Below are 72,089 nucleotides of genomic sequence, written 5' to 3' on the forward strand. Positions count from 1 at the left end.
TTAACATTATGTGGTCATGGCCAAGCACGAATAGAATAAACTTTCCTGCTCACACACTATGGCCGCATTGTAAACATTCACTTTTCAGTATTAATGGAAGCACGAGCCGCCCGTATTCTTGAACCCCACTTATTAGTTTGACGGCTACTGTTACAATCGTTACGGGGTTAACGTAGCTTGAAAGTCTGATTAACTTTATGTGGTCATGGCCAAGCATGAATAGATTAAATTCTTAGGCTGTTACAAGCTGATTTAGTTCATCCACCTTTTGAACTACATTGGTCAGGGGTGCCCACTGCTTGACGCCCAGGAACACTGCATAAACATGGAAGAGTTGCCAGGCAATTTAGATCTGCTGCTTGAAACTACAAGGAGAAGAAGGACTGCCATGTTGGAAACCTGATCTGCACCCGAAGAGTACTGCACTGATAAGGACTGCCCCAGCTGCACAATCCGGAACTACATTCCATAGGACTTTGCCTGGCTACACAAGTATTAAGGAGTGGACTCCCTGACAGCAAATTGTTAACAGGGCTCACCCGCATCATCTCCACCAAGAAGTCCACAGCCTGGAGTGTGTCCAGTGGACATTTAAGGATATGGTCAGGTGCATTGTGGGTATTGTAATCCGAACTTCCCAAGCACCATCTCAGAGATTATAGACCCCTGGATTTGTGATGTGGACACTCTCAGAGTTTAGAGAAATTTGGAGCAACTTTTGTAAAATGTTCTGAACGTTTACCAGGAGCATTGTGGGAGTTGTAGTCCCCGACCCCAAGAGGTTAACCAGGGCATCTGAACCCTTGGCTAGTGCTGTGGACCACATTCCTGCATCAAGAAACACTTCTGTAAGTGAGGGTAAAAGTGTTTAATAGTTGGTGGCCTGAACTCTCGACTTTGTGCCAGTCCTGCGCAACCTTTTTTAACCTTTTGAGTGCAACTTGCTTCTAAACGCTAGTTTTACTTTTAATCTTTAAAAATTCATATGTCACATTGGATGTTTGTCATTTTGGTGTTAATTTATTCATAAAAATATAATCTATTTTTATAAATTGTTGTTGAATTGTTATTGTGTGTTATGTCTCGCTTATTTAATGCATTGGTGTTTTTAAAGGCTTTACACACCTATCTAATAAACCTGTATGCTTGTTGCCAACTAACAAGGGTTAATCAAGGGAATGCTTTATTGAGCCCTTGACAGGACATTTTATTGTGTTTGTGGCCTTATTACTAGTGGTAAGTCACTACTTATCACTACTAATAAACCACTTTTCAAAATTCATCCTGCAACAAATGTACTACATACACGCGACTAGCAATGACAATATTCAACTCCATATGCCCACACACATATTCATGCCACAACATTAAGGGTAAAGTTCTTCCACATTGAGTATCACGAAAAGAACTGGAAATTGCGAAGTATAGTAAAATGTTGCAGCTATGAGTATTAAAACACATGAAATAGACCCACAGACTCAGCAGTGAAAAACCACCAGGGACACTTTAATGGATGGAAGTTTTGAACCAACCATATAATACAAGCATGTCAGCATTATGTCAAGGATCATGGCAGCAGTGACCATAGTACAACATTTCATAAACGTTAATGATTGCAGAGTGAAACTGGGGGAGGGGAGTCGGCATGTGATGGGCTAGGTGAAATTAAGTAAAAAAAGAAATAAAACCAGTTACCTTGTGCTTGCCCCATTGCCAAGCCGGCGATGCACGAGCGCAAGGTAAGTGGAAGTATTTATGTATTTATATATTTAATTGTATCTATCCTGTCATCTGTCGACTCCCCCCCACACCACCCGTCCCGCCTCACCACTCCTACGTGTGCCGGCCGCACCTGATAAAAATATATTCTTGTAAATTTAGAGACGCACATGCTGTCAGCATCACAACAATGAGGCGTTTTCAGTTTTCTTCCACCTTCTGTTCTGCATGGCAAAAGTTGTCTGTGTTTGGAGATGATACCAGTGTATTAGAGGGGTAAGAGGCTTGAGAAATTAAACAAATCTGTTACTATTTGAAGTTGTGAACCCTTCTCCCTCTTTTCATTGCGCAGTAAAGGAGAATACTGTCAAAAAGCATACGCTTTTTCAGTTTGGACTTTTGGGTAACCTGTTTTTTTGTGTGCAAACCGTGATTAGAAATGCTAAGTAGATGGTTGAATTAACCACATTTTATATGGACCCTTTATCTGCCATAATTAATATTGTCATTTCAAATGTGCATCAGTATACTTCAGAACATGGCGAGGTTGGCCAAGTTGGCGGATGCGCTTAATGTTCATTACTCACCTCTACGCTAGAAAAAGGCACGTCTCTTAATGACCTGGGTACGACTTGGAGACTTTGTGGTGTGGATGACCCTTTGTATCTTTACAGGAAATGGCGCAACTCCTCCAAGAGGAGTGATTTTTAGAGGGCAAGAAGTTGATACTTTTCAGCATGGTTCTTACCTTGGATAAAATCTACTTTTTAGCTATTAACTGTCTTGCATCCAGTGATGCCCGAGGGAAACAATCTTGACACATTCAATGCGGTTAATAGTATTTAAATCAAGAGCCAAGTGTGCAAAAGCTGCATGCCTAAAACATAAGTGACAGAATGGAATTCATTATCAAAGACGACAGATTCTTAAATCAACATGACACATAGCTACAATACATGTGAACTGCAGACCTGCATTCCATGGGGAGCATAAACCCTTTTCATTACTGTACTCTTCAAACTAAGATGCTCAACTTTAGACATGTGTCACCATGCATTTGATATTACAAGCATGTATACAGGCTCGAAAAATAGGCCTTCAGCCAGCAGTCACATTTCTAACAATCTCTATTTTAGAAATACTTAGCTAACTGTGAAACATTTGAACATTTACATCAATGAGTTTAACAATTCCCTATTAAGTGGGGATCATGCAAAAATGTTAAACGCTGAATTTTAGAAATAAAAGTACATGTGGTGTTTATAAAGCCAGTTTAAGAAATTCAACGCCCTGAGAAAATCCCTCATTAGCGCCTATTCCGCCAAAGGAGACCCTAAAAGAGAAATATTGGGCCACCATTGCTTTTAATGCCTTTAGAAATGTGGATACGTCCTCTTGCACGGGCTGTTTTATGGACTTTAAACAATCCCCAAGCCTGGAACAATATTGGGACATAATAACAAAACCTCAGGAATGAAAATTGTATTTTCAGTTTAGGGTGGGCTCACTTCCCATTAGATCCTATACAGCAGGATGGACCGCAGATGGCGACAGAGTTTGTCCTACGTGTATGGCCCAGACAGAGTCAATGGCCCATCTGCTGTACGTAGGGCCGCGCCGAACATGGCTGGCACCAATCTGTAGGATGTTGGGGACCAGAGTGAGTGGAGAGGCACTAAGAATACTGCGCACAAACACGTCAGCTCCCATCGTTATTGCAGTGGCAACATTTCTCGGATGGTCGTGGGTCAGATTGAAGACACTTAAGGCACTTTAAAGGGTTTGTTAAGTCACTGGCATATGGTCTGAATAACATCCAATAGTACGAAACTAATTTTAACAACTGTAATTCTTTCATATATCTCAGGCCCTAATGTTTGATATGTACTCCTATTGATCGTACTCCATAGTACCTCATAGTAATTTTAAAATGTCTTTTACTCTTTTACGGAATTGTCGTCGTCAAGAAACACCAATCTTTGGTTTTGAAAAAATGTATATATATTTTATCCTGGAGTTTTATACTGTATGTATGTACTGTGCTTTTATGACTTGACGTCGAATAAAGCTTGTTGGAATGGAATGGATATTCAAGTGTGTTTATGTGCAATAGAATAAACTATTACAAATTATCCACTTACTCGCTAATTCTTAGGGCTTCGACATGACCGATTTGGGGAAAACGGAAATTAAAGACGTGTATGAATACCACATTCCTGTTGTTTCAATCCCCTGGGCATTTGCCCATTCCTAAGGTACAGAAATGTCCAAATGGAAAACGCCCTAAATTTCCAAGAGAGAGAAAAACAAATCACACCACGGTGGTCGGCTGCAGCTATTTTGAATACGTTTTTATCAGTAATTACGGGAGTGAGAAAACCGCTGTGTTATTACTGCCTTACTTGTAATGAAGCCCCAAGTGATCTTAGGAACCATGAAAACAGTGAATGTCCTCACCACAGTATGGAGTACAATATTGCCAAAGATAGCTCTACTGTAGTATTGTATCTTCTTATTAATGTTGCCAATGTTCAGAAAAACGCGTTTAGATGGCTTCCATACCCTGTCTTTCCCTTCCTTGCCTTCTACAATCAATCTATCAATCAAGGGTTGGTAAAGCGCAACTAGTGGGATTGCGTGGGAGATAGTGTGAGGGGGAGGGGTAGAGTGTTCCAGGTCTTGGCAGCGAGGAAGAAGGACTTTCCTCCGGTTGTTGTCTTGTGGATCTGTAGGACGGTGGTCAGGGCGAGCTGGGTGGAGCAGAGGTGTCTTTTGGGTGCGTGGAAGGAGAGGCTGCTGTTCAGGTATGCTAGTCCAGAGTTGTGGAGGGCCTTGTAAGCATGGGTGAGGAGTTTGAAGGTTAATCTTCTGTATGCTGGGAGCCAGTAGAGTTTGTGGAGGTGTTGAGTGATGTGGCTTTATGGGGGGAGGTTGAGGACCAGTTTGGCTGCGTCGTTCTGGACATTCTGGAGCTTGCAGAGGATTTTCTGGGTAATGCCGGCATGGAGTGCATTGTCATAGTCGAGTCTGCTGCTGATGAGTGTGTGAGTGGCAGTCTTTCTGGAATAAAAAGCAGAATATGACTAAAAATGCTGTTTTGGCGGATGGCCACGTCCCCCGCAGGGGTACACTAGAGGGACAGCCCCTTCGTGTTTTCCCACTGCCTCTGGAGGGGCTAGTATTTTTTATATGCCACCTGGCCAGAAGGGGAGAATCGCACGGGCGAGATCTCGCCTCCCCAGGAACAACGCACTTCTGGGAGGCGGAAAGCTATTTAGGCGGGCAGTTCACCCGGGCAATTCCTCTTTTCCGGACAGCAGCAGAAGACTTTTTCACACTGCCTCGCAGGGGAATTGGTCTTGTCGCCTCGGGACGTGTCAGGTTTGGAGTTGTGTCTGCATTGCTGCGTTGAGTCACCATAGCCTCCCTGCACCGCTGGGATCCCGTTGTCTCTGTATGGACCCTGGAAAAATCCCACCCACCCCCTATACTCCAGTGGCTGGAGTGCAGTTGCCCACGCCCAATGCGAAGCTGCCTCCACCCGTATTACGTTTGAAGATTCTTTGTGATATTTGTTTTGCATGAAACTTTATTCGAAATCCTTTGCCTTTAAATTTACATTTAAGTTCGCAAATACTTATGCATATAGTTCCTAAAAAATACTTTTTAAGTAGTTTTTTATAGGAAATGTATGGCAGGGGCTATTCAGAGAGGTCCGTAACAACTTTTGCATAAGAAACGGGACCTGCACTTGTCAGGCAATAGAAAGTATTGCGATGATGTTATTTGTCTGCACTATAATGGACATGTGTGGAAAGGGCAGAAGGCATTGTTGTATTGTTGCGGAAGCAATTTTGCGGGACCTCACATTCGTGGCCCGAAAGCTCTTGTCTTGATGAAGGTACTTAAATTGCACGAGGGCCGTCGATGGATCCCTTCCATCGAGTAGGAGTCCGCGATTTTTCCTCTAAGTCAATTTTGTGTGCATTTTAAACGTGCATGCATACCTCAATGAAAGGATCACTGGCCAGCTACTGGTTGCTTATTCACTGTGGGGAGCACAAGGCAATCGGGGAGAAGTGTGCAACAGTGGTTTGGGCTGGCCGGCCGGCCAGTTGTAAAAGATGCGAACTGCAGGCTTACTGCAATTTGCTTTGTTTGGGGATATGTGCTTCAGCCTATGTTGGTGGGGGCGGAGCTCTGGGTGGCCGTTGCGGGTCCCTGGGCCGTGTGGCTTGCGCAGAGGGGGCCACGTGTGTGCCTTTGCTGTGCTGTCCGGCAGTGCTGTGGAGCACCAGGGCTCACTGGCTGGCCAGAATGGGGCACAGTGCCTGCCCCTGTCCTTGGTGGTGGTGCGCAGGTGGCATATCGGCCGGTTTCTGCCGCTTCAGGTCGCTGAGCCCTCCTTGATTGCACTGGGTGGTCCGGTCCAGCCTCTGTTTCTGCAGCGATTTGGCCCCCTGGTGCGGTGAGCGGACTGTGGTCCCAGAGTCCTGATGTGTGTCCACAGTAAGGACGTCATATTGCCTGTGGTGCACTAGGCCCCAGGGATTGCTAGCATGAATCAAAGTGGCAGAGTGCCTACCCGTGTCCTTGGCAGTAGCGGCCAGGTGGGGGATCTGCACAGGGTGGAGGGAAGCCTGCTAACATGTTGCAATTTTTTCCTTGGGCCTCCCGGTTTGCACTGAGGGGGCCGTGAGTGCGCCTTTGCTCCCTGGCAGTGCGGTGGTACACCAGGGCCCAAGATGCTTGCTGGCGTGACCTGGTAGGGGCTGAGTACCTGCCAGTGCCCTTAGCGGACATGTCTCGAAGCTGAGGTCCGAGCGAGTAGAAGCGAACTGAATGGTGGGGGAGTAGAGGGGTGTTCCACACAGTTGCCTATTAATTAGTTTGCATGTGTCCTTTTAATTGATTAATGCACATCACTGCTTAGGCTACCAGATGGCACTGCTCCACTGTTTTGCACGCAAAATAGAATAATTCCGGTTTATTGGACATTGTAGTATCCAGGATGCAAAAAGGACTGGTTTGTTTAAACATATTTATGCATTTAAAGCATGGAACCTGAGGTTTCAGAACCCAAGGAGCCCATCACATGCCATCATTCTCTAGGGGGCATGACGTGTTTAGTCTGACAGACGGCACTGCTCCAGTGTTTTGTAAGTGAAAGAAGGTATTTGATCGTTGTTTTACTTTTAAGCTACATCGGCGGACACGTACAGAGCACAACCCCCACCTCCCACACCCTCCCGGGCTGTCGACGATGACATGGCCAAAAGCATGCAGTTCCTGCACCTGGACAAGAATGGTAAGCGAAGCAAGCAAGAGCTTAGGTCAGACAGTGCGACATAGCAGTGTCCACAAGAAGGCTGCAGATATTTATGTTTTGGCTACCAATACCCCCCTCACCCTGCCCAAACAGGAACCAAGCAGAGAAATCACTTAGACGCATTCGGTGGAAGCGGGTGAACAAGTAAGTCCCAGGTTACAGAACAGGGGATTATGAGGAGGGCAGTCAAGGGTAGGGGCCAACAGCGGGACATTGGGTACAGCAGCTGGAAAGGGACAGTGCCTGGACACACCACCAAAATGGTGCGGCAGAGCGAAAACATAAGCAGGCGAGAGATAGATTACTTTTATATTTTTTCCAGGCAAGGGCAGAAAATTAGAAGGCAGCATTGTACCACCATGCAGAACCAGACCAAAATGTAGGAGCAAAGCTCGCAGGCCCTAATCTCCAATGATGAGACCCCTGACCCTGGAGCTGAAACAAGTGAGGCGGTGAATGCAGCTTTCTGGGCAGAATTTACGGCATTGGCACCAGCTTGGGGAACCAACTGGGCCATACTCTCTTGGCACCCCACAACAAGGCTATGGGCAACTCTGGAAGACCACAAGACTCAGACTCAGGTGTGGCTTCCATAAGCCAGCACCCCCTCCACCACCCACAATAGGGGAAGGATGGCGAGACCCAGCAGTATGCCCAAACCGAGTAAACAAGGAAGGAACCGCTAACCTCAACCCCATCAGTGGTCAGTTTGCCGGAACCCAGCCAGCGAGCCAACAGGTTTCGACACAGCTCCCACAGATGCCCAGCACAAGTGACAAGACACAGCAACTCGGCAGCCAAACAAAAGCAACGAGAAAGGGGTAGCTGGGTAAGATGATGGACATGATGCAAGGGTTGATCACCACGGTAAAAACCCTAATGGAGTCCAGCGCGTTAGCAGGAAGAAAGAGGGACAACGGTGGCCAAGGCCCTACCTATGTTTGGGAACAGGGCGAAGGAGCACTACAAGCCAACCCTGAAAAGGGGGACACCCCCACAAGCTCTAGCGCAGGCAACACAGAGGGTAGTAGCACAGGAAGGACTGCGACAGGTCAGGGAAGGGTAATAGGCGTAGAGACCGCACAGGTAGTCTTCACACTGACAGCACCCATCCTATCCGGCAGGACATCACTAGCATGGAGAATACCACTAGCTACAAAGGAGAGGATTTGGAAAAGGGAATTTATAGATATCTTCTCATTACTGATGCACAGAAAAGAGGGCACTGACACAACCCTGTTGACAAGCAAGGAGGAGTACAGGAAACCTAGACGCAGACTCAGGCCCGAGCAGACGCTAGACAACTGGCTCGAAGCATTTTCAATCCTGCCAACCATAATAATGGAAAGGTTTCCTGAGCAGGGCCCAGCATTATGCAGCTACAACAGGATCATCCAAGATGAGGGCAAGCTGAATGGTGGGACAGGGTGGTTAAAAAAAATGGAATATACACACAATGACATGGGACAGCAAGGACGTTGAATTATGGATGCAACTCATGGTGGTCAGAAATGTTACCACTAGCAGCACCAACAGCAGCAGGCCCTGGGGATATAAAGCTTACATAAAAAGGCAGGGATTCAACAGGGGCAGCACATACTATAAGAAGGATTTCTCAGTATGGAGGCAGCCCTTTCGAGTGAGCAGGAGGGGGTTTGATTACCGGGGCCAGCACACGTGGAGACATGGCAATGCAGAATGCAGATTGTACAACAATGGGGCATGCACATGGGGGACAGCCTGCCAGTTTAGTCACACGTGCAAAGTGCGCCGGCACCCAGCCAGCATCAGCGTGAAGGAGATGGGGCCCAGGGCATGACTAACCTAGGAGCGCAGGGCCTAGCTCCAACCAGACTTGAGGTCAATCACACAGTAGCCCCCTCTTCCATCAAATTTGACATCTTAGTGACACTACTGGCGGAATACCCCTGGCATGACGCACAAGATTTACTATTCAATGGTTTCAAAGATGGGTTCACGATCCCATACACAGGCCCCTACTAGTGCGAATGGCAAAAAATCTGCTAGGGAACTGCTGTCGGTGGTAGACAGTAAACTGGTGAAAGAATCCCATTTAGGGAGAGTAGCAGTCCCTTTCAATAACACCCCACTCACAAACTTCATTGTTTCACCACTAGGCATTGTCCCCAAGAAGGAACTGAGTAAATTCTGCCTAATCCACAATCTGTCTTACTCCTAGGGTTTATCCATGAATGACTGCATGGCTGAAGGTACATGTTCAGTGACATACACATCCATCGATGATGCAGTTTGACTGGTGCACCAGGTAGGACCATGTGCACTGCTAGCGAAGGCGGACATAGAAACCGCATTCAGGTTACTGCCAGTTCACCCCAACAGTTTCCACCTGCTCAGCATGATGTGGTGAGAAAAATTCTATTTTGACAAATGCATGCCAATGGGCTGCTCAGTGTCCTATTCATACTTTGAAGCATTCAGCTCTTTCCTGGAATGGACACTCAAGACAAAGGGACCCCGGGAGTGCCATGCACTTCCTGGATGACTTCCTATTGGTCGGAAAAACAGGCACCCATGAATGCCATGGGACATTGGCTTCCTTTCAAGAACTCTGCAACGAGTTAGGGTTGCCACTGACACCCGAAAAAACACAAGGTCCCACCCAGGCCCTCACATTCTTGGGCATAGAGCTAGACACGGAGAAGGGCACGTGTCGTTTGCCACAGGACAAGATATTGACCCTCTGCACGGAGATCGAAAACATGCTGGCTAGGGAGAAGGTTACACTCGGAAACATCCAGAGCTTGTTAGGCAGGCTCAACTTTGCTGCCAGAGTAATCCCAGCAGGTAGATCTTTTGCTCGCAGATTGGCCAGGGCTTCGTCAAAGGCAGTCAAGAAGCATCATTTGGTTCGAATGAACCAGGGGATCAAGAAGAACCTGATTATGTGGGCCACATTCCTCAGAAACTTAAATGGGGCCCTTATAAGGCGAGCCCCATGGGCAACCAACCAAAAGCTTAGGCTCTTCACGGACGCATCAGGACGCAAAGGTTTCAGAGCCATACTGGGATCCCACTGGTGCGCAGTTGATGACCTCAACATCTATCACAAGAAAAACATCACAAAGAATGTCGCAGTCCTAGAGCTCTTCCCCATAGCGTTGGCACTCAAGCTGTGGCCCATGAAGCTACAAGATAGGGAGATAGCCTTTCGGTCTGACAACATGGCAGTAGTGCATGCAATTAACGCTCAGACAGCAAAATGCCTCATCCTACTAGGCCTAATCAGAGAACTGGTCAATGCTTGCCTTTACTACAACGTTGACTACTGCCATGTGCAAGGCATAAAGAACAATGCAGCTGATGCGCTTTCTTGTTTCCAGTGGGAGAGGTTGGGCCGAGGATGCCCAGAGCCAGATCAAGTGATGATGCCTTTCCAAGAGGACTGGTGGAGACTGGTGCAGTGGACCCCAGACTGATGGCCCTAGGTGAGCATGCACTAGCGCACAGCACCATGGAGAGGTATAAGAAATGGTTTGCAACCTTCATGTCTGTAATAGTTAGACAAGCTAGTGGAAACCCAGCAGAGATGGTAGCCAGGGTGCAGCAATTTGTACTATGGGCAAAGGACAACAAGAAATCCCATGCCTGGAGAGCCAGGCATGTAGCAGCGATCGCTTATTTCACCAAACTAGCAGGCCAGGCAGACCCCACTACAAATTTCCAGCTGAGGGCAGCTTTAAAAGGTTGGGCATGGGAAGAGCCCAGGGTAGCAGACAACAGTCTGCCTATAGAGTTTGGAATGCTATCTAAGATACTGGAAGAGCTGGAGGGAATATGCACCAATCGGTACGAAGAAGCACTGTTCAAGGCACCTTTTGCACTGGCATTGTTCTGTGCCTTTAGATGCAGCGAGCTAGTGGCATACTCAAAAGGGGACACAACGATGAAAGCACAGGCAGCACAGGATGTGGAGATTAGGGAGATACAGCTGCACATCACGGTGAGGAGCTCCAAAACAGATCCGGTGTGAAAATGCACAACAATCACCCTGCAGGGCCTGGAGGGGGGCAGATACTGCCCAGTCGCAATATTGTGGCGCTACATGCAAGCACGCCCACTTACAGCACGTTTCTTCCTCATACATGCGGATGGCACACCACTTACTAGATTCTAGTTCAGCAGAATCCTGGCCCAAGCCCTAAAAAAGGCAGGTTAGGGGCAGCCACAAGAGCATTCAGGGAGGGCCTACCCTATGACAGAATAAAACACATTGGTCGTTGGACATCAAACATATAAAAGCTTTACATTCGACCATTGGTAGGGAGGGAAACCCACGGGGGCCCAAGCCAGTCTCCAGGAAAGAAGGGAAACTAGGGCGGATGGCACTGCCCTGCAGGCAAGCCGCCACACCTGCCAAACAACAAAGGTGGCTGCAAAGTGATAATTCGACAATGATGTAATTTGGAATTGGCATGAGTGCAATATAGAGGTAGATTTTTTAATGTGCAGTGACAAATGTGGATACATAGTGATAATTTGACGATGATGTAATTTGGAATCGGCATGAGTGCAATATAGAGGTAGATGTTTTAATGTGCAGCGACAAATGTGGCTGCAAAGTGTCAATTCAACAACATTGTAATTTGGAATTGAAATGAGTGCAATGTAGAGGTAGATGTTTTAATGTGCAGTGATAAATAGACACTTTAAACAAAGTGAGCTAAATGAAGTGCCGAAGCGCCACCGGATGAGCTTGAGGGGAGGAGTTAGGAATTAAAACCGCAAGGAACAAAAGCACAGCACAAAAAAGGAATGGTTACAGGGTCATTACACCCAGCGTGGCGCTCTAAGCATTCCTCTTCATTGCATGCAGGTACAAGAGTCTGGGTGATCGGCCACTCCTTTGCAGTTAGGGCAGCACGATGGGCAAGCACGAATGGATGGAGCAGACCCACTGGTACATAAGTGACATGGATCGGCACCTGGGTATGAAGTAGGCTATGCTAGAACCCGAAATAGGGCATACCAAGGTGGCAAGTGAACAATGGGCAGACATACTGGTGATACACCTAGGGGGAAATTACCTTATCACACTGGGCAGGGGCCAGCTTCTGCAGGACATGAGAGTGACAATGACTAGATTGGCAGCGCAATTGGCCCCCTGCAACATTATATGGTCAGAGGCAATATCGAGTGGTGGGAGGCTCGCTCACACTAGGGGTAGAAGCCTCAAGGAGAAGGCTGAACGACGCAATGCAGAAGTTTACAAGGAACTCAGGATTTGGCTTTGTGAAGCATGTTCCGCTATGCTCAAGGACACCTGGCTACTTTGCGATCGATGGAGTGCACCTATCAGACCAGGGCAATTAGGTGTTTGTGAGGACATTTGGTGGGCCCTCAGAGCATTCGGATGTGGTGATTGAACACCAGAGCTACACAGGTGGGGGACTCAGGGTCGCGGTAAGCCACCCTGAGCCTTGGAGGGTCTTACGAGTGATCTTTATGCAAAAGGGCTATCAATACCCCATCAGAGGGTGATGGGGCCGCTAATAAAAATTAGATCCTCAGGCCATAGGTGGCCATGAGAACTACGCGATGGCGACCCCCGTCATCCAGTAAGGGACAGTTGGTATCCTGACCACTGGGGGTTGGCCTTACCTCGCTCTGTGGTGGCATGGGTGCAGCAAACACATAAAAAAGCATTGGGCCACAGCCCAAATATGTAAGTTACAGCACCGGTTAAAGAATGAGATGACAACGTAATGCCCGGTGGCTGGAGATTGTTTCAGGAGGGGTGTCAGCAGATAGTCCTTAACAGCACTGCACTTGGATGATCACCCGTAAGCTAACCCTACCTGTGTATAAATATGCATAACAGAATGCAAATAAACTTGCAATAGTTTTCCCACAAGTAAAAGATGTCGGTCTGATTTGTTATTTATAATGCAACTGTATAACTGTGTTTTGTCACGAGAGAGGATGCTTGGGTGGGAACGCTATGAAAACTGAATATAAGCATAGATGGCAAGTAAAATTGCATCACCTTTTGAAAATTAGTTAAACTAATCGTGGTTTATGGTAAAGTGAAAGGGAGATAAAACATCTTGCTTTTATTCTATCAAGTTTTAACATATCACATTTCCAAGTGCTGAAACCGTGGCTCATCTGCAGGTACCAAGGATGCCAAGGATAGATCAGGTAATGCTGGCTAATCTTAATGTTGGGTTTGTTGGACTTGGTTCTTTCTGCAGGGTTGTCCCCAAATATTTTGCCTTAACCCACCTGTTCTCTGAACACATTTTTGTTGGCCTTTGGACTCTGTGTACTTTTCCACTACAAATCAGTGCTAAAATGCTTACACTCCCTCCTTTAAACATGATGAATTTGGCTTATACCCAATCGGCACATCTAATTTATTTGTAAGTCCCTAATAACGTTGTACTACATGTACGTAGGGCCTGTAAATTAAATGCTACTAGTGGGCCTGCAGCACATATTGTGGCACCCACTTAAGTGGCCTTTTAAACATGTCTCAGTCCTGCCATTGAAGTTTGTATGTGCATTTTTAAACTGCCATTTCGACTTGGCAAACTAAACCTAAATAATCTATGTTTAAACCTTTAGGTAAATATATTGATTCTCTTCTTCATCCCATGGTGTGCTGTTGGAAATCCTACATACAGGACACTACTGACTTTCTATCTTGTTTAAATCAGTGGGATCTTAAAAACATTGACAAGTGGCTTCTATGCATCATTGATGTTACATCACTATATACATCTATCCCTCTGAAAGAAGGATTGAGAGCTGACAAATGGGCATTATTGAATCAACCACCACTAGGAGCAAACAAAGTCTTTCTTCTGTACTTATTGCAATTCTGCTTGCAACACAGTTCCTTTCGTTGGAAGGATGATTTCTTCTTATCAATAAGTGGGACATCCATGGGCTTTGGGCGTACCCCTGTGTACTCTAGCCTCTTTGTGGCACAATTTGAACAGATACATATTTTTGACAACAGAGCATGGTGTGAGCACTTATCGATTTATTGTTGTTATATCGACAATATATTTTTGATATGGCGATACACTGTAGAATTCTTAAAGCACAACATTGAAGTCCTGAATACGAGACACACCAGGGTTAACTTCACCCACACAATTAGCAACTTAAGATTAGCATTTCTTGATGTGTTGATTGAAAAAAGAAACACAGGTTTGAACTCTAGTGTACATATCAAGCCATCAGAACGCAATAACGCCTTACATTACCAGAGTTTCCATTCTCCGCATCTATTGGAGAATTTACCTTATTCACAAATGAAGAGAGTGAAGATTATCTCCTTCTAGAAAGATGCACGTGGTATAGCTACCTTCAGAAAAAACAGGAATATTTACAGAGAGGCTATTCACATACCATAATTGAGAAGGCTGAGAAATGGGTACAACTGATTGAACGTAAGGAGTTACTAATCAAAAGAAGTAAAACAGAAACAAAACAGATGGAATTTGTATCTACATTTTCTACCAAATCCAGAAGCATTAATAAAATCATTTGTAGATGTTGGGAACTACTACAAACAGAGCCTGACTTTAAATGTTCTTTCATATCGAAACCATTATTTGCTTACACGAGAACGAGGAACTTGAAAGAACTGTTGACGGCAAACAATGATAAGTCTGCAATGAATCATCTAGGAATTAATAAATGTATGAATTGCATACATTGTAATAATGTAATTGAGAGCAATTACATTACTCATCCCCGTACTGGTGAAAGAACTATGTTGAGGCACTCATCGGACTGCAACACCATGAATGTGATTTATGGTATTATGTGTCCCTGTGGACTCCTATATATTGGGAAAACTGAGAGGAAGGTAAAAGTTGGGATGGGAGAACGTAAGAGCATGATAAGAAATAAGAAAACAAACTCCAATTTAGTGGTACGCTGGTTGGAGCAGGGCCACAATATTGCACAATTAAGTTTTGGGATTTTAGAAGTCTTGAAACCAAAGGAGGGCATAGACCTGCGCAAAACACTTTTACAAAAAGAAATTCAATGGATTAAAAACTTGACACTATAATGCCCTTAGGGATAAATGATAAACTGGACATGAGTTGCTACTTGTGAGTAAATATCATTCAGATTTATAAGCAACTACTGACACCGGTGGACATGTGTAAGGGAATTGAATGTATTCCCACAGTTAGAATACAGCTAGTTACACCCTTTAGTACCTCATACCTTAAACCTTATGTGAAGAACACGAGTGTGCTATGCAGAACCAAACAATGTGAACACTTACCTATATGAATTATGTGGTCTCATTTCAGTCTGCTATTACGTTTTATATGAGCTGTTTTTGTAATGTTCACAATTACTATTCCAAGCGCATGAGATACAATGCATTAAAATCATATGAACATGTTAGATGTATACATTTGCATAATGATGTGTTTGTTTGTTACAGTCAATGATTTTTTCTTGCCAGTTAAATTTAATCATATCTAGATTCCATGTAAGATGACCATCAGAGATAGTTATTCATGAAGTTATGCGATTCCCCATAGGATTTATTCATATTTTAGATGTGACCTTGGTAGGATGAGGTTTATGTATTACATTTTCACAAACAGTTGAGTGGCTTCTTCGTAGGAGGAAACAGAAAAGGTTTCTCATTGTTTTTATTCGATGTGTCTTTTCCTGAACTAGGAACTCTAAGATGGCTTCAATAGTGAGTCAGAAATGTTACGAGGTTTAAGGAAGACCGGGGGCGGAGTTGTGTTCATCGTATAAGGACCGTAATTGTTCACGTTTTCATATTACTCATTCTGGAGGAAAAGGAAGGGTCGAGCAACGGATGTCGGGTGCCTTTGGATTGAATATGGTAAGCCGTTTATTGCGGTGGTGAAATGAAGAGTATGGACGAAACATGTTGAAGGCGTGTGGTTTCACTATTTGGCTTATTTTTTTTATTGCAGGCGTATTTAAAGATACAGATGCTGGGTTATCTTCAAGATTTCCAAGGTATCACATAGTGTTACACCATGGGGAGGTGTCGGGCATAACCAGAGTGTTTGGGTATTTATTTTGCTCATGCACTTTGCAGATTTGTGATCGCTTAAGGAGCGTTTTATAGAAGTAGACGCTGGTTTATCTACCAGTCACTCGAGAATTTCTACAGTTGAAACTGTTGGCTCGACAACAGTTAACTTGAGACTCTGTCTTGACAGTGAGCATTTTTTTTCTGGTTTTATACAAGCATATTTAAACCACTGGTGGCTTATAATTGTAATCCTATCGGCCCTTACAGGCTCATAATGGTTATAAGGCATGGGAACTTAAACCTTGGGATTCTGCAGGAACACTTGCACATGAGAACTGGGAATTGACTGCATGTAATTAAGGCTCCCTGTTTTCCGTTTTTACAGATTTTTAGATATAGATACAGACAGAAAGCCAATTATTTTCTGGTCTGTATTTATTCTTAAATGTGAATAAAAACGGAAATTGGGTGATTTTTGAGGGATTCTATATACACTTTACTAGTGCTGCCAGGCCAATAACTGTGTGGATTTGTAGTTAAGGGGGTTAAAAAAGCAATGCATTTTAGTTTAAAGGCTTAAAAAGCAGTAGATATGCACAAGTCTGATACTGTAATGTGCATAATTTCATATAAGTGCATTGATTTATCTACTGCGGGTGTTCATATCACTGAATCCTGGCAGGCATTCAAGCATTACTGCATATTTATTGGTTGAATAAATGTGGAAATATACCAGTTACAGCTTTATTTTTTTCACAAAACCCATAATAAATAAGGATAAATAAAGACAAAGTTGATAAGGATAAATACAGACAGAAATGTAAAAAGAAAAAAATACGATTAAACCAGGAGCCCTACATGTAATGCACTTGTATGATTCCGTTTTTTGAAAACTAATTTGATTGAGATTGTAGTAATGCAACATTATGAACCACGATGGTGTAGTTAGAGATTGGTAGCGCTGAAAAATATATGTATGTTTTTTTTAATAATGATGGCTTATGTTATTTATTTATTTAGAGGCCCCAGAGGAAGGGGCATTTGTGTCCAGAAACGCATAGGACAACACGGATGGAGATGGAGTCACGTTAAAACAACTTTTATCTGTACAATTATTTTGTTTTGTTATTGTTTGACTGTACACTTGTAAGAGGTATGTTAATGCAACACATTTCATGAGATCCTTTCTGTACATATAATGCAATTAGAAAATAATGAAAAAAGAATGAAATACAAATGGAATAATCAATATTTGTTTGGGATTTATGTTATGAAAATGTAAAAGTATTATGTAAAATTGTTGACCTACACATCTGGGCACACAGTTATTCAGGTACATGGTTACTTGAATACTTACTTTCAGTTGAATGTGGAGGACTGGCAGCCTCCAGATACTGTGTAGCACGCAAAACATTCTGTTGCGATAGATGATCTTTAGGTTTACTCTTAGAGAATTTTGATACAACAAGGAGTGCGCCATTGTAACCTATACAAATATGTACATCTTTTGCCAGATCTTCCTTTTTCATACATTTTAGTCATCTCTGCTGTAGGTCACAAAAAGCTCAAAGGGTCATATGCAGTGTATTTAAAAAGTTAGACATGTACCTTTACATTTTACATGTTCTGGTAGCGTAAAACTGTTAAATTATTTTTTCACTACTGCAAGGCCTACCTCTCCTATAAGATAACATAGGGTTCCCTTACTGCATTTAATAAGTGGTAATTTTCAATCCCTAGCAGATAGGAATGTCGAGTTTGGTTTCTAAAGCATTGTACAATAAAACCCTCTTTAATGGTAAAGTCAGATTTTAAGTCACAATTCTGAAAATGCCCCTTTTAGAAAGTTGGAATTTTATTGTCCCAACCATTTGGTGCCTGCAGCCTGTATCCTGGGTCCCTTGTCTAGTGCTAGCTGGCAGTTGGTCTTTGTGAATTGCTCCAAGACAGTGAGATGAACGCAGAATAGGTGTTGGCAAGATCTCTGACTTGATGTGGGAGACGAGCTATCAGACTTTAAATTTCAATCCCGTTGGTATTTTCTTGCCTTAGCCATTTTATGCCTGCAGCCTGTCTCTGGTCAAATGACTGGGTGTAGTTGGCAGATGGGCTTTGTGTATTCCTGCTAGACAGCCTTACACTATAGGAGCTTAGGTTTGACTGTAGGGGCCATCACTGGCAGGGTGGGCAGGAGGAGCTGGGCCTAGCCTCACTCACACCTAGGTAGGCTATGTCCTGTCTCCACACTAATGGCTGCACACCCCTGTAGTTAGTCTGGAGCCAGGGCCAGGAAGGCAGGGCATCTGTGCAATTCAAAACTCATACCGCCAGAATTTTCTCCCCACTTCAAATGCACAACTCTGTATAAGAGAAAGAGCTCAGACACCAGTACACTTGTCGACCTGTGGATACTCTGCCAGGAAAAAAGACTGCTCACTCACACCTAGGTAGGCTATGTCCTGTCTCCACACTAAGGGATGCACACCCCTGTAGTTAGTCTGGAGCCAGGGCCACGAAGGCAGGGCATCTGTGCAATTCAAAACTCATACCGCTAGAATTTTCTCCCCACTTCAAATGCACAACTCTGTATAAGAGAAAGAGCTCAGACACCATCACTTTAGTACACTTGTCGACCTGTGGATACTCTTCCAGGAAAAAAGACTGCTGTGCTACTGAAAGGACTGCCACTCTACTGGAATGCTGCTCCGAAAGAACTGATGCCCTGTTGTGTTGACCTGCTGCCTGCTACCCTCTTGCCTGTGTGAGAAGGACTGGATCTGCATCACTTGAACCAGGAACCCAAAGTGACTGAAAAGGCTAGTTGGCTGGCCTCCTGATCTGAAGCCTCAGGGACATAACATGTGCCACCTCATTCCTGAAAACCTTGGAAGGAGGCTTAAAGTGCCTTGGCAGCCTCTTTGGATCCTACAAAATTTACTCTTTTCCTCTTCTGTGCAGTTCAACGCTGAGCAGAACCGATGCATCTCCACTGCTGTATGGAGAGGACCCGTCGCAAAGAATCACATCACCACTGCAACTCACATCACCTTCTTAACCATGACTATGAGTTGCACCCTCAGCACAGGCCGTTGTAGCTCTCATCAACGGCCATCTCGGCAACAAAGACAGACCCCACATTGTAGCCTCACAGCTCCTCAGAGCTGATGCATCGCCCCGACTGCACAACGCATCCCTGAGGCAGAAATTCAGATCGCAAGCCACATCCTTGGGATCGTTAATGCAACAGGAACTTGCACTGCAGCCTAGCTGCATCTTGTAACTGATGCATCACCTCAAGTGCATGACGCATCCTCGACACAGATCCACACAATGTTCTGCAAACCATGGTTTTAAGTACTTTGTTCAGTGGGCCTAACTGGGTCACTGTACTAGGGCTGCACTCTATCTGAACTTGTGACTTTGTTCTGGTCCGGCATGACCAGATATACACGGTTATCGCTTTGTGAATTTTTCGCACTATTTTTACTGATATCCTTAAAATTGAATATCTCCGGTTCTTTTAATTGGATTTTTGTCATTTTGGTCTTGTTACATTCATCACATTTAAGCTATATTTTTCTAACCTGGTGCAGGGTATTTTTGTGTGGTGTTTTTCACAGTTTTACTGTTTGAGGTGTTGCACAAATGCTTTACACATTGCCTCTAAGTTACACCTGTCTGCTCCGTGCCTAGCTACCAAGAGTTGAGCGAAGGTTAATATTGAGTTGGCTTGTACCTTACCTAGACGAGGATTGTAAAGTAGCTTAAGGGCTTACAACTCAGTAAACCAGTAACCCAGCTTCTAAGATTGGTGATCGTCTGTGGCATAGGACTTGTATGTGTGCAGTGCCATACAGTGATTCGGTGTACACTGCAATCCCATATCTAAGACCGATTTGAATTTAAAATTCTCCCTGATTTGCCTTTTTGTTCTGAATTCATTCCTACTCTACCTGACAGTTTGTACCTGTGACCTCTCCTGTAAATATGGAGTTTAAGCTCATCAAACTGGAGAACTAGATGGTGGCTCAGCTCAAGGAAATTTGCCAGGATAGGGGGCTGCTCACTAAAAGGATCATTATGAAGATGGAGATCCAAAAAGCCTTGAGAGCAATGGCAGAGGCCCACCGGTTGTCAGTCACAACAAATGACCAGGAGGAAGAGGAGGATGAGGAAGCATTAGAGTGGGACCTAAAGGAGGGTCTTGCAATGCCGCCTGATGAGGAGGTGGGTAACCTACTCCCAGGATTTGTTCCATGGCTTGTACCTAGTGCACCTTCTTCACCCTTCTGCATACATTTGACCCCAAACATAGTGGAGCTGCAGGATTTTTAGATGCCACAAAGGCATTTGATTTGCTCGAATAGCCCTATTTCTTCCAGCACTGGGTGCGTCTTGGCATAGGAGACATACTTTTGCAGCTGCGTTTACCGTCAGAGACCCCCAGGTGATTCTGGATCCTCTTCTTTGGGAGCGTACTCAGTTCAGTGGACCTGCAGGTGGGTCTAAATCCATAGTGTTCCCTCTCATTGCTGCATTTCAAGACTTTGAGTCCAAGTTCCCCCTGCTGTGGACACATGACCCGATCAAATATCTCGGGATCTGGCTCAGACTCGATCAGTATGACCTTTGGCAGGCAAATGATGATAGACTTCGGTCCTGACTTGAGGACCGCATTAGCTGGTTTACAAGACCCTTACTGGATGATTACTGATAGACCAAATGGTAGTCCTCCTCAAATGTTTAAACCTGTCTATCAGTCTTCCAGTTCCCCTGCTGCATACTTCTAAAAATGTCCCAAGTCCCACCTCATAACGCTAGCATCACCGGGCAAACAACCCTGGGCATCATGGGACATACTTACACTTTCCTTCGATCAGGGTGGGTTTGGTACTCGAGACATGGACCTTTACTTCTACATCATGCAGGCACAGTTTTCCCACTCTTAACTGCACCCCACGCAATTTCAACCACAAACTGCACCTGAACACAAATATGTTGTCTTCTAGGCATCCATGGACTCAGATTTACATAATGGCATGCTCAGTGTGCGTGTGGGATGGGCTGCACTGGTGTGTGCACCTGGTTCATTTGTTTGCTCCATAAGTGCCAATTGTTGACTACCCACTGATACCTGTGACTGCAGACTGAGGTGTTTGCGGCCACTTGCGTTGGCTACAATTGCTGTCTTTTAATAACGCATACCCGAGGGAATCTTTGCCACTCTGCAGGAGGTGCTTCAATACCCTGCCCTCTTATTCTTAGATGACCTGTTGTACTTCCAATTACCTGCAGTCATATGGATCATAAATTACATTTTTTCGGAGTGCCCTCTGACATTCCCCATGCTAGAGGAACTATTTACTAACATGTCCCAGCACCGGCTTGTCACATGCCTTTATGCTGAAATGCAGGCCACTGTGCTGATCCCCACACTGATGGCCTATCAGGCGTGGTTTTCTGTATTTGAAGTCCCCATAAGTGAAGAGCAGTGGAGTTATTGCTACTCCCAATCTTGGGCTATCTCCCTAAACAACAAACTACGTTTAATCCATTTTCAATTTCTGCATAGATTGTACTGTACGCCTGTGTAGCTGCACGGGATTGGTCTGAAAGAAGATGTGAGCTGCTTGCACTGCGCTGTGCCTACTATCTGTTTTCTGCATTTTTGGTCTGGAGTCTTTGACACTATAGCACAGATCGCAGGCGCTGAACCTAAGTGCTCGCCTTGATCAGTGCTGCTTGGACATAAAAAGGATGTTCCCCCTAAGGTACGTAAACTTACTGCAATGTTGCTGTCCAAACGTAGGGTGGCCATTCACTAGGGCAGGCACCCCATGCCCCAGATTGCCCAGTGGCTCTAAGACGCTACTTACTACCATGAGCAACTAAATGCAAACCGGGAACTGAGTCAATCCACTCCCGCCCTAAGGACATTTGGTCCCCCTTTGTGGCATACTTGGTGGCACAGATGACCATAGCTGAAGAAGTGGAGGCAGACGTCCACCTGGATATTTTGACTCCTTTTGAATGTGACAGTTTGGACAGTGGTGGCCCTCCCAGTTCAGGTTCCTATGGGGCTTTTGAGCAATTTGAGATCTGACCAAGTACATCTGCTCTGACCTGCAGCGAACCTCTCTACAAGTGCTATATCATGTAATGACTCCTGTTTATGATGTATTTGATGATGACATTGCAGCTGGTAATACGGCTTGTCTCAGTATTATACCTTGCTGAGCGCGTGCTTCCTTTCTCCCCTTTCCTTTCTCATTACCCCTTCCCTGATTGTTTTGGGTGGCACTCCACATCAATTTCAAAACTGTTTACATTATGGACTATACTGTGCTGAACATGTGGCCGTGACATTAATTTGTCACTTGTTTCTTGAAAATCCCACTAAATTCAATTAAAAAAAAAATACTCCCAGGATTAAGAATCCCCTCCTGTGCAGGGAGCAATGTGTCTCTCGCAACTTGTCCCTGGAGGACCTGGCGGAAAGGAGGGCGGACAGGGAGTGCAGGCAGGAAATGTCCAAGCTCAATATGGAGGGAAAAAGCCTGGCTATGGACGTTGAACAGAGGAAACTGTCCATGGAGAAGATAATTACCTTAAAACGTTTGGCTCTTCAGAAAAGTTTTAAGGAGCTGGATATCAAGGCCAGACAGGCAGAGTCCAACAGTGATGGTGGCAGCTTTTCTTCAGTGCCCTCTTAAGAAAAAGGAGTCCATATTCCAAAAGGTCTGGCCCCTGACTTTGTTGTGGGGGACACTATTGACAAGTGGTTTGAGGGTTATGCGATTTCCTTGCAGATACATAAGATTCGTGAGGAAGATTGGGGGGCTAGTCTGAAAAAGCATAGCCCTAGTGAAGGGACGGACACCCTACTGGTCCTAGAGAATGGAAACAGGATGATGTATCTCCCCCATGAAGGAGGCCCTGTCAAGAAGTAGGGCCTTACCCCAGATCAGTACAGGCAGAAGTTTAAATACAGCCAGAAACTGGCCTAATAGACCTGGGTGGATTGTGTGGATTCCTTTGGCAAGGTACAGGATGGTTGGGTGAAGAGCAGTGAAGTAAAGAATTATCAGGGACTGTACAATTTATTGCAAAGGAGCACAGGTTTGGTCTTTGTTTTGCAGATCTGTACCAGCACCTGATTGACTGTAAGCTCTCTGACCCCAGGAAGTTTGCTAGGGGGGCGGACCAGTGGGTCAGCACGAGGGTCTATAAGAAGGTATCTAGGGACAAATCACCACAAAGGTGGGAAGGTCCCTCCTTCCTTCTTCCATCAGAAGAATGAAGGCAGGTACAAACATAAAAACAGGAGCTCTCTAAAGGGCCCCAAACTATTTCTGCGGGTCAGAACTCCCATTCCCCAACTGAGAAAAAGAAGAGCTGGTACCATGACAGTAAGGCTTCAGGGATGGCAGACCCAACTGCTATGAGTGCCAACAGGAAGAGCACTTCAAAGGGGATACCAGGTGTCCCAACACCGCCCCCCCCCACTGGTGGGCATTCACTGAGGTTGGCTAGTGCAGCCTTGGGGAGGAGATTATTCCAGAGAGTGAGGGGAACAGTATAGATGTTACCCTAGTGTCCCTGGTCGATGGAGAGATTTTGCTGATGGCTCACATTCCTAGTAATCCTAGGAAATACAGGCAGTGGAACACCATCGATGGGCAAAGGGTAAACGGTCTGAAAGACACTATAGCCAGCATGACAAACATCAGCTGTCATTTGGTGACCTCAGAGCAGGTAGTCCCAAATGTATTACACCTAGTTGTTGCAACTGACAACCATGAAAGTCAGTATTGAGTAGCCCTGGTTCTCTTTGATTTGGGGGATCTTAAGTTCCTCGAGGGTAGCTGTGAGCCCTTCCATGCCTGAGGATTGTCTGCTTGGCAATGACCTTGAGCACATCTGGAAGGATGTAGAGCTCGAGTCCCATTTGGAGATGTTAGGGTTGCCTGTGTAGGTATGCCTGGTCACATGGTTCATTGCTGCCAAAGAGGGTAGGATTGGAGACTGAAAGAATGTCCCAGGTACCTGCCAAGAGAGGGAAGTGCAAGGGGCATGAGAATTCCTCCCCTGAAACTCCCACGGTCTGGGAGGAAGCAAAACCTGAAGGGGAACACCCCAGAGCCTACAAGGGGAGGATGTTGCCATCCTGGAGAACTTACTTCAAATGGCCAACTGGCACAGGGAAGGCGGTCCCACCAGGGAGAAGTTCTGCAAGTTGCAGAGGGAATGCCCTACTCTTGTGGGCCCACAGCATAAGGTTGAGGCCCAGGCAGCTAGCGATATCTCTGGTTATCACCTGATTTACTTGGAGAAAGGTCTCCTGTGAGCCTAGGATTCCTGAGCCTGGTGCAATAAGTGTGCTGGTGGCCTGTCAGTGCTATCGGGCCTTCGTACTGGAGTTGGCACATAATGTGCCCCAGGCAGGTCATTTGGGCCACAACAAGTCCTTTGACAGGCTTGTCATACACTTTCTCTGGCCTCAAATGAAGAGGGCCTGAGATGCGTTCTGCAGGTCCTGTTCTATCTCCCAGGAAAATGGCAAATCAAATCAGGAAGGCAGTGCCAGGTGCCCCTACCATCATTTCCTGTAATTTTCACCCTCTTTAAGACGGTGGGCATCAACATTATTGGGCCTCTGGACCCCAAGACATCCATGGGCAACAGGTTCATCCTCGTCTTGGTGTGCCGGGCCACCCGGAGGCTAACCCTTCAAGAACTATTACCTCACTCTTTTCCCTTACCCTTGGCCTCCCTACATGGTGCACACATGTTATTGACATTAGGTACAGCATGCCTGTCAAGAGTAAAATCTACAGCAGGTTATCTGTTAAGATAGGAGCCAGCATTAAGGAGGAGGTCTACAAGATGCTGGAGTTAGGGTTTATTGAGCCTTTGGTCCAGCTCAGTGGTGTTTGCCCCAAGGCTGCCACTCAAGGTCTCACTCCGGAACTTAGGTTCTATGTGAACTACTGTGGGCTCAATACTGTCTGCAAGACTGATCCACATCCCATCCCCACAGCTGATGAGCTTATAGATTGGCTAAGAGCAGCTATGTTCCTCAGCATATTTGAATTTACTTTTGGATACTGGAAGATTGCCTTGACCGAGGGGGCTAAAGAGAGGTCTGGGTTCTCTACCACGGAAGGACACTTCCAGTACCAGGTCATGCCCTGCAAATTGAAGAATGCCTCTGTCACTTTACCGAGGTCTTTCAACCAGGTCCTGGCTGGGCTGGAGAACGTCAGTGCCACCTATCTGGATGACAGTGCAGTATTAAGTTCTAGCTGGGAAACCACCTATCTAGATGATATTGCAGTCTTCACTTCTAGCTGGGAGGGCCACTTGTGCCATCTCAGAGAAGTGCTTCAGGCTCTGCAATAGGCAGGCCTGACTATCAAGGTCAGTAAGTGCTGGATAGGGCAGTTTTCATTGGTCTACTTGGGTCGCCAAGTGTGAGGGGGCAAGACGCAGCCCCTTCGGGCCACCATTGACACCATTCTGGCTTGGAAACCCTCCAAGACCCAGACATAGGGAGAGCGTTCTTAGGCCTCACTGGCTACAACAGGAGATTTGTAAAGGGGTATGGCACCATTCATGCACCCTTTACTAAGGTGACTTCCAAGAAGCAGCCATGTCATTTTATCTAGACTGAAGCATGTCAGAATGCTTTTAACACCCTGAAGGAGGCCATGTGCACTGCACCTGTGCTCAAGGCCCCCGACCTCTCCCAATAATTCATTTTACAGACAGACTCCTCAGAAGATGACATAGGGCTGTGCTCTCCCAGTTAAACACAGCAGGCATGTTTCAATCTGTAGCCTTCATCAGGAGATGTTTACTTCCCTTGGCACAGAGGTGAAGTGCAATAGAGAGAGAATCATTTGTTGTGGTCTGGGTGCTGAAGATGCTGAGACCATATATGTTTAGTGATCACTTCCAGGTTCAGACAGACCACAGACCCCTCAGATCCTCAGAGGGTTAATGCAGATGAGGTGTGCCAATGATAATGTGCTGAGGTGGTCCTTCTCCCTACAGGGAATTGAGTTTACAGTGGAACCACGTCCTGGAACAGATCACGCCACTGCTGATGGTCTCTCCAGGTTCTTCCACCTTAGTGATGAGAACTTCTAAAGGGGTTGGGTAGATCTCCCTACTTTCAGCTGAGGGGGACATATGTTAGACCTGGCTTCCATGGTGTGGTTCTCCCATTACATTTTAGCTTTCAGAGCTCCTGTTTTGGCTGACTTTGTTGTTGCTTTCTTTAGGACTCTGCACACTTTACCTTTGCTAACCAGTGCTAACATGCATAAGCTCTTTTCCGAAAACATGGTGGTATTGACTTATACCCAATTGCCATATTTGATATGCTTATAAGTCCCTTGTAAAGTACACAACATGTGCCCAGGACCTGTAAATTAAATGCTACTAGTGGGCCTGCAGGACTGATTGGGCCATCCACTTAAGTAGGCCTTTAAATAAGTCTCAGGCCTGCCTTAGCAGAGCCTGTCTGCAGTTTTAACCTGCCATGGCCCAAACCTTCTTTTTAATATGTATAAGAAACCCATGAGGTAGGACTTAGCTAGCTCAAAGGCCAGGGTACAGTGTATTTAAAAAGTTGGACATGTACTTTTAAGATTTAAATGTCCTTGCAGTTAAAAATTCTTAAATTTGTTTTTCACTAAATGTGTCTCTGCAGCCAGGCCGCGCTGCATCAGGGTCAGCCTGAACTTGTGACTTTGACGAGGGCCCACGCAACCAGATATAGACACAGTGGACGCTTTGTGCTTTTTTGGCACTATTTTTACTCACATCTTTCAAATTGAATATCTCCGGTTTTACTAAATTGATTTTTGTCAATTTAGTCTTGTTTTAATTATTAAATTAAGCTCTATTTTACTAACCTGTTGTGGGATCTTTTTCTGTGATTTTGTTTTACAGTTTTACTGTTCGAAGTGTTGAATACTTTACACATTGCCTCTAAATTAAGCTTGACTGCTCTGTGCCAAGTTACCAGGAGGTGAGCACAGGTTAATTTGGGATTGGCCTCTAACTTGCCATGACTAGGATTGTGGTTGCTGCTTGAGCAGGGCTTGCACCCTAGTCAAACAGTAACCCAATTCTAACATCCGGTATGAGGGACAATATTCTTATATATTCTGCCTCAAGATTTTGTATTCTCAGGACCACATATATATTGGCCTATAGGAAGAGCTTTAATACAGGGACAGCTAATGCCTCCCTGGTGGACAAGAGGAGGGTGTTCAGGTCCCTGGATATGTCATTCAGGCATTTTTGTTTGGAGATTAGACAGGTTTCATGTGTGGTGAAAAATTATATTGGTAGGCCGTCAAATTCAGGTGTTTGACACATAGAAAAGGGAACATATTGCATTTCAGATTTCTTGTTTCAAAATTGGAAGCTCAAGAGTTTCTCTATATGCATTATGCTTATGGGGCAAGGAAGACCATTCTAGGAAGTCTTTGAATTGACCTTCCATAAAGACCCATTGGTTCGCACAGAAGAATGCATAGTGTGCTTCCTCAGCCTCCACCGATGCTGCCTATAGTCGGGGCAGAGACTTCTCTATTTTTTGTAAGTCTGACTCCACCATTTGTCGTGCACTTGTTGAGTTGGAAGTACGCACTAATTACCATTCTGAGTGTGTCCTTTAAAGGGAGTGTCCCACAACTAAAGGGATTGTAGCTGCCAGGTCAGCATGGGAGTTGGTATTTTCTCCTTGCTGTTTTTACCAATAAAGTCTTTTGTTTGGAGAGGGTTTAAGCCGTATAATAATGAGGGAACTAATTATGTCATGTAGGCTCCATTGTATGCGTTACTCCTGAGGCGAAAAGCCGGGAGCTCGTTATTGCTGCATTTTAACCTGTTGTGTCCTGTTTTTAAAATACCTGCTTATTTGCATATTGATTATTACTTTGGCACTCACCCTTGACTCGCCGAGCAGCTGAATATTAGCTGTCTGAACGGAATCGCTTGTTTCTTTGGCGCCATTGCACGCCGAGGGAGACTACAGTCACGCCCATCTCTTGCTGGCCACGCCCCCTCCACAGAGATAAATAGAGCGCGCTGAGCACTAGCGCTGCTCCATTGTATGCGTTACTCCTGAGGCGAAAAGCCGGGAGCTCGTTATTGCTGCATTTTAACCTGTTGTGTCCTGTTTTTAAAATACCTGCTTATTTGCACATTGATTATTACTTTGGCACTCACCCTTGACTCGCCGAGCAGCTGAATATTAGCTGTCTGAACGGAATCGCTCGTTTCTTTGGCGCCATTGCACGCCGAGGGAGACTACAGTCACGCCCATCTCTTGCTGGCCACGCCCCCTCCCACGTCATTCGTTGCCACTATAAATCATGTGTCAATACCGGAAGTGCAGCGGACGAGCGCAGCGGGCACGCCGATTGCGCGGCGAAGGCGCGCTTAAGGCAAGCTCGTCTGCGCTCGTCCGCGACGAGGACGCGACTAGCGCCACCAACCATGCCCATTTCGGCCCACAGTCCCCACGTTACACCCGGGATACATTGCTTAATCTACGAGGGTCTGCACACGAAGGTAAGCTCACCTTTGAAGAGACAGCTTTTCCCCTACCTGACTTCACCCACAAGGGCTTAATCGTAGGAGGTCTGCTGAACGTCAGATCCCTACCTAAGCACGCCACTGAAATCAATCTCCTCATAGAATCCCACCATCTAGATGTCCTTTTCCTAACTGAGACTTGGACACATGCCGACTGTGATATCGATTTAGCATCTGCCTGCCCTTTAAACTTCAACATCCTGCATCTCCCCAGACCCAAAGGCCGCGGCGGCGGAGTTGGCATTATCTCCCGAGCCTCATGGCAAATAAACACCATAGACATAGACCCAGTGCCTGGGATTGAGCTCCTTGGTCTGGCCATAAACTGCCACCCAGGAGTCACCTTCACGGTGATCATCTGTTACCGACCTCCAGGGGCTTTTTCCATCCCGCAACAGCAAGCTCTTGTTACTATCTTTACAAACATGGCAACCTCCCACAACAAACTAGTTATTCTAGGAGACTTCAATCTCTGGCCAAACGGCAGCCTAGATACAGGTCTAGACAACCTCTTGCTGTCCTGTGACAGCGTGGGGCTTCACCAACTGATTAAGGATCCCACCCACTCTGCAGGCAATCGACTCGACCTTATTTTCTTGAGCCCTGATCTAACACAAGTAGGCGACATTCTGCCTATGAGCTGGACGGACCACTCACTCATCAAACTCTACATTACCAGCACCACAATTAGAAAGCCCAACAATAGCTCTCTATCTGAATTTACGTACCGAAACTGGAAAGCCCTAGAAAAACTCAGCGCCACCACCAAAGTCTTTGATGTGGAGGATAGTTTCTCTCCTACCAGCTCGGTTGAAAACAACTACAGAGCCTTCAGCACGAGAATAACTTCCATCACGGACTCTGTTGCCCCATTAAAACACTGCAAACCCAAAGGTAGAGCACCTGCTCCCTGGTACAATGACTCCCTGAAAACTCTTAAATCAGCCTGTAAACAGGCCGAGAGAAAGTGGAGACACGGATACTGTGACAATAATAAAACCCTCTGGAAAAATATGCTCTGTGACTACAAATCTGCCATTGCAGAGAGCAAATCGACTTACTACTGCTCCACTATAGTTAACGCAGCTAACAGTCCAAAAAGCATATTCCAGATTCTGGATAACCTTATACATCCTGACTGCGCCAAGAAATCTATTCCCTCATCTCAGACCCTCTGTGACAATCTCGCACAGTTTTTCACGGACAAAATCGAGACCATCATTAACAACCTGGCAACTCCCCCATCACATAACACTCCAACCCACCCCGGACCTGGTTTCGCTAACCTTGATCCTCCAAGTTCAGCATGTCCTCCTAGGGAAAGTCTCCTGGCCTTTCCCCAGATCCCTGAAGCAGAATTTGAGAAACTGGCACTGGGCATTACCTCGGGATCCCCCCTTGACCCTCTGCCCCCGAAAACCTGGAAAGCATGCGGGAACGAGCTATTCCACACCCTCCGGAGGATCTGCAATCAATCTCTCGGTTGTGGACTCGTTCCCAACCCCTGGAAGCAAGCGCTCATCACCCCGCTACTGAAGAAACCAACTCTGAATCCAGAATGCCTTTCCAACTTTCGCCCCATATCACTTCTGCCTTTTCCGGCGAAAGTGGTAGAACGATGGGTCAGCACCTGCCTCTCAACCCACCTCGAGCAGCATCACATTCTGGACGATTTCCAATTCGGATTTCGTCCAGCCCATGGCACCGAAACAGCAGTGCTTACTGCCATGGAAGAACTTCGAGTGCGTGCAGACAGGGGCCAAGCCGTGGCCTTGATCTTATTAGACCTGTCTGCCGCATTCGATACTGTCAACCACGTGACCCTGCTTGAGAGGCTGAGAGAGGCTGGGGTTGATGGCACAGCCCTGCTCTGGTTTCACTCTTATCTCAGAGATAGGAAACAGGCCGTATCCCTCCCTCCTTTCCAATCTGCCTTCTCCCCAGTCCCTCACGGTGTACCCCAGGGTTCCTCTATTAGTCCGATCCTTTTCAATGTTTACTTAAAACCACTGGTCACTTTAATCAAATCCCATAATATGACTACAGTAAACTATGCGGACGATACCCAGCTCCTTTTCTCTTGGGAGGGCGAAGATTCCATTCCCTTGGAAGCCTTCCACAACTGCCTAAGAGACACCGCAGGCTGGTTACATCGGAACTCCCTCCAATTCAACTCCTCGAAAACCGAGGTTCTGTTCTGTCCTGCGAGCCGTATCCCTCGCCTTCTGCCTGCGGAGTTCTGGCCCCCGGAGAACCCAAACAATCCGCTACCTGTTGCCAGCGTTCGCAATTTGGGCGTCATGCTAAATAACAAACTTAGCATGGAAACGCAGGTAACAAGAACAGTCGCCACCTGCTCGGCCCTTATGCGCTCACTGCGCAAAATCCTGCCATTATTACCACCTCCAGCCCGAGCATTGATAGTCAGGTGCACTATTCTGAGTCGCCTCGACTATTGCAACGCCCTCCTGCTTGAATCTCCTTCGATACTGTTAGACAGACTCCAACGAGTCCAGTCGGCAGCAGCCAAACTGGCCCTTGGATGGACCAGGAGATCCTCGGCCACCGCTGCCTTGGCCGAGTTGCATTGGCTTCCCTTGAAGCAACGAATTGCCTTCAAGGCCCTTTGCTTGGTCTTCAAGGCACTACACGGTTCAGGACCAAGACCTCTTCAACATCTGTTCTCTTGGTACATCCCTACCAGAACGCTACGATCCGCGACCGCCTGCCTTGTGAAAGTACCCAGATTTAAGAAGGCCAGGATCGGGGGAAGATCTTTCAGAGTAGCTGCCGCCAAGCTCTGGAACAGTCTGCCTGCCGACATTCGCCAAATTCCACAGCTCCTACCTTTCAGGAAACAAATAAAATCATGGCTCTTCCCCCAGCCTTCCACCCCCGCCCCCCCTTAATCAATTCCCATCGCTTCTAACCCAGGAGTAAGCTACCAGCGCCAGGATACCTGCCAGGTGACAGCCGCGCTCTATAAATGTTTTAAATAAATAAATAAATAAATAAATACATAGGTTATTCAGAGGAGAGAAAAGTAATATTCCCTGTGGTGAGTATTCCTGAAGCACCAGATATCAGTTAGAGAAGGCTCTGGCATTACAGATGGCAGAAGTGTCCTGAGGGGGAGGATGGGACCTGTCTAAGGATATGTATAAGACACAGTTAAAATCCCCCTTGCACCACTTGTGAGATGTGAGCCAACACTGCTAATTTTAATGACAGGGTAATCACAAATTGGAGGTTGAGCCACATTAGGTGCATAAATCCTTCCTAGAACTCAGGGGAGCTGCCCAAGTTTCCTCTTATTAAGACATAGAACCCTTGAGTCAGTCATAAATTCATCTAGCATAAAAGGTGTTCTTGGTGTGATCCAGACCAGACCCTTTGGCATAGGAGGAAAAGGAGGTTTCATAAAATTGTCCCCTCCACCTACATCAGGTCCTTGCAACCTCCACAGAGTCAATGTGGGTCTTGAAGATAAATGAAGTGGGCTGCCAGTCATCTCAGCTGTGTATGGATGCATTAGCATTTGATTTCAGTCCCCATGCCCCCTATGCTTCAGGAGTGTTTCCCCTGTATTGACATTTATTGAAAGTTTTGAGAACAGATAGGGGGCAGTTGTTAATTCTGCATTGGTCACCAAGACTTATGAAATTCTAAATGATGTTATTCGGAAACATCAGGAGGAGATCAAAAAAAGAAAGGCAAGCAAATTGAAGTGGGATGAACTAGATTATAAACGAGGCAGAATGTTCACGTTTGCAAAGAAATATGACCACATGATCTCAACAGGCAATAGGGAGCAAGGAACAAAATGCCCAAAATATTTTTTCCATCTGATTGAGACTACTAGCCGCAGATTCCTTAATGTAGAATTATCTGCAGGCATGAGACTGGACCCAGAAAACGTTCTTTGCCCCAGCATCTCTGCGCGCCGGGGGCGGTACCACGCGACTCCGCCCTGACGTCTTCCATAGGCGTGATGTCAGCAAGGTCACATAAGTGTCACCCTGGCACGCTGACATCAGTTTCCTTCTTTTCCGCATGCAACGCAGATCCGGATCGTGTCCCTGCCTGTTTTCAGGCCTTTTTTTTCATGCTTTGCGTTGTGGGACAGTGTGCAAACGCCTTCGGGCTTTAAGGTGTGCTCATCTTGCGCGCGTCAGCTGTCGGTGACGGACCCTCATCCTATTTGCATGTGGTGTTTGGGTGAACACCTTGATTCCACGGACTGCGACACTTGCCAGCATCTGAAGCCCAAGTCCCGGCGGGAAAGCCGCATGGAGATCCTTTCAGCCCGGCTGTCCAGATCGGTGTCATCTCCGTGTCCGTTCCCCGCAGAAGGGTCCAAGAATCGCTGCTTCCAATTCTGACATCGCCCATCACCGAGGTCCCTAGGGTGTTGCTCGCCCGTCGGTAAGTCTTACAGCTTGTCCCGGAGGCCTGGTCCCTGCTCTGTGGAGGGCGCGGGTTCTCTGGGGTATATTCGGCCTCATTCGTTGCCACCCTACCGACCATTTCCCTGGTGTCGTGGCGACCAGGGCCCAAATGGAGGCCTATGCTGCCGCTCGACAGGCTTCTTTGGCCCCTCCTCCTCTTTCTGGGATGTCCGCGGACCCTTGCCACGTGTGGCGGGTTCGGCTTCAGGTGTTGGAGGTGTGGTGTTGTTGGGTTGCAGCCCAACGGGGTTCCCCTCTTCTGCCCATGGCGCCTCTGCCTCGCCGCAAACCCCCGAGGAGGTCCCTGTGGTGTCACAAGAGGTCGCCGGGACTCGGGGCTCGTCCCCGAGTTCCCCTCGGTCTTCTGGGCAGGCGGCAGCCTTGCCTGAAGCCGAGCTGATGCCGAGCTGATGCCGCTCAGGCGCCGATGGCTGTCGACCCTGACAGAGCCGCGGGTGTTGGCTTGGGGCCTGAGCATGTCCCCGGGTCCCTCTCGTCTCTCCACACAGGTGGCTGCTTCATCGGAGGTCGAGTCGATGCCTTTTCGGTGCTGTTCTTTTGCTGACCTGGAGCCGGCCCCCCCATTCTTCTGGGGCACAAGTGGTGAAGGAGGTCGTCTCGGTGTCCCCTCCAGTGCCGGATGACGTCACGCCGGCGCCTGTGGCAGACTCCACGGCGTTGTGCTGCCGCCAGGTCATCGACCCATCTCCAGAGGCCCCCTCCACTACGGAAGTTCATCAACTTTTTGTCTCTTCTTCCCTGGAGATGGATCGCCGCATCGTGGCTTTTTCCCCGGCGTTTTCAAGGGAGGGCTCTTTGCCGTCCCCGTGGCCACAGCCTTCCCCCGAGGCACCTCAGTCCCCCACTCGTCCGTGCATCTTCAACCATTCCGGGGCTGGCCGTTTCTTCCTCCAGCTGGACTCGGGGATGGCCGGCTTAGTTCATACCCATCCCCCACGGAGGAATTGCTTTCCCCCCCATGATGCCCTATGGAGGCGAGTGCAGCCTTTGCCCGGGCCATTTCCACAGCCGCTGGCATTTTGCACATGGGCGACCCCGCCACCCCATTCCCTATGGACCATTTGCTTGAGGTTCTCCATCAGGGTTCTGGTGGAAGGGAGCTGCTTCTTCCCTTCGAGGCTTCACTCCATAATTCTCTTTTGGGGGCCTGGGGGCGTCCTGCCATGGGGGATCCGGTGCCCCAGTTGCTCCTCCACCACCACCGTCCTGCTCCGCATGATCCAGTCTGCCTTTCTTTCCACCCTTCTACCCAGGGCCCTCTTCTGCAGACTGCTTTCCCTTCCTTACCTTTGGTGTTGTTTCCTCGGTCATGGGAGGCCCGGTGGTTGGATTCATGGGGGCGTAACCTCTTTGCTTCCTCTAGTGCTGCTTTGCGAGCGCTCAACACACTTAGTGTGTTGGCCAGGCCTACTTCCAGCTTGTGGGATTCTGTGGAGTCCCTTTTGTCTTCTGCCTCTCAGGAAGGTGTCTGTGCTGATCTGCGGCGACAAGTGATGGATGGCCTGGAGTTGGCCCTGGACATTTCTGATGCTCTCGGCCGCACTATGGCAAATTCAGTAGCTCTCCTTTGTCATGCTTGGCTGAGGGATAGCGTTCTCCCGTTAGGGAGCATCTGGTTGAGCTGCCCTTGGATGGGGTGCTTTTGTTTAACACTCATGCGGATGCCGCCATTCAACGGCTCCTTGTGGGGCTCCATCCTCCTCCCCTACGAAATCTGGCTTGTCGGTCCTCTGCTGCTTTATGGGCGACGTTATCCCACCCCTTTTTTACAGGGTCTAGTGGTTCGGTTGGACCATCTGTGTCTTCTGTGTGGGTTGGTGTGCCTTGGGGGCCCTAGGTTGACCCCTTTGTGTGCTGTTGGCTGCTGGTAAAGCCCTTTTGGCTTTTGTGGTTCTTTGGTACCCATATATGTCCTCGGGTTGGGCTTTCTGTATGTTTTTTGCTTGGCTGATTGGCAAGCCATCTGTGGTTCTATCTGCAGGTCCTTTATGTTCTTTTCCCCTGCTGCGGGTTTTTTTCCCTAAGAGGTGTTCCCATGTTTCCTTGGGACATTTCATACCTTACCTTTATGTTCTTGTCCTCTGCTGCAGGATTTTTCCCTAAGAGGTGTTCCCATGTTTTCTTGGGACGTATCATACCCTATGTGGGGTACTTGTAGCTATTGCATAGCTCTGTCTTGCGCTGGGAAGGTATGGTCGCCCCTTTTCGGGTTCCCTGCCTTTCCTGGTATCACTGTATAGCGCTGGTGCAGTCTCTTTTGTCTTGTCAGGCGCAGCTTGCGCTGCTCCAGGTTTAGTCATTCTCAGGTGTTCCCTACATCGCTCGACCAGTCTGGCATGCTGTCTATGGTGTTGTGTTGCGGCGTTTCAGTTTTCCTGTCTGGCGTTTCGGCCTGGTCCTCTGTCTGGTGTACCAGGGAGGCTCGGTTTCTCCTGGCTTTCCTGTGTTCTGGTTGACGGCTTGGGCCCGTCCTCCTTGTCTCTTCTCTTCTGGCTGGTCCCACTTCTCTTAGTGGGTCAGTGTGTGTCTATTGAATGATCCTCCTTTGGTGCTTGTTCTGAATTTCCCTGGCCTCTGCCCTCGGCTTGCGCTTGGCTTGTTCTGGGTGCACTGCTCCATGGTCTTGCCAGCTGCCGGCTGCGCGTGCCTGCTCTTTCTGGTCCACCGCCATGGCCCTTAGTGTGTTCCCTTGTGCCCCTGCCTCTTGTTCTGCTGGGATTTTGCGCACCTGTGCCTTTCTTCTTATGCCTGCGCTTCTTGGCTGTGGAGCCGTTCCTGCCTTGCAGCTGATGCCTGTTCAGCTGCCCTCTATCGGTGTGTGTTTTCCTACGGCGGGCTCTGCCTCCAGTTCTACCTCTTCTCCCTGGAGTTGGGGTGGTTCTTTTCCTCCTGGGTGCTCCTCTGCGGCTGTCTGTCCCTACGAGGGTTGTGGCAGTTGCACCTTGGATGGGCTTGGGGTCTCCTAGTCTTCCCTTTGCCTTGTTCTTGCTTACTTCTGCTTGGTAGGGGCTGGGCCGCCCTTCTTGTCCCCATGACACGTGCCCTGCTGGGGTCCTGTGTTTCTTCTTACTGGGGAGGCTCTCTCGCAGGTCCTCCTCCCCTCTGGGTATGGCTAGGGTATCTATTCTACGTTAAGGAATCTACAGCTAGTAGTCTCTATCAGATGTACAAGTTACTTACCTTCGGAAACGATGTATCTGGTAGAGACGATTCTAGCCGCAGATTCCTTCATGGCCCGCCCTTCCTCCCTGTTCTGCGAGGAACGTCAGTTTGGTTTTCTGTACTCGCCTCCCTCCGGGTGGCTTGTCTTCTGTGGGTGTCCGCTTCGTTCCCTCCCGGACAGGATGCTTCGTTCTGCTTGATTGTTCCACCCCTTCCTTTATGAAACATGGTCGGTTGGTTCATGTGTGCTTCTGCATCCCTCCACCCTGTCTTTTTCTCCAATGTAGAGGACTACTTTTACTCTTCTCCCTTTTACTTGCTTGGGGTTTTTGATTCCTTTGCAGTCCTCTATGTTGTTTTTTTTTCTTGCCTTTACCTCGGCCTTTTTGCTCCTTTCAGGGGATACCGGCCTCCTTAATGTTGTCGTCTGGGGGTGCATTGCTGTTACGCCTGTGTTTTGGGCTTGCTGCCCTACACTGTTTTCGATAGTGATTACAGTCTCTCCCTCTCTCTCTCTCTCTCTCTCTCTCTTCTGCTATGGCGTTTTTCACATGCTTTCTGCCTCCAGGGAGGATGCCGCCTTAGCTTGCAAGGGTGTTCCTCAGAGCGGTGCTCTGCTCTTTCCCTACTATGGCTTCACCGCTATGGCTTTTTGTACCTTAGTGCTTGGCGCATTTCCGCCTAGTGCTGTTCCTCACCTTTCGTTTCTCTCTTGCTGTTTCACTAATTTTTCACACACTGTTCCCATCCTCTCCACAGTTTTGTTTGTGATGCCTCCGCGTTGTGGCGCGGAAAAGTTCTCAGAAGAAAACTAATGTCAGCGTGCCGGGGTGGGGCTTATGTGACCTCGCTGACGTCACTCCCGCGGACGACGTCAGGGGGGAGTCGCGTGGTACCACCCCCGGCGCGCAGAGATGCTGGGGCAAAGAAAGTTTTACGGGCCCAGTCTCACGCCTGGGGATAATTTTATGTTAAGGAATTTGCGGCTAGAACTGTGTCTACCAGATACATCATTACCGAAGGTAAGTAACTTGTACATTAGCTCCAGTTTGACTTCTCTTAGTACTGTACCTACTAGCGAAAGAGAAGCAGAGTCAGGATTAGACACGGCGGCACAAAACACAACAGAGAATCGTTTTTTGTGAGAGGTACGCAGAATCAAGAGGGACAACAGAGAACAACCAAAATGCATTGAAAGTACAATAAAAAGACCCAGAGAGGGAAGAGAGGAAGTAAAAGAAGAAGAAAGGAGAGGGATGAAACTCAGGCCCTTAGACAAGGGGAATTAGGAGGTACTCAGGATCGGGGTGTGGTGGTGATCAACTTATCTGACAAGATACTGACAAGGAAGATGATAACCATGCTAGAGTAAGGTATGAAATTTATTCAAATTTTTTAGGAAACTTGAAGCGTAAGAATTTTTTCAAAACGAATCCTAGAACTAATCAAGCAATCACAACACATCCTGCCGATTGTTTTCCTGATACTCTCACTAAACAAGATTTTTGTGACACAGAACTACTCTTGTCAAACACGGATGTTGATCAAGATCATATAAGCATGGAATGTTTGCTGGAAGATCTAAACATATAAACTGATCGTACCATCTCTAGTGGATTTAAGAATAAATCCAAGTGGACCCCAACATGGCCCAGTGGTAACTCAATAGATATATTCTACAAACTGGTTTTGAATGACTTGAATATGCAACATGACAAGAAACACAATCATAAGAATAGACATAATGACAATTTGACTAGGGAAGAACGTATTGTTCTGGATGAACTGAAACAAGATAAAAGCATCACAATGAAAGAAGCAGATAAGGGAGGCAAAATAGTCATTATGAACACTGATGATTACAATCAGGAGATTTTGTCACAACTAGTGGATACAACCTGCTATTCGAAATTGAGTAATAACCCTGTTGGCCCACTGACAGATACAATTAACACTCACTTAACAGTTTGGTAAGACAAATGCCTGATTGACCGGTATGAATACATGTACTTGAAAGTTCTAAAGCCCAGGTTTCCATGCATTTAAACATTACCCAAAGTTCATAAAAGTATGCCCTTTCCACCAAGCAGACCAATCATTTCTAGTACTGGGGGACCCACCGAGAGACTGTGGAAATACGTAGATCTATTTCTCCAGCCACTGGTTAGTAATCTCCTCTCCTATGTTAGGGACATTAAACATATCCTAAGTTTACTATTAGATGTAGTATGGGAGGAAAGGATGGTCTTAGCGACACTTGATGTGACGGCTTATATACAAGCATCAAAGTGGAACTAGGGTTACTAGCAGTCAAATGATACCTAAGCACCAGACCAGCAACTCAGTTGGAACATATGGAAATATTAACCATGATGGATATAATTCTCTCCAATAATGTATTTCTGTTTGGCAAAGAGTGGTACAAACAGAAGCAGGGAGTTGCCATGGGCTCTAGATTTTCACCATCCTACGCCAATTTATTTATGGGGTGGTTTGAGGATGAGTGGATCTGGGGTCCAAAGGGCACAAAATAGTGCGATTCCATCATTTATTGGGGAACATATATCAATGACTGCTTCATGATTTGGTCAGGAACAAAGGACAGTTTGAGACTATTTTGTGAATAATAATGATGTGGGAATTAACTTCACCTATCACTACAATATGAACAGATTGAATTTTTGGATGTGATGTTATACATTTAAAATAATCAGATACAGAGTAGATTGCACTAGAAACGTACCTCATGTAAAGCTCTGCTGCATGCTAATAGTGTGCATCTGAGACACCAGATTCAAACAATTCCTTATGGCAAATTGGTCAGGGCCAAGAGGAATTGCAGTAATGGTGGAGATGTCTTGCCATGTATGGAGAACACAAGATTCTTAAGGTCAAAAGGCCAGACACACTGTAAGAGAAGCAGTCTAGGGTGAAAGTAACAATGAAAACGAGAATGGTCAAGGATTACAATGATATGTCCAAGGTACTGAGTAGGAGTATGCATAGACACTGGCACATTTTACTTTCTGTTAAGAGTATTGAAGAACAGATGGCCGCAGAGCAGAAGGCTGATTGCAGGGGGAAGGAAGAGGAACATGGCGGCAGACTGATATCGGTCGCGGGAGCTCCGGGGACGGCGCGGCATCGGCATCTAAACCACGATGCAAAATTAATTAAGCTAAAATGCGGAGAATATGTGGAGATTATGTCTGAACATCAAACGAGTTAGGATATCCTGGAATTAAAGACTGTTTAAGGCTGCGGGCAGAAAGCAACAGCGGTAGGCGCTAGGACCGGGAGCCACGGATGGGCAGAGAGGTGGAGTCGGCGTCGGCGTAAGACGGTCTGGGAGACCGCAGAGTGTGGCTTTGGACACGGGCGCGAATGGTAGCAGCGAGAGTCAGCTTTCGAGGGTTCGTTTTTAGTGACTCTCCGCGATATTCAGCGGTTACCTCGCTTTTCCAGCATCCCTCAGATCCGGTAAGGTGGTTATCGATAAGGAGTGTGTGGGGTGGCAGGGACTGAATGGATGCGGACTCTGCCCTTTTCGGCCCAGCGGTCCCCCCGAGGGGTGGAGTTGAGGAAGAGGTAACTACTCTAGTGCTTGGGGGGGAGGCCGATACCCCAGCCCAACGATCCTCGAGGAGTGGAAGTGGAGCACGCGTGCAGGGCTTCCAGAGGGGGGTGTCTTTTCCTAATAAAAATAGATACCAGCTGCGGTCAGAGTTTAAAACTAAGAACATTCTGGACCCCACAGAGGTCACGGGGGGGTGGCTCCTATAATTCCACGCAAAAAGAAAGCTGTGAAACCCGGTGACACAAAAAAATTGAAAGGGCCCGAAGTAATTCGTCCTTCTCAAAACATTACACCATCACTTAAGGCTTACTTCAAGATTATGGAGCAGGCTGTAGGGTCAGCGGAGTTAGCTTCGACCACACAATGTGATGCCCCTCTAATTCCACTGGAGAACCGTTTCTTGCCCCTTACGAAGATCTCTAGCCCTGACATAACTGCGGATGGTCCGGATGGCCCGGTGAGTCCACCAGTGACCTCCTCTGAGGGCACCCCTCCTCTTCTGGATTCTGTCAGCAGCTCTAGTACTATCACTGACACCATTGATACCATTGCCATCACCACGGTCTCTTCTCTTCCTCTTTCTACCATACAAGTTCCACAGACCTCACACGCACAGACCTGCTAACACATAGCGACAATAGCGTACAAGCACCTGGTGAAAAAGAGATTGACAGGGAAGGGCTAGGTGCCTTCCTTTATGCATTAAGGGGGGACCTGTTGACTAAATTTGAGATATCTGAAGCAAATCAGAAAGGAATTCATGACAAGTGTGAAGCCCTCGAGTCAAAATTAGATGACATCTGTGCACGTACCGGTTTTCTTGAAATGGAGGTTAAAACACTGTCAGAGTCGGTCCAGGGGAATTTAAAAGATATAGATATCCTAAAAGCCCAGAACCGATTATTACAGATGGATATGCAGCGGCTAGAAATGCAAGCCCGTAGAAATAACCTTAGGATCCTTAAGATGCCAAAAGGGGCAGAGAAGGAGAACATTAAGGGTTTTGTATGTAACTTGTTGAGGGAGGGGGTGCTGAAAGATCGACCTGATATTGACTTAGAGGTAGAGATCCAGAGAGTGCATAGGGATCCTTTCAAGCTACACCCTGATAGGAAGGCCCCCAGAAAGATTTTAGTCAACTTTCAGACCTATACGGTTAAAGAGTTGATTTTGGGAAGGTACCTAGCAGGGCCGGCCCTGTTCCATCAGGCCGGGCCCTACCAAATTCGATCAGATATAGGCGGGAGAACAGCACAAAGGCAGTGGGAGCTAGGTTCCAGAATGCCTGAGTTGAGGAGTTTGGGGACACAGGTTCAAATGAAGTTTCCCGCATTGCTGAAAGTAATGTGGAAAAACAAGATGCACAACTTCAGTATACCCGAAGACATAGATACCCTTTTGTCTCAGATGAGGGGGTAGCTAGGAGTTCAATGGTACGTTATGCACCAAAAGCTAGTATTTGATGCTAGTGCTAGTGTTAATACCAATTATAGGTGAAGATGGGGGTTCAGATGAATCTTAGTTAGTATATATTAGGAAAAAGAAAGCAGGAAAGAAGGGGGAAGAAAAATAGAGAGGAAGTGGGAAGAAGGGGTTTCGTTGGTGTATTTTAGATACTAGGATATCCTTGCGTATTATGGTTGATGGGCAATATTAATAGAAACTCGTTTTTTTAAAAAACTATTATTTTTGTAAGATGTTGTGCCATTCCCGGGAGGGGTCCCAATAGGCGGCTCCAACGCCAGGTATGGAAGGTGGTTTCCTCGGGGGTGGGCAAGGGTGGGGGGTACAGGGAAGTGGGGGTAGGGGGGTAAGGGAGGTAAAAATGAAAAAAATGTCCTCATACAATTCAAAGAAGGTATTGTTAGCTCTGTATGGGCAGTTTTATGGGTAGGTCATGAGTCGGTCACTTGAGATTAAACTCCTCTCCTGGAACGTGAACGGCCATAGGAAGTTATCTCGGGTGTGTGAGTTTCTAAAACATAACGAGGCCCATATTTATTTGCTGCAGGAAACTCACTTAGAAGCCACGGAATGTAAACAGGGTTTTAGTAAGCTCAGCTGGGTTCAAGAGGTGGTTTGCTCTAAACAAACAGGGTATACAAGGGGGGTAGTGATAATTATAAGAGCTAATACAGGGGTCAAGTTGGAGAACTGGGATACAGACCAGTCTGGAAGGTGGCTGGTGGCTACTCGGTCTATCTCTGGATTACCAATATCTTGTACTGTTTATTACGGGCCTAATGAGGACAACTCTGGCCATCTCTTAAAATCTTGAGGCTAGCTTTTTACACACATCCGCCCCAGTTATACTCGGCGGGGATTTTAATTTGGTGTTTGATAAGTTATCAGATCGGACTTCAAAAGTAAAATTTGATGTTCCAACTAGGACATTTTCTATACTTAAGAATGTTATTAAAGAATTCAACTTGCTTGATATCTGGAGATTAAATAACGGTAGCGCCAGAGAATTTTCTTTTTATAGAAAAAATATAAACAATATTCAAGGATAGATTATGTCTTGGTGGATCAGAGTATGTTTTCAGATCTTAAATCCATCAGTTATATTCCGGCGATTATATCTGACCACTCGGCCATCGAGCTGGTGCTTAATTTTAAGCTTAAAAAGTATGAGAAGAGATGGACCCTCAATAGGGTCCTGGTATTGGATGAGCACGCGATGGCGGGGTTGGTTGGTAAAATAGGAGACTTTTTTTAGTTTTAATGTAGGTTCTACCAGCGACCAGATAGTTTGGGAGACCCTTAAAGCATACTCGAGGGGGCTTTTGAGCTCCCTCATGATTTATAAAAGAAATTCTATTAAAAAAATAGAAAAAGATGGCCTCAAGATGATTAAGGAGACAGAGTTGCAACAAGCTGCCCCATTCTCCCGGGATCTTATGCCTCTATTGGAGAGGGATTTGGTGACTCTACAGGCAGATTTCCAGGCAAGAATTGATAAGATCTTGAAGGATAAATGGGGTGCCAGTAAGCTACAACACTTCGCCTATGGCGAAAAATGCGTCTCCCTTCTGGCATGGAAATCAAGAACAGAAAGGGCAAGAAATCATATTAAGAGCCTGGTAGAGAGGGGGTCAGGCGCCCTGCTACAGGAAGATGATAAAATCAGAGAGGAGGCAAGATCCTTCATGCAAGATCTATATCAGGAGGACATCATATATAGATCGGATGAAGTTAAGGCTTGGATAGAGCAGAAGGACCTTCCTCAACTGTCCGAATCCAACTGGTTGTAATTAGATGCCAGTATTTCAGAGGGGGAAATTAGGGAACAACTTAAAAAAATGAGTAGGGGTAAAGCTGCCGGCCCAGATGGGCTACCAATTGAAGTTTATCTCGGTCTTTCAGATAGGATAGTGCCAGTATTAAAATCACTCTTTAAGAAGATATATCTACAAGGTGAGGGTATTCCCCCGTCATGGTCCGAAGCAACAGTATCATTGATTCCTAAACAGAATAAGGACCCTCAAAACATTGAAACATATAGACCAATCTCATTGCTAAACTCAGACCTTAAGATCTTTTCCGGGATACTGGCTACTAGGATGGCTAAAATTATTAAAACTAATATACATCCGGATCAGAGGGGGTTTATATACCCGGAAGACAGCCTTTCAAGTTATTGGGGCAATAGATGTTGCAATGGAAAAAAAGCTGCCACTCACCATTGTTGCAATTGACGCCGCTAAGGCATTTGATCAGGTGAACTGGTGTTATCTTTGGGAGACCATGGATAAGTTTGGCTTTCCAACCAATTTTGTTGAGGCTGTTAAATCTCTCTATTTGAACCCGCGGGCAAAAGTTTTGGTTAATGGTGCCTTATCTGATTGGTTTAACATCTCAAGAGGCACCAGGAAGGGTTGTCCTCTGTCACCTTTATTATTTGATCTATATATGGAACCCTTTGTATGTGCACTTAGAGTGGACCTTAGTATTAGGCCCTTTAGAATTGCAGATTTAGATCTTAAGATCGCTCTGTATGCTGACAACCTCCTCATGTACAATTCTAATCATGCTGAAGCAATTCCCTGGTTGATTGAACTGGCCGAGGAATCCGGTAAAATTTCGGGTTATAAAATCAATAGAGAAAAAAACGAAATAATGGGATGGAATTGTGTGAATACAATACAGGGGGCAAAGAGGCAGATGAGATACCTGGGGATTCGTCTAGCCCAGAAGCTGACAGATATACCAAAGATTAGCTGGGAGAAGGTATCTAAAGAGGTTGGCAAGCTAATATTGAGATGGGCGAATTTGCCATTAAATATATATGGGCGAGTTAATCTCGTAAAAAAAATGACAATTTTGCCCAAAATAACCTTTCTGTTTAACACAATCCCATTATCTTTTAGTACTAGGGATCTTGCTACCCTCCAAGGTAAAATTGGTTTCTTTATATGGGCTACAAAAACGCCTAGAATAGCATGGAAAAAAATTAGTAGAGGGTTAAGGTTAGGGGGACTGGCCTTACCAGATCTGCTTTCCTACTGCCATACCTTCCACTTTAAGAACTATTTGAATACTGGCAAACAAATTAGACTCTTCCTCGTTGGGCCTTCTATTCCAGGCAATCCTACAGGATGTTCCGCAGGGACATGAGTTTTTTTTGTATAAGTTTGGTGACCCCAAGTTCTACAAAAAAGTCCGGCTTAAGACCTTGTTGGCTGCACTCAATAACTGGGGGTATATCAGGAGAGCTCTGAGAATACCATACTATACAGCACAGGCTCCAATTTGGGACTCACCGGGTACCCCGGAATGTTTCCAGGACCAATTGTGTCAGCTGCTTAAACTAGCTGGTATGGTGTTGTGGGGTGATCTCTGTGAGGATTCGCAATTTATAAGCTGGGAGTCTTTTTGCAACTTGACCAAACGGACATTAACTAGATTTAAGTTTTATCAGCTATCTGCATGGTGGGCAACACAGCCTTGGGACAATGAGGAGGCTAGTATGTTCACTGATCTAGTTTCTAGAGAGGTCCCATGGAAACGCGAAGTCTCGTTTTGGTATGGGGCCCTGGTCGGTGCAGAAGATCGCCTGGACCTTGAACTGGGGAATCGCTGGGGCAGTGGTCTCATAGGTGATGGGGAGGGAATACGGAAAATCTGGTGTGACTCCTTTATTATGTTGCAGACAGTGATTAAACCAGCGTCTCTCAGGAAGAATCATCTGTACACTGCTTATAGAGTGTATTGGTCTCCTGGGAAACTGTCTAAGGTGTCTGCAAGGATATACCACTGTCCCAGATGTAAGTTTCCAGCTGCAGACGATCAACATATGTTTGCGGATTGCCCGAAGATTGGTTCTTACTGGACTGAGGTATGTGGTTTCCTGGAGGAGGTGCTGCAGATGCAGATTGAAGTAAGCCCCAGATTAATTTTCTTTGGTCTTTTGCTGGACTATCGTATGAGCGCTTTGGCTTCGAAATTTGTATTTTATGTAATAGTTATTGCCAGAAGGGAAATTTGCAGAGTATGGAAATCCGAGACTCAACCCACATTTCCAGATTGTCTCAGGAATATCATCATGATAAGCCAATTGGATATGGCCTTTGATAAATCAAGCGTTAACAAAATCTGGGCGGCTTTAGAGGCTTGGAGGGATAAGTAAGATTGGTCCGATTATTATGCCAGAGGACATAGGGTTGGCCAGGTGCGGTGAATGGGAGTGGGACCAGGAGACAGCCTTACCTCTGGGTGAACTCTGTTAGCCCGTCACAGGCAATCCATTAGGGCGGTTATTGATTATTGAATATGTCTGTGTGAAAGGCGCAGGGGGATCCTATCTAGAGGCTATTCGCCACTGGTGGCATGTATGAGGACAAAAAAAAAAGAGTATTGAAGAATGCATCAAACATGTACCTAGTATCAAGTATAGGCGAGGGAAGACAATAAGAACACTACTAAGCCTGAGTTATCCAAGAGTCAAACCGACTGAGAACTTGTTGACACAAATCTCAAGAGGGTTTCACAAATGGGGTAATTGTGGCACATGTAGATTCGCTCTGGATAAAAAGAAAACCTTTCAAGGTGCTGATGGCAGATCATATGCTATAATATACAGTATTAACTGCAATACAAAATATGTGATATATATCTTGGAATGCAAATGTATATACGTAGGCAGTACCATAATATCCCTCGAAGAAAGGATAAATGAACATGTTAGAGCTGTAAAACACCAGGATGCGAGATATCCAATGACTATACGCATTAGGGATTGCAATGTGTAAGGTCCTCACAAACACTTCTCTTTTTATGGTATAAATCATGTGGGGATTGACCCCAGACGGAGCAATAGAGAATTTGTTTTAAGACAAAGGGAAGCTAGCTGGATTATGCATCTGAAAGCTGTAGAACATGGTCTGAATACCGATCAGGAATTACAGTCTTTTCTTAAAGATTAAATATACATACAACTGCAGAATCAGTATAACATAGCAAGCATGCCTTGAACATGTAGATACATAACACTGTAATTGACTGTTTTTCCTTGCTGAATGTTATATGGAGCATTAACATATCACAACATTTTAACAGAATGTCTTTGTATTCAAATATACGACGATTGACAGGAACAGTTTTGATATGCCCATCACAAGCATGTGAATGGATCTGTATTACCGAAGTATGGATAGACTAATGGATATTTCATGCTGAATAAATGTGACTGTATAATTGTGAGCTCCAGGTGAACAGGACGCAGTGCAATCACATAGACCATGATAGGTCAGGCGTAACTACTATGGATGCTTTATTCTGACTGTGACTTAAACATGAAACTCAGCTGGTATGATCATCTTGCTGACTATTTAAGCTATGCTTCCTATCTTTGTCAGGGTTTGCATTTATTGTTAGAATTTATTATGTAGCAGTATAATTTTTAAAATAGCCTAACGTGCAGAAGGCTTTTGGGCTTCTTCCGCATTTAGAACAAAGACTCTTTTGATCATTTTAATATGTTGAGGGGCTGACCTTTTATAATTCGTAGCTAACGTCTATAGGAACTGGTTGGAATAATCCTTGGATATATATTGGCATTAAGATACCCACTGCTTTTTAGGGGATTGTTAGAGCCACACCAATTTCCTTGAAGTTGAGCTATCACGTAGCGCTAGTATCAGCCATGTATGCATGATGCCATTTACGTTTCAAATATGGAGCCTGGGGCGATCTGTTGATACTTCCTATAACGCAATAGGTTTAGTAGAAATAGCGAGATCATACAGGATCGCTATTTTCAATTTTAATCCTAGTATATTTTGATATTTAGACATAATTTTTGTTCAATTGCTCCATTTAGCGATGTTATCAAGCACATATTGTTTGTTTGGCAACGGCGCCGATGTCGGGCCATTATGGAAACGTGGTCTAGCGTTTCATTTTACACAATGATATTTAGTGTTCGAGTCACAGCCTGTTGGAATGAACACGGTGGGAGATTCTGGGCTGCCAGGAAGCGGATTGGCGCCCTTGCCAGTGGTGAGATACATTTCATCACCGTATTGTTTGTAGACTACTTTAGTCTGTCCCTGTTCTAGGACAGTTGTTACATGTACGGTATCCCCTCTTTTCACAGATTTTGATAATTTGGGCACAATACTTTGCCTTGGGAGAAATTATAATATTTATGTTCCTGCGGATCAGCGTTCATGTCAGGTAAGAGACACATAACTGTTGGTTTGGCTAGGATGTGGTGGGGATAAGCCGGTTAGCGTTTCTACCCCCTTTTTTTACAGTCTTGACTTGCATGGACCTTACTTCTAGGGTGATTTTTAAGTATATAGATATATATATATATATATATTTATATATATATATATATATATATATATATATATTACCTACTGGCGGTCGCCAGTAGGTAGTTATAGTTAGGACCCTGTTTCCATAGGAAATCCGCAACATTCTATTTGGAATAACTTTGGCGCCGGTCGACGAATCCTCGCGAAATTTTCAAAATAGGTGGGGCGCTATGCTCCGCTCCTACCCTGAAAGTCTCGGGGGGATTCGTCAAGCGGGGGCTGAGAAAAAAGGGGGGTCCCAAAACGCGTTTTTCCCATGCATTTTTCCATAGGACCTTTAGACACAGCTACAGCCCGAACGGCCGAACAGAGTTACTTGAAATTTGGCAGAGAGGTAGTCCTCAGGTCAAGGAAGTGCCTTTTGTAGGTCTGGTGTAAATCTGTTCAGTAGATCCTGAGAAAATAGCATTTAAATCAATATATATATCTGAGCCAGCTTATGGTGCGCTTACCATGCGCTTACGGTAAGCTTACCGTACGCGTACGGTGACGTGCGCGAGCACGATTCTGATTGGCTGTTAGATCTTAGTAAACATTCGAATCGGTCGAAACCAGGAAGCGGCGGCCGCCATTTTCTCTCTCGCACTCTGAGGGGGGGAGGAAAAACAAAGGCAAAAAACATGTTAAGGGGCTGTTTAGACAGCTCCTAACCACCTAGCCTTGATGAAGGTGTCCTCAAAGAACCCCCAAGGCCAAAAAGTCAATTTTTTTTTTTGGGGGAAAATCGCCGATTACGCTTACCGTACGGTAAAAATTATTTAAAAAAAAAAAAATTTCCATACTCTCCCCACCCCGTGTGAAAATGGTGGCCGAAGGGCACCATTTGTGCCTGGCATATAGTTATTTACAAAAAATTTAAAAGATTACCTTTCACAACGAAGCGCATAATATGTCCTCCATGTGCGCACGGTGCGCGAAGCGCATCGTGCGTACATGGCCCATCCAGCGTAACGTGGGCACGCGGTGCGCGTAGCGCACCGCGTGCCCACCGTGCGTGCACGGCACTAACTGCGTAAAGTGATGTCATGAGTGATGTCACTGACCATGTCATGAGTGATGTAATATGTGACGTCATCAGCAGTGCATTGCGGGGACACGAGTTATAGTTAGCTGAACTAACTATAACAGGGGAATTTCTAGGGTTTTGTACGAGTGAAATGTCCAACTAACTATAACATGTGTGAAACCTATGGTTTTTTAAGTGAATATATATATATATCTATATATATAAGTGAACAAGGCGGCTCGCCGTCGAAACGCGTCTTGCCTTTTGTTGGATTAAACTCCTGTTCTGTATCTGTAAAAAAGAATCACAAATAAATGTATATTAATAACTTTCAAATTTATCCTATTCCATTACTGTACAAACACATTTTATATAAAAACTGACTAAGAAACTATAGCCCTGAACCACAAGTGTGACGATGGTTAAAACACTACATGCATAGTGCATACTACTTTGAAGCAGTTCATGCCCTAAAGCCTACCTCACTAAAAGACTACATGCTAACTGACTAAATGATTACAGTACTATAAGGAGACACACTGGGTGAGTGACAGGGTGCTTGCTAGAAGTGTATGAATACTAACTAGGGAATTGAAGGTGTGAAAGACAACTGTGTAGGTGATTAGAGGACTGCATCCATACTGCATAGACATTAGGCCTGGGCGAAGCACTACGCTACGCTCGCGTAGTTTGCGAAGTTCGCGCTACTTCGCACTACGCGAACTGCACGTAGCACAGTGCGAACACGCGTAGCGTAGTGTTGCGTAGTGCTGCGGTCATTTTTTGCTTGCTCGCGGTCCTCAACGTCAAGTTGGCGACCGCGAGCAAGCAAAATGACATCCTGGCGAGACTTTTTCCTTGTTCGCGATCGCGAGCATGGAAAATAAACCTCCCGGCGAGATTCCCAACGCGAGAAGGTCAGGTTTCTCATTGCGAGGGGTCGTGTATGCTCGCGACCGCTCGCGATGAGAAACTACCAGTTCGCGTTGAGAAAGCTGCAGCTCGAGTAAAAATCTACTCGAGCAGCAGAAAACTACAGCTCGCACTGTGCAAGATGCCATTTTCAATGATTGCACAGTGCCGGTTTCTTGTCCGCACTGTGCAATCATTGAAAACAACATCTTGCACAGTGCGAACATGTTACTTCGCAGTTCGCGAAGTGCTACGCGTAGCTCGCGTAGTGCGAACTTCACTTTGCGTAGCTTCGCGAAGTGCTACTTCGCGAACTACGCCCACCCTTAATAGACATTTAAAGCAGTCCATGTGCTAAGGCCTGGCTCACTGCATGACTACTTGGGTACTGACTGAATGATTAGAGTACAGCAAGGAGAGTGCCTAGGGGAATTTATAAGTGATAGGCTTTTCGCACAGGGAATGGATTAGTACTTGGTACTGAATGGGTCACTAGAGGAGTGCAAAGGGAGAGACAGGATGTTTGCTGGACTGTATGGATACTGACTAGGGAATTTAAAGTGTGAAAGACAAGTGTCTAGGTGGTTAGAAGACTGCATACATAGTGGATAGGGGTTTGAACAGTCCATGTGCTAAGGCCTGGCTCAGTGCACGAATACTTAGGCACTGACTGAATGATTAGAGTACTCCAAAGATAGTATCTTGGTGAATTTATAAGTGTTTGGGTTTTGGCACAGTGAATGGATTAGTACATGATGCTGGACGTGTCACTAGAGGTCTGCAAAGGGAGTTACAGGGTGTTTACTGGAAGTGTGTGGATACTGACTAGCAAATTGAAAATGTGAAAGACAAGTGTATAGTATGTTAGAAGACTGCATGCATACTACATAGACATTTGAAACAATCTATGTGGTAATGCATGGTTGACAACATGAGTACTTGGAAACTGACTAAATCATCAGACTACTCCTAGAGTAGTGCCTGGGTAAAACTTTTAAACTTTCAGTTCTGGCACAGTGAAGAGAATAGTACATGGTACTTCACTTTAGTGTCAAACCCTGACTCATTTTATCAATGCATAAGCAAAGAATACCTTCTAAAGCTACTAAAACTTGACAACATGACCAATTTTAAAACAGTTATCTGTCATCAAATACACTATGTTACCAAATGCTTCTCTCACAATCCTTACACAAATGTACACAGACTCACAGTGTGATTTTAGACAAGCAACACTATCCCTAGCAGTTTACCAAAACTCATTCACTAGTCTAGAAGAGGTAATGGTACTGCACACAATCTACATATTTGAGTACAGCACATTAGTGTCAAAGCATGACTCATTTAATCAACGCATAAGCAAAGACAGGCTTCTAATGCTACAAAAACTTGACAACATGACAGGTTTTAAAAGAGTTATCTGCTAAAAAATACACAATGTTACCAAATGCTTCTCTCACAGTGGTTCCCAAATGCACACAGACTCACAGTGTGATTCTATACAACAACCACTATACCTAGCACTTTACCAAAAATCACTCACTACTGTGGAACTGATAAGGGAACTGCACACAATCTACATATTTCAGGACTGCACCTTTCTGTCAAAGCCTGACTCATTTAATAAAAGCATAATCAAAAACTGGCTTCTAATTCTACTAAAACTTGACAACATGACAGGTTTTAAAAAAGTTATCTGTCAGAAAATACACGAGGTTACCAAATGCTTCTCTCACAGTGGTTCCCAAATACACACTAACTCACAGTGTGATTCTAGACAAGCACCACTATCCCTAGGAGTTTACCAAAACTCATTCACTACAGTGCAAGTGGTAAGGGAACTGCACACAATCTACATATTTCAGGACTGCACTTTTGTGTCAAAGCCTGACTCATTTAATCAAAGCATAAGCAAAAACTGCCTTCTAATGCTACTAAAACTTGACAACAAGACAGGTTTTAAAACAGTTATCTGTCAGCAAATACACAATATTACCACATACTTCTCTCACAGTGGTTCCCAAATGCACACAGACTCACAGTGTGATTCTAGACAAGCAACACTATCCCTAGCAGCTTACCAAAACTCATTAACTACTGTGCAAGGGGTAAGGAGACTACACACAATCTACATATTAAAGTACAGCACATTAGTCTCAAAGCATGACTTATTTTATCAATGCATAAGCAAACACTGGCTTCTAATGCTACTAAAACTTGACAACATGACAGGTTTTAAAACAGCTATCTGTCAGCAAATACACAATGTTACCAAATGCTTCTCTCACAGTGGTTCCCAAATGCACACATACTCACTGTGTGATTCTAGACAAACATCACTATTCCTTGCACTATACCAAAACACATTTCTTCATCTAGAAGAAGTACTACATTTTAGTATAGATACATAACATAACTCATTTCACAATTTCATTAACAATGACTGGTTTCTAATTCTACCAAAATATAAAAACAGCACAGTTATCTGTCTACAAACACATGAAAAACACAAATGCTTATCACAGAATGGTTTCTACATGCACACACACTGTCAATAAAATTGTAGAGAAAAAAAGTACTCCCTACACTTTAGCAGGAGAAATACATTAGTCTGATTAAAATGAAAATAGTCTACATACATCCCCTCACAATTAAATAACTCACCTATCAAGTTGTTTTGTAGATTAACAAGTATATCAGTCACTCACCATATTTTCTTTTACAGAATCTCTGCACTGTGCACCCCTCAGCAAAAACAAAGAATAGAAAAGTTTCCTTTTCATTTTCCACACATCTACATGTAAACATCAAATCACAATCCTTCCCACATAAACTCAAAAGCAAACACACATTTCTATTGGTTAAACCTTTCAACCCTTTCCAACTGAAATACATTTCAACCCTTCCCCCAATCTGCCTTCTACCTGTTACCATAGAAACAGCTCATGGAACACTGCACTGAGCACACAGGTCAAAAGTTCAGCACACAATATTGCTAAACAAGACAGGAAGTGTGCTTGACGTTTCAACATATCAGCTTATCATATATAATGTTCCTTACAATCTGTTTTTGTTAACCAATAAGAATCATACCTTTAAAAAACAGAAATATACACCCTACCTTTCAGTGTAGAAAGTAGTCATACAACGAATGATTTCTTGTCTTTTTTCCCCAAAAATTTCCGTGGATCCGCGCACCCAATACAAGAGAATCCGTGCACCCAACGCGATAAGATGCGCGCACTGTGCGCACATTCCACCGTTAAAAATGCCCCCTTTATATGTTTTACACACTTATTCCCTTTGCTTCTTCAGCCTCGCTTCTACCGAGGCAGAAAATGGCCACCAACAGTTCCCGGTTTCGAATGTAGAGAGACGCTCGACAGCCAATCAGCATTCAGCGCGCGATCGGGAGGGTGCGCGCTCGGTTCGGGGAGGGTTCGCGTACGGTGCGGGTAGGGTCCTCGGATCCTCCGCGGCCATAGATATCACTAACTTTTTTACCCTAATTTTCTCAGGAACTACTGAACAGATTCACACCAAATATGCAAAAGGCACGAGTCTGAACTGAGGACTAGCTCTTTGCCAAATTTGGTGTCATTCCGTTCAGCGGTTCGGGCTGTAGCTGCGACAACAGATCCTATGGGAAATTGCATGGGGAAAACGTGTTTTGGGACCCCCCTTTTTTCTCGGCCCCCGCTTGACGAATCACCACGAAACTTTTAGGGTAGGAGCGGAGCGGAGCTGGCCAAAAGTTTTGAAAATTTTGCAAGGATTCGTCAACCGGCGCCAGACTTATTGGGAGTAGAATGTCGCGGATTTCCTATGTAAAATAGGTCCTAACTATAACTACCTACTGTCGACCGCCAGTAGGTAATGTATCTATATATATATATCTATATAGATATATAGATAACATGGTAGAATGTGTCTATATATAGTTGATTTAAGTGTTCTCCTCATGTGACTGAACCTCTATTGTGAATTTGTGCTCTTAGTGTATTGCAGAGCGTTTCAATACATATGATTTTTGGATGGTTATCCTTCATGATGGACATCAGTTTGTGGCATATGAGGCTTACGAGTGCTGATTGTCTATTAGTGAGCCATGTGGGGTGTCAAGTTGACATGGATTTCACTCTATATCTTATTTTGGATAATGGGAATAATGACAGGATACGGTAACTTTTGAAATAAGTGAACACGTTTAGTGATGTGTTCCTTTATTATTGACCTTCAAAAATCAACATATATACGGATGTATTCTAATGCGGAAGTCTTGGAAGACTTTAAGGTGAGATTACCATATTGATTTGTCTATCTTATCAGGGGCGTTAGTTTAAAATATGCGGAGTAATACAGGTTATCACTTCTATTTATCATTCCAGACCTTGACGTCCATCAAAGTACCTGCCGGGATGGAAGTGTATCCGGTGTAGAGGTAGGATTGCATATGCAGTTTCAGAAGCAGTTCTTGTGACTTCTGATTAAGTGACTGTAGCTGGCAACATAGCAACCAAATTTGTTCATACCTATATATAGGTGCTTATGAACAACGAGACAGAAAGACAGGTAGGCGAGTTGTTATTTTGACTCATGTGACCCATATCTAGCACTCAATCACTATTGGGAGGGTTCTGAGTTTCCCTAGTTTTGGGCTTGATTTGCCACTCATTTCACAAGTAGAGTGACATGGTTCATTGCACCGCATCCCACCTCACATCACTGGGATCGTGCTGGCATATCGATTAATATGTATAATATGTGGAAACACTTTCTTTAAGCACATGAACAAGATATATTGGATTGACCGAATCATATTAGCAGTGATCTCGTTTCGCGGTACATCATATATCATATAATTAGGAGGATGGTTTTAGTTTCCACTCTGAGCAGATGTATTGTGTATGTCGGTCATTCACACACTACAATTGTATTTATATTATTTTCCATCCCTGAGGAAGTCGTGAGTAACACCCCAGACAACGAAACACATGTTGGCTGGCTGGATAACATAAGATGAAAATAAAAGACCAAGAGCATCTCATTATTATTGTGTTTGAATATATGATTGTAACATTTAAGGAATTAAATCAGGTTGGTACTCGGGTTGTGTATATATATACAGTAACTAAAATGGACCCCTGGGACTGAAACCCAAGATACCAGTATTGTCAAGCAATGCATGAGTGAATGGGGCATTTGTCAAAATGAAGGTGGGGAGGCAGAGGGAGTGAAGTACTGCATGGGAATGTTCCCTCTGCCCAAGGAGTTATCGTATGTGTGACTGCTTCATTGGGGGTCCCCTTAAGGAGGCCAATTAGTATCACTTAGGTGATTTCTAATGTCAGTTACTGGTGGTGTATGGCAATTAAGGATATGGGCAGGAGTGGGGCTGCAGGTAGGAGAAACATTAAGTGAAATATGCATTAATAGTGCAGCTAGACCCCCCGAGAGCTCAGCGCCACCCCACTTGCATTTCCTATAGGAGTTTTTTCATTGACTGGCACCTCTATGGATCCCCTGTGAAGTTACTGTTTCATCCATATCAGATGAGGCTTTTCAGATGTTGCCACATGAGTGGGTGTATGCATTGGCTGCTGTTAGGAGGGCCTCGCTTTTGCCCACTTGGGCTTGTCCGATGGCAGATGCAATGCTCGTCCTTCATCCTCAGGTTAACTTTGGTTTCAATGAGGTCTGCACCAGATCAGTGCAATGTCTAAGTGGAAGCATTGCTGAATGGCTTTAGTGGGATTACGGTATGAGTCTAGCATGACCATGCCTTATTAGGGTCCTCAAAGAAGTGGGTGTTGTCTCCCACAATGATGCATAGCCTGGCCAGGAACAATAAGGCACATTTTTGTCTGGGTCTCAGAAGGACTTCTTCACATTTAGAAAGGATATCCTGCATTGCTGTACAGACAGGGTAAAATCTGGGAAGAATAGTCGCCTGGAGGAGTTCACCAAGATAGGGCTTCCTCCACTTCCTCCATAACAAAATCCTCGCCAACTCCACCAACTCCAAGGAACTCTTCAGTGTCATTTGGAATTTCACCAACCCATGCAGCGAAGCCACAGACATCACCCTGTCTCAAGACCTCTGCGACAAGCTTGTAACCTACTTCCACCTCAAGATCAAGACTCTCTATGACAACTTCGTCGACCACCCACAAGACGCCACAGCCAACTCCCCCACCCGCAGAGACGGCAGCCAGCCCACCATCTCCAACTGGACACCAATCATGACCGAGGACACCGCCACAACCATGAAAGGCATCCACTCGGGGGCCCCACCGACCCCTGCACCCCACACATCTATCACAGGCCCGTGGACGCCATCGCACCGGAACTACAATAGACCATCAACACCATGTTCACAACAGGCACCTTCCTTGATGACTGGAAGCATGCAGAGGTCAAACCCCTGCTCAAGAAGCCCACGGTTGACCCCTCCGACCTCAAGAATTACCAGCCCATCTCGCTCCTCCCCTTCGCAGCCAAGGTGGCAGAGAAAACAGTCAACAGGGAACTGACATGTTTCATCGAAGAGAACACCATCTTCGACCCATCCCAATCCATATTCTGAAGCAACTAGAGCACCGAAACCGCCCTACTCGCCTCCACAGATGACATCCTTGCCCTCCTGGATCAAGGCCACTCTGCAGCCCTCATCCTCCTCAGCCTATCAGCAGCCTTCGACCTCGTCTCCCACCACACACTAACTGACAGACTACATGACACCCGCATACAAGGAACTGCCCTGAACTGGATCAGTTTGTTCCTCACAGGAAGAAGCCAAAGAATCAGACTACCAACTTTCCTCTCCGCCCCTACTGAAATCAACTGCGGAGTCCCATAGAGGTCATCACTCAGCCTTACCCTCTTCAATATCTACATGGCCCCCCTTGCAGCCATCATCAGATGTCACGGCCTCAGCATCGTTTCCTACACTGACGACACCCAGCTCATCCTCCCCCTCACCAGGAACCCCGTCACCGCAAAACTCAACTTCCAGAGAGCAATGCAAGACGTCGCAGTCTGGATGACCAACAGCTGGCTAAAACTCAACGCTAAAAAGACTGAAGTCCTCGTCCTCTGAACCACCCCATCAGCAAGGGACAACACCTGGTGGCCCACCACCCTCGGAAGCCTGCCTACCCCCTAAGACCACACCAAAACCCTCAGCATCGTACTCGATTCATCGCTCACCATGACCCAACAGGTCAACGCCGTTACCTCCAGCTGCTTCAACACCCTCCGTATCCTCCGGAAGACCTTCAAATGGATCCCATCTGAGTCAAGACTCATCACCAGCAAACTCGAATATGGTAACGCTCTCTACGCCGGCATCAACAAATCCCTACTCCGACAACTCCAGACGCTACAGAACACAGCGGCCAGACTCGTCCTCGGCATCTCACAGCACAAACACATCAGCCAACACCTGCGGAGACTCCACTGGCTCCCCATTGAGAAGAGAGTCACCTTCAAAATCCTCACCCACGCCTACAAATGCCTTCACAAAAGCAGACCCAAATACCTCAACAACAGAATAAACTTCCACCTACTCAAGAGGAACCTCTGATCTGCCACCCTCGCACTAGCTGAAACCCCATGCATCCACAGAGCCAGAGCAGGCGTAAGATTGTTCTCCCACGTTGCAGCCAAAACCTGGAACAAGCTACCGACAGACATCAGATGCACCTCCTCCTTGAACACCTTCAAGAAGACTCTCAAGACCTGGCTCTTCGGCAGAAACAGATCTGCATAACCACCCCCCCCCCCCAGCACATTGAGACCCTCACTGGTGAGTAACGCGCTTACGAATCCCTGATTGATTGATTTATTGATTGATGGATCTGAGCTGCTGTAGTATACAGTCGTGGTCTCTGTAATTCAAGATCTTAGTGGCAATAAGTATTGGAGGTTGCTGTGAGGGGGTAATTTCGCTGGAACTCTTTAGACTCTCCTCACTGCATACATTGGAAATAATTCTAAATCTTGTGTTGTTGATCATCATTAGGATAGGACAACATTTTCTGGGGCATTGGCTGTTGATTCTGTCTACTGTGTATACAAGGGAAGACCCCTTCAACAGTATAATCTCTTTCAGTACCCCCTTGTCTAGGGCAGCAGCATTTGTGACCCAATGATTGCGCATCATAAGCAAGCAATCCGTAAAAAAAGCCTACATGGCCACAGTGTTGAAACGTATGAAATGTTAGTCATGTTGGAAACCCATGCACTATATGAAGTACAGTCATATCAAGTGTGAGTGTGGTCATCAGGGCCGACATTCGCGTGGTGAATGGTTCATGGTGTGGTCCGGCTCTCTCTTCCTGCCTATATTCGAGTGTGGCCCACGTCACCCCCTGTAATTAAGAGGCAAAGTGTAGTTCGGTGTGGGTTACTAAGATCAATCTTCCTTTGCAGGGCGTAGAATTTATTGACTTTCAGGGCATGTTAATTTTGCTCAGCTGAGACAGGGTTACCCCTCATTACCATAAGTAGGATGCATCCTCCCTCAATCAGACTAGTTCCTCCAGTAGTTGATTTTTGGAAGTCACATCTCTATCTTTGGTCACAACAGACCCCCCCCAAAGCTACTCCCGCTACTGACCTCTAGCGTTACCTTTACAGCAACTTATTGTCCCCAGGGCGCTCTCTTCAATGGTTGTACTATCAGCATTCACAAGCAGCAGACCTTAACTGTGTGAAAGGCCGGGTTTACAGGGCAGATGCTGCCCGTCAGGGAAAGAGTGTATACAGCTGTACGGTTCTCTGGGCATCAGCGTCAGCCCCCCTCGGATCCCTGCTCAGGGGAGTAGCTTTTAATCCGCACTGGGTGCCATGCAAACAGGGTGCAGGCCGAAGAGCAGTCTCAGCACCCCCAGGGCACATTGGCTTGCACTCACAGCTGTAAGGCTGCTCACCTCAGCCCGGCCCATTAGGCCCCAACACACATCAGCCTCTGGGAGGCATCATTTGGTAAGCAATATATCAAGGTGCAGTCTTCATGGTTCAGTTACTGACTTTGTTTTTAAGTATTGCACCCAGGCAGATGGAAATAGTTATTTGGGCTGATGTCAGGAGTGATTCTAATATGCATTAACCATCTTCAGTGTCAAGCCACTCCCCCGTTAACAACCTTCTTAATAAACAAAGTAGTACCTATCACACGCTTCTATCTACAATACATGATAAAAAAAATATATATATATATATATATATGCACTACAAAAATCTAAATGGACTTTGAACAGTCAAAATCCTCTACCGTTATAAAGATTTACCCTGACACAAATACAAGGTCAGGGTGTGACGTATTTTCACAAAGCATTGTGGAGATACCTTCAAAAAACCACTGTAAGCATATACTGTGCTACAAATACTGAATATACTTTGGAGATGAAAGTAATACTTCTACACCTAGCCCTTGTACCATCTAATGAGGTAGCTAGAAACTTTGGGGCTGATTCTCAAATGGCCTTATGAGTATGGGAAGTAGTACTACAGGGGAACTGTGAAAATGCTCTTCCATGCCTTTGTGAATCAAAACGGAAATATCCAATTACCTCCTAGTAAAAGTGCAAAGAGGACAGAGTCATTTCTGTTTGTTCTACCTGCATATGAATATACCCTGAAGGCCCCTGTTTCAGTCGCATATTAAATGTTTTGGATCCAGTTCACAAAGCTATTTAAGAAGTGAAGGATTACTACAGGAGTATTAATTCTAGGCCACACCCCTCCACATTATGCTCCAACCGAACAGTATCTGTCAGCCTGCACAAAGGTCAGCCTGACAGACACTTCACTTTCAGTTCAGGCAGCCAGGAGCCAGACATGGCAAAATGCGCAGGCTCCTGGCTGCCTGAGCTGAACTGTGCTTGGCTGAAGAAGTCACAGCTCCTGTGGGTGTGACGTCCTCAGCTTAGCAAAGGTCCCTGAGGCCCGCCCCTCAGTGACGAAGGATAGTGTAACTGATTGCCTCACACCTGGGCGCTTTAGTTTTAAGCCCTGAAGTGCCCAGGGTCCAGTGTCAATCAGTGACACTTCATCGCAGAGTGGGGTCAGCAGTCTCACTGACCCCATCCCACTCAGTGATGAGGTTAGGAGTGCTGCCTTCCCTCATTGGCTGAAGGCAGCCGTCCCAAGCCTCCTGGAACATCCGAGGCAGAGCTGGCTGCAGGTAGGTGTGTGTTTTGTTTTCTTTTAAATTCATGTTTGGTGCTTGCGTGTGTGTATGTATGAATTGTTTAGTAAAGAGTGTTGTGAATGGATGTGTTTGTGTGTGTATGTGTGCATGTTTGAATGCCTGGCTGTGAGCGTTATGTGTATTTGTGCATGTGCGTGTGTGTGTCCCGTTTGCCACCTCCCTCCAAAACGTACCTGCCGCCACTTATTACTTCACATATTTCTAAATTCCTTTCTCAATTTTCACTTTGGTTTCTATCTCATTGTGCCCTAATACAGAATTACAGTTATCATTAGTGAGGGCCAAGTATTTCTCTAACATGGATTTAAGTCAAGCCAGGTCTGCATTAAATGTACAGAAGTTAGCTCACTTTCAATGCAAGTGATTTACAGACATATAACCTAATGGGGTATTATACAGCAGTTTCATCATCGTTCACAAACAACCTTCGTTGGGCCTGTCTCGCATGGAGGTAACATTGAACATTCTGATGGTCAAAGGAAACGGATTAAAATTCGACCTCGCTGTTAAGTAAAATGTAAAATACAATACTGATGACATAATCAATTGTACAGTATTGAAAATATTGTAAAATTAATTATTGGAATATTGAAAAAGATGCCTATTTCATAGTAAAGGAATATTGTGAAACATGTTTCTGGAACTAATGTGAAAACTAAAGCTACAATTATGATTTTGGTATTATACAATGACATATGCGGTGTTTCTGTACTTTCTCTGAGGGCGAAAAGTTGAATCGTTGACAACATATGTGACCAATATAGTATGCACAATACATTGTGTTGGGATTTACTTTCTAATGCAAAAGTACCACAGAGTGATGCTTTGTGCTACTTTTTGTCAAGGGGTTCGTTCCATGAGTGGTACATAGGCATTCTCAAGGAACCATTCTTGGGTTTTGACACAAATCCCTACCTATTAACATCTGTTGCTAGGTATTTGGGACAAAAACGTATGCTTTCTCAAGTGAGGCATTACAATGGAGCAAGTTTTGAAAGTCTCCAATCATTTCCAACCTGGAATGTGTGTTGATTAGTACATCAAACATGCAAAGTGAGAAATTGTTAAACTGTGTTAAAGAATAGTTTTTGTGCCACAAATGCACCACTCCAGGGCAAAATACATTCTTGACCAAGTGAGCACACACTTGCACGACAGTGCAAACATGTGTCTGTTTACCATGACAGCTAAAGTCCTCCAGAGCTCTCAGAGACAAAACCTGTGCCATTACTTAGTAGATATGGAGATGTTTTTCAGTCTCCCTTTGATGTGAGACAGTGCAGCAACTTTGGCCGCTGTGCTGCAGTACGCCAAGAGGTAGTAAATATCGCCCTTAGAGTGCATTGGTTTTTTGGATAAGGGCTGCCTAATTTGGAGGAATGCTTTTGCAAGAATGCATTTGAGAATACACCACAACCTACTTTTGCAACAGAATCAGTTATTAAGGCAGCTGTTCATGAAATGTAGTTTGGTGTGAGCTGAAAATGCAGACTCACGGTCGTTAAATCAGGACCCCTACGTGCTTCCGCATCAATGTAAATGTCAAGTAAACTCATTTATTCAAATGACTTGCAGCATGCTCCATATGTATTCAACAATGTGGGAAACATTGTACTAACAAAAACATTAAAAAGAACATAGATGGAAGAGAGCCCAGAGAAGGCGATTCTATAACAACATTAGCACGACCAGGAACATTATATGGCTGAATGGAGCAATGGATAGCCCTGTAATCCCCTTAAAGACCGCCTAATTCTCCTCATGGTACCACGTTTACAATAGCAAATATTTGCATTTCACAAGCCATTAACCAGAGTTCAGCAAAAAATCGTTCACTGGGAGTATTTGCCACCATGTGGTGGGACTGTTTATGAACAATAAATCCCTTCGGACTGTTAGTATATAATTCCTAACTAGGCAACTTTATTTCACAGGCTTCAACTGTACCCTTTGGGGCTAATTTGACTGAATTGTGATGTGTGCTTGGAAATATAACAGTGAATATTACAAATTCATGTTTGCAGAAGCAAGAACAAAGTTGTATTTTTCATGTATAATAACTTCTCTTCATGCTGTGCATTTTTAATGTTAAGATAGAGAAACGTGCACGGTAAGTGCATATGGGTTCAAAGAAACTTTAAACATGGAACAGTCTTTTGACTATACGAAGAGCATAGGAACGTTTTTGTGTTCATGGAAGTAAGTTATTTTTTTACTTTAAGAAATCATTTAACATTTTGCAAAGCCCTAAAAGTTTTGGATGGCAACTGCAAGGTATTGTTTTTTAATAATAATTAAGTATGTGAATGTTATTAAACATTAGGGGCCTTATTGTGATGGCGGTTGGAAGAGCGTCCGACCGCCATCATTAAGGGATGGATACCAACTGACATGTGGTCGGCGGTTTCACCTGCCAAATTACGATCCGACCGCCGTGCAGGTGGTTTCAAACATGCTGTTTTCTTTTGCGGCCTGTGCAGCAGCCCAAAAAAGGGCCACAGCACAATCCACAAAAGAAATAGGCAAGTTTTAAACATCCATGCACCCTGTGCTAGGCACCATGGTGTGCCATGGTGTGCCTGGCACAGAGTCCGTGGACGTTTGGGGGGGAACACAACATGTGCCCACTTAAGCCCCATAGTGTGGGCCAACAGGGGACGGGGGCCTTGCTAGGGGCCCCCAAAGTCCCTTTCCATCTGCCTGTACCTGGCGGTCAGACTGACAGATACAGGCCGAGGGTAACGGACATCATCATCCCTACGGTGGTGTCTGAGAGGGCACCGCCCCAATTAAAGGGATTACAGTCTGACCGACGGCTTCTTGGTGGCGGGCCCACCAACATCATTATAAGGCCCTAAGTATTCATGATTAGCATACTTATAGTACTTCTAAAGCAGCATTCTTTCAAAGGAAGGGCTCCCCTCCAATCTACTGCCTCTCTCTACGGCCTCCTAAAGCCAGAGGGAGTTGAAAGCATGCAGGCAGCGTTCTGCCTGTACCATCCCTCACATTTATTATTCAGCATAGGTCCCTGTAGACCAGTTCTCACAGGGAAAAACATGCTGTGCTGACCAGCAGTTGTCAGAGCAACAAAAGTAGTTTGTATATATGATATTAGCTCTCTACTTTCAGTGTGAGAACAGGGAGCGCAGCTTTGGGAAACGAGGAGGAGAGATAGCACAGAGGGTCACATTGGTGGGTCACAGGCTGTCAGTTATTTTTTTTAATTTTCTATGGGAGGGGAGTATGTTATGTATGACTCTCCATTATTCCTCTGCTCAGAGGTTTAAAGCATAAGAAGTTAATTTGGGGAGTCCCTACATATTGGAAAACGGCCCACTCTGAAGGGTCACCCCAAACCTTTTGCTTTCCTACTCTTATTTTACTGACCTTCTTTTTGTTGGCTTTACGACTCTGACCACTGCTGACAAGCGCTAAAGTGCATGTGTTCTCTCCTTTAAACATGGTAACATTGGTGTATACACAATCGACATATTTAGCTGATTTGTAAGTCCCTTGTAAAGTGGTATACCATATACCCCGGTACCGTAACCTAAATTCTACTAGTGGGCTTGCAGCACTGAATTCACCACCCACACAATTAGCTGTTCAAACCTGTCTCAGGCCTGCCATTGCAAGGCCTGTGTGTGCAGTTTACTGCCACTTGGACTTGGCATTTAAAATCACTTACCAAGCCTTAAAATCTCCTTTTATTAAACATACGTCACCCCTAAGGTAGCATGTAGGAAAAAGGATAGATATGTAAACTCAAGTTTCACATGTCATTGTGGTGACAAACCCTACATTAATTTTTCACTACTGCAAGGCCTACCCTTCTTATAGGCTATTATTGATCATTTTTTTATGCACTTTTAAGCTGTAATTCCTGATTAGAAAGTAGTAGCTGCATCATGTTTCATATCTTTGAAATGGTAATGATAAATACTCTTGACTTCTGTGTGCCTTGCAACCTGTCTCCAATACATGTCTGGGGTGGGTGACAGCTAAACTTTGTGCATTCCCTTCAGACAGTCACCAACAAAAGAAGGGTGGATGTGACAGAGAACTCATCTGCATACATTTGCATTCTGATAGCTCTTCCTGGACAGGAAGAGAGGCAGGAGCTGACACTTACTCCTGAATAGGCAGTGTAATGTTTACAACACAAAGGGCTAATTACCACTTACTGATAGCCTGGAGCTAGGGTTGAGAAGAAAGGGGAAACCTGTGCACTTCAAGGTCCTGCTTTGAAGTTACCCCCACTTCAAAGGCACAACTGGGTATAAGTACTGGGCCTCTGACCCTACCAAGAAAGTACACTACAGGACCTGTGAAGAACTCTTCCAGGAGTAAAGATTGCTGTGCTGCAAGCATTGCAACTCTGATTGACTGCTGCTCTGGAACAACTGCTTTTCTGTGTTGCTGTGTTGCCCTGCTGCCTGCTGATCTCTGTTCTGCTTAGTACAAGGACTGGACCCAGCTCACTTGAACCCAGAGTGGCTCCAAGGATTTGTTGGTTTTCCCCTGTTCTGAGGTCTCAGGGCCATCAAAGACTTCCTTCAACCCTGCAACAGCACCTGGACACTGTCATCTGTGAGTCTTGCCCTGCCAAAAGGTCCTACTCCAGTCCTGGGCCCTTTAAAGGTGACTTCTGCTGTAAAGAACCATCATAATTGATGCAGTGATGACTTTGCGCTGATCAGAACTGGTACATTGCCCTTCGACATCGACACAGGAGCCGATCGACAACATCACCTTGAAGGACTGCGCAGCTTGACGACGATGGACAGTGTGGCACCACAATTATGCAGATCCTGCATCGTGAACGGGTTCGTCGGCGACGCCTTCGTCGCCTGCATGGATCAGAACTGACGCATCTATCCCTGTTGGGTAATATGTTTCGTGGTGTTTTCATTGTGTTACTGTGTATGTGTTGCTCAAATACTCTACACATTCCCTCTTTAGATAAGCCTGACTTCTCTGTGCCAAGCTGCCAAAGGGTTAGCACAGGTTATCTTTTAGAGTGTATCTAGATTACCAGGCTAGAAGGGTGGCTCCTGCTTGTACAAGGTGCATACTCTGACAACCAGAAACTCGATATTTAACACTACATGGCATACAATTTGATAGTTAAGTAGTGAATAACAGGGATGAATTGCACCTCAAGGTAATGAGTGATATCAAAGGCAACTCAATCTATGCCCTTGTCTATTTGATATCACTCAGAACCCCTCGGTGAAAAAAACTCAGTTATTCACTATCAAGGTACCAATAATTCAATTTGTCAAAGAAGGCATTCTGATAATATTGTTGGAGTCATTGGTTAAAGTGAAAGCTGTTGCACATTGAAATGATGTCACAGAGGTGAGGCCAGCAGATCTGTTTCACACAAAGGCAGTTCTCTACAGGCAAGCAGTCAGGTCAACTGTGGAGCAGAGAACCAATCTTCTGCCGTATTGATGGAGGACCAGCCACCATTTTAAGAGTTCCTCAATGTGTTCAAAAGGATGACTATGATGAAAATACTCCCACTGACACAATGGGGGGGGGGGGTCCTTCATCAAAACTGAAACATCAGATGGCCATCTGTAATGTATTGGCATCTGGTTGAGATTTGGTTTTCTATTTCAAAAACCAACATCCAAATTAGGAATTTGCCTGTGAAATAGAAGAATCATTGACACTGACCAGCAGGAAGCGTTCTCCCTGGTGTAGAATCCATTGATATTTTTTCCTGCCTGAGTATGCTATGTTTCACACGGCAGTCCCTTAGGGCAGGCCGTGCAATGTACTTGGGAAATGGGCCATCTTTTCATGGGTTTCAGATGGTCAAAGATTCGGCTTATACTCCACTATAAGAGACCTAGTGCTATCGTAGAAGGAGCCTCACCACTAAATAAGATGGGGGGATTGTAGTATTGACAGAGCAGGAATACAATCAATTTTCTGTGGGCCATGGCTCTGCAAGTTTCGAAATAAGCTCCTTAGTTGCCTCTGATGAAGCGTATCACATCCTTTTTCCTCCTCTGGGTCTTTAGGACATTACAACAACTGGGGGGGTCGATGTGCATCCTGCAAAGATGTGGCTCAGTCATTACCATGTACAGCTTCATTCCCTCCTCTCATTAAATGTTTACTTTGGTGGAAGCCAAATATGCACTGTGTTCGTATTCTGCCAGTTAGTTCTTTGGTGACTTGGAAATCAGACACATTTAGAAATATTCTCATGCTAAACCACCAAGACTGTAAATAAGAAAATGCATTACCTCAGATCTGTTCTGGAAATAAGTATTTTCAGCAGCAAACAAGCAAAAGAGTTCATGAAACGAAGGGAGCCTCTGATCAGGATAACGTCTGTTAAAATGGGATGCCAAGGTGAACTCCCACATGAAGAAGGAGCTTGTTACACCAGTCATCTGCAGTTACAGATCATTCTACCTTGTTCTAGTATTCATCGTGTTCTCTTCGGCCAGTTATTAACACTTTTATTGTACAACCAAGGGAAGAAATTAATTTGCTTGCAAATAAAGGTGTTTATGCTACTTGAAACACACGTCAAACCACTCTTACCTCTTCTTGTTTTAAAAGGTTTCTGTTTGCATGTAGTGAATTGGGGTAGATGTTTCCCAAAATATTGTGACCCACTGCCTCCTACCACTAAAGTAGGAAACTATTATGAAGTAACAGCATGTCACTTTTGGGGCGCTGATCAAGAATCTTTTCAGAAAACAGCATATTTCTGAAACTGGATGAGACACGGACATGCGCCTAAATACGCAGAATTTGTGGACATATTTGTGAGCCCCTTTGCGTCCTACACCAAGCAACATGATGCATAAGCACCACAACTTAAAAATGTGATGTATGAAGCCACACAAGGCCATGAGTGGTTTCCTAAATATAAAGTAATACAAAACAGCGCAAATTGCTGCGTTGCATTACTCTGCGCCAGGGAGGCTTTTCCATGGGTTGTGCATGGGTATTTCCACCAACGTCCATGGATTTTGATGCATTCCAAGATTTGCCAGAAATGGTAGACCTGGGAATGTGCCAATAACATATGCCTCCCCAGGTGAGGCCTACCAAGTTGAAATATCTTTATTTCTCCTTGTTTTATCCTCTTTCTATGTGTGCTGCAGAATAAACTGCAGGGGATTATTTTGTGCAAGAAGATTCCCCTTCCTGCACAAAAACAATCCTCCTTACAATGCAGCCAACCTTACGCCATAGTACAAGGGTACTTGTGTTGGCGCAAGGCAGCCAAAAGTGTGCCAGCACATGGGAAAGGACAGGAAAGCACCTTATTGACTTAAGTATGTCACATTCCTGCCCTTTCCCTATCACACAGTGCACTACAACAAGGTGACTTGCTGTGCTGCACTGCGTGACTTGCCCATAAATATGGCCATTGGTCCTCCCACCTTCTTCAAACATCCGCAAAAGTGTTGTATTCCCATGAAATAAAAAACAACATTTGTTACAGTGGAGAACATCAAAGATAGCTGTGATATACAGCCTGCTCTTTTCTGTATTGTGGTACCCGGGGGTGTTTGGAAACATTCTGCTCTTTCCCTACTTTGAGATCCGATTAGGTTTTTTTGAGCAGCACTACAATTAATGATGAATGAGCAGTTTGTTTGTCTCTGTACTCAGAGGCATGGGCCTTAACACATAAAGTCAGTGTTTTTTTAGTGTTCAAAGTATTTTATTGAGTGAAAAAACATAAAATCAAATGATATTGCGATACTAGCACAGGGAAACCTTTCCATACAATCATTTTAAATAGACAAAATACAATTCCCATGTAAGTAATATGTGATCTCATACAGTCAACTGTAGCTATACAAAAAAAACATTTTTTTTGCTGTTAGACCACTAAGGGCTTAATTACGAGTCTGGTGGCCCACGCACAGCCAGACTCATGGGGGCACTGCGGTGGTGGTCTTCCGACTGCCCTATTACAATTAGGGCAGTCGGACCGCCATTTCCCCACTGCAGCTGCCAGGGAACCACTGTTCTCTGATGCCAGGGAACCGCCATTCCCTGGCAATTTTCCGGCGGTCAGGAGGGCGCAATATGCTTGGCAGGAATACCGTGGTCTCTCCAAGCATATTACGAATTTCCTCTTTGCCACGGTTTTCAGGGCATTTACATATAGATACAGACGGAAAACAAGTTTTCCTTTATCTGTATTTATATATAAAAACAGGAAAATACTAGTACATTTTGCGGAGCTGCCGTAACAACGCTTTTGTTGATGCCCCAGCTCTGCTTCGCCCCTCGAGTGAGGTCTTCATTGACGTCAGTAAAATCACACCCCCCAACCATCTGGTGTCTCCCCCTCCCTAGAGGGTTAAGAGGTGTCAGCCCGGGCTGAGCCTGAGACAGCTTCCCGGGCAAACACACCCTAGTACTTCACAGGTCTTTGAAAGACCAATTACTTGTTAATGAGGCTTTGTTGTTCTTACGACCCTTCTTAGAGCCCCTGCCTCTTCACTCTGCCGATTGCCCGACCACGGCTGGACCATTCACTGACATGTTCAACCTGCTGTGATGGAGAAGACCAGCTGGAATCCAAGAGTCTGGCCCCAGGTATCCCCGCACGAAAGCCTGCCAAACCTTATAACGAGGGCCTGAGGCGCCCTGGGGTCACACCACACACAATCTATTGCAAAACAGAGGCTGAGACAGTCGTTATGTATGTCTTAGCAGAGCATCCTTGCAAAGCAGGAACACATGAACCATCTCCGCCAGACACTGGTGGCAAGAAGTCGAAGCAAAGAGATCGGGAACAGGATTTACAATTCAGTTCCAGTGAGAGATCGAATTTCCATAAGGACTGCAAACTTGCAAACTTTCAAGAACTTTAAAATGCACGCCCTCCCAAAACTCTCCCATGTGCAATAAAGAGCCTGGTATGCTGAGCGGAACTAAGAGAAAAGTGTCCGGAGCTGACAGGGGAAAAACATGCCAGTTTACTGAAGAATTAGCCGCCCCCCAGAAATTTTCATCAGCCCCCCCACCCCGAAAATACAACCAATAAATACATAACTAAATAAAGCAAGACAGAGTGGTCGCAAAGTGGCTAGATTGGTTTTATTTACACTCAACACATTAGCGCCACCTTATAGAGTTTGCCAGTGAAGCGCTACTTTTCTTTTCATGTCATTTGCTTTTCAAGCAAAAACACTCATTGATTTCTGAATAATTAGTGTAGAAGCGTTAAGTTGTATTCCTTATGAGGGTTTGCTTTTTTCCAGTATGTTGTTACTTTTTTTCCAGACAGCATATTACTGTAGTCCAGTGCATAATTTGAATTTAATTGCTTCCAGGTGTTTATAGCGGGGCACAATTGGGCTGTAGCTGAAGGCAGTGTGAATTTCTCTCGGTGGGGCAGTATGGTGTTCAGTGGGGAAGAGGACGTGGCACCCTGCGTATGACAGAAACTGCAAGGCTCTGAGACAAATGGCTTGTCAGAGCCCTTTTAAGCATATTTGGGACATTCTGCAAATGGCAAAGTCTTCAGATGAATGTATAGTGTTGACCAATAACAACCGAGCACATGTGTGCATTGTCAATTTAAATAAATATGGAAAAATACTAGCTGTAGCGTCATCTTTTGCTTGTGGCAAAAATAAATGTGGATAAATACAGAAAAAATGCCCAAAAAATAAATATGGATAAATACAGACGGAAATGGCAAAAAAATAAATACCATAAAACCGGGAGCCCTAATAATAATCTATATCGGAGAGGGCGTACCTAGCCACGAGTTCCAAAAAGGGAGTGGGTCGTCATTGGTATCGCATAGGTCTTTGATCAACTCAGTGCCCTTGATGACCCATGATTTAGCAACCTGACCATCAATTTCAGGGTTATGCCATAATGACGTCCCTCTGGAAAAATGAATAGGCTCTGGCAACCTTCTGCCAAGTAATTTCAAAGCATTGGCAGTTTCCGTAGATATTTGTTGGGAATGGGGTGTTGAGAAGTTCGACATTGTAACAAAGGAACATGTACTAAAGGGTAAGCATATGCTTTGTTCTATCTCCATCTAGAGGGTTTGGGAACTTCTGGGAGCAACTAAAAAGCCTTTTGGGCTGATTGGTAGAGATTCCAATTGGAGAATTTTCAAACCCCATGGGAGAAACTTTTCCTAACAGATTTGTACGAGATCCTTGCTCTCTTCTCACTCCAGGGGAACTTCAAAGTTATTCTATCAATTTCTTAAAAAAAGGATGTTGAGAGTTTTAGTGGAAGAGTGTAAGACAATAAATTCACTATTGGTGTGATCATCATCTTGAGAGTTTAGAGTCTTTCCCACTATGAGATGAACTTAGGAGACCAGGAGGGTAGCAAATCCCTAACTTTGGATGGATGCCTTACCCGACCAAATAGATTTTATAGCTTTAACAATTTCATCTGATTCAGGCATGTTCTATCAGTGTCAGAGAACAAAATCATGGGAAGGGAATTCAGAAATTCTACACATTTAGTTCATCACATAGCATCCCTGGAATAAAGAGTTTACTATAGAAGGCTTTGAAGGCCTCAAGTTTCTCTTCAGTTTTGAATTTACGCACTCCATCATTGGCCGTCATATGACTTACCTGGTTATTGCAGTTATTGAATTTAAGAGTGGAGGCAAGCATTTTCCCAGCTTTGTTACCAAACAGGGGTTGCCTTGATCTTTCTGAACAAAATCTGAAGTATACCCCTCACAATGGTTTTGTAGGTATATTTAAAAATGTTTTGTCTCAGCTAGTAAGGGCTTGTCATTAGAGTGTAATTAGAGTGTCTGAATGTCTCTTCTTTGTTTTTAATTTTGCCTCTAACTTGTGTAATGTTCTCTTAATTTCACCATTTTTGGCTGGCATCTGTTCCATTATATGACCCCTGATGACACGTTAAAATGTATCCCACAAAATTATCAGGGAATTAACTGAGTGTTCAAGAGACCTAATTCAAGCTGAAGATCTTCAACAGCCTGTTGATTCTCTATGATTTCTGTATTTAGATGCCAAATTTTGCTAGTGTTTGTGCCAACATGAACCTTTTAGACATGAATGCTGCAGCATGGTCTGAAACAAGAATATGGTGGATCTTAACATTAGTAGTTTCCTTAAGAACCGAGTCATATACAAGTAGATAGTCTATGTGTGAGAAACTAGAATGAAGGGAAGAGAAAGTTGTTATCCCTAGGGTGTTGTAATCTCCATACATCTAGGAGGCGGTGTGAAGAGCAAAGACTGTGCATTGGTTGCGTGCCTTAGTTGTTCTAAATTAAAAAGCGTCAAGTTGGCGACCGCGAGCGAGCACAATCAACATCCCGGTGAGACTTTTTCCTAGTTTGCGATCAGCAACATCAAGTTGCCGATCGCAAGCATGGAAAATAAACCTCCCGGGCGAGATTGTCAACGTGGGGAGGTCAGGTTTCTCATTGCGAGTGGTCGCGTATGTTTGCAACCACTCGCGATGAGAAACTACCAGTCTGCATTGAGAAAGCTGCAGCTCGAGTACAAATCTACTTGAGCGGCAGAAAACGATCGCTTGCACTGTGCAAGATGCCATTTGCAATGATTGCACAGTGCGGACAAGCATCCGGCACTGTGCAATCAGTGTGAACAGCATTTCCCTACAGCACTACGCAGTTCGCATAGCTACGCGTAGCGTGCGTAGTGCTAAGTGCAATTCACGTAGCTATGTGTAGCGCTACTACGCAAACTATGCCCAGGGTTCGTTTTTTCTACATTGGGGGTGTATATGTTCATAATATAAATATCATGACTCCCGTTATTCAGTCTAGTAAGTAACCATCTGCCATTGGTGTCATGCTCTGAGGCGACTACCATTAGTTTTGAATTCTTTGATATTAGTGAAAGTACGCCGTTTCTCTTCCTGCATGATTCAGAACAATAAATATCAGAAAGCCAGACTTTCCTCATTAGCAGACCCTCTTTAAAACCATTTTTAGTTTCTTGGTGTAGGACTACATCACCGGCTAAATCTTTTCAGTAGTCTAAAACTTTGGTTCTTTTGACGGGGGATTCAGTCACTTGGTGAAATAACATTCAGGGATGACATTGGGACTTTTTTGTATGTGCTAATAGATGTTCCTGTATAAAGGGCGTACAAAGTACAAGAAGTAAATTGGATGACTCACCCTGGGGCCAGCTACCTCACTCAGAGCAATAACAGTGTGAGATCTAGAGAAAAATAACCATTAACTT

This window comes from Triturus cristatus, chromosome 2_2 (assembly GCF_964204655.1).
Source record: "Triturus cristatus chromosome 2_2, aTriCri1.1, whole genome shotgun sequence".
NCBI classification, from domain to species: Eukaryota; Metazoa; Chordata; class Amphibia; order Caudata; family Salamandridae; genus Triturus; species Triturus cristatus.